Source organism: Coregonus clupeaformis, chromosome 38 (genome assembly GCF_020615455.1).
Source record: "Coregonus clupeaformis isolate EN_2021a chromosome 38, ASM2061545v1, whole genome shotgun sequence".
Taxonomy (NCBI): domain Eukaryota; kingdom Metazoa; phylum Chordata; class Actinopteri; order Salmoniformes; family Salmonidae; genus Coregonus; species Coregonus clupeaformis.
Genome location: NC_059229.1, coordinates 6,408,722 through 6,469,669, shown reverse-complemented (window position 1 = coordinate 6,469,669; position 60,948 = coordinate 6,408,722). Strand labels below are relative to the sequence as shown.

Sequence of the window (60,948 nt, the reverse complement as noted above, 5' to 3'; positions counted from 1 at the left end):
TGAGATGGGGGAGAGTGGAGTTGCACAACACTAGTATATTTTCAATATTTGCATATCAACACATACAGTACATATCTATCTATCCTCTTCCATCTCCTTCTGCATCCTAGCATCTGTCCGCAGGGTGTCAAAGTGGGTGGAGGAACCCTGCCCTGTCCTACATGAGGTAATACCTCCCTGTATTCCTCCCTTCTCTATTCCTCCCTTCTGCCTCTCCCACCCATGTCCTCCTCCCACCCTCCCTCCCTCCTTCTGCCCTGTGCAGCATAAAAAGGGAACAGTGGCTGGGCCGTGCACAACATTCTCTCTCCTCATCCCAGGCAGGCAGACTCCCTCTCAGCAGCCATGTCCTTCTCCAGATCTAGCATGTCCTACAGCAGCAGTGGTGGTGGAGGCGGAGGTGGCACCATGTCCATGAGGTCTGGAGGTGGTGGTGGAATGGGTATGGGCATGGGCTCCTCCCGCTTCTCCTCGATGGGTGGTGGTGGCGGTGGAGGAGGCCGCGTCACTGCCATGAGGGCCGGCAGTGTGTATGGAGGTGCAGGAGGATCTGGGGTGCGCATCTCTAGCTCCTCGTTCGGCTCCGGTGGCGGCGGTGGTGGCGGCGGATATGGTTTCGGAATGGGAGGGGGTGGCGGAGGCGGTGGCAGTTATGGTTTCGGCATGGGAGGGGGTGGTGGTGGCGGTGGTGGAGCCGACTTTAATGTGTCGGCCAACGAGAAGGCCACAATGCAGAACCTGAACGACCGCCTGTCCACCTACTTGGAGAAGGTGCGCTCGCTGGAGGCGGCCAACAGCGAGCTGGAGCTGAAGATCCGTCAGTTCCTGGAGAGCAAGACCTCCCCCAGCGCTCGCGACTACTCTGGCTTCCACACTACTATCGCTGACCTGCAGGACAAGGTACGTGACATGTCTCCTCGATGGCAAGAGCACTCAATGATGACATCACAGCATGTCAAAACAATGGTAAAGTCTGCATTGTGACAATGTTATACTTTGTTAGAGAGTACAGGCACATGGTGTACACATCATCAGCTTGTTTTTCCAACAAGTTACTAAGAGTGATATGAATATGAATATTGGACAATGCAAAATTATATACATTTGTTATAATTGATTCAACCAAGATATTGCACCAAACATAGATGCAAAGACAGTATGCATATTTGCAGCTGAAGCATTGAAAATAAAGCAGATCATTGAAGCCAATCCTCCCTCTCTCTTAAGAGCCCCTAGGCGATTGCTAAAGGTGCAATTTGTTTCTTTGTGTCATGCTTTACAATGTTCACAAACACAACAGGTTCCCTGTAATACTTATATGAGCTATAATTTACAGTGCAGCTGAAACTCAGAACTCAATGATTACAGTGTGGTTTCACAGTTTGTGCGTACTGCATTTGTGTGAAATTCTATGCATGCCCCATCCTGAAATGTTTTGCCATCCTTTACCTCTCAGATCCAGGCTGCCACCTGCTTGAATGGAAGCATCTATCTCAGCATTGACAACTCAAAGCTCGCTGCAGATGACTTCAGAACCAAGTAAGTATATCCAACACCATCCACATATACAGTACACTGCTGGTGCATTCCATAAACCAAATGGAATATACGCCCAAATCTGTAAACACCCTCATACTGTTTTATTTTTGTTATTTTGTGTTGAATCTATAAAAAAGGAAATCAAATGACATTACCCTCCACCTCCACCATAACCACACCCTCCCAACAGACATATCAGAAGCCTGGTGCTACTTTCAGTTATTTTCCCAAAACTAAATGGAATAGTAGAATCTATAAACCCCCTGCTATTCTCACAGAGGAACACATTCAGGCAGTTCGTTGACCTAAGCTCTCTCCATCTCTCAGGTATGAGAATGAGCTGGCCATGCGTCAGTCGGTGGAGGCAGACATCGCCGGGCTGAAAAGGCTGATGGACGAGATGACCCTGGCCAGATCTGACCTGGAGATGCAGATCGAGGGGCTGAAGGAGGAGCTCATCTATCTCAAAAAGAACCATGAGGAGGTGTGTGTGGGCTGATGGAACATATCCATACAGTCCCTTAATGTATTACATCTATTGACCATGTCTACCTACTATGGGTCTTCGTTAGAAAAACATTGCTGGCTTTCAAGCACATCTGTATCAAGCAATGGTGTTCACATTTATAATGAAGCCAGAGGGCAGGTCAAGTTGTTACCATCAGGCAGAGGTTAGTCACTTCTTAATCATTTAAACTCAAAACTATGTGTTTCTCCACAGGAGCTGCTGGCCATGAGGACACAGATGACTGGACAGATCAACGTGGAGGTGGACGCAGCACCACAGGAGGACCTGAGCAGAGTCATGGCTGAGATCCGTGAGCAGTACGAGTCCGTTAGTGCCAAGAACCAGCGCGACCTGGAGTCCTGGTTCCAGACCAAGGTAGAACCTCTAGAACCTCTAAACTATGTTCATGGTGTAGATGTTCCTTAAATTCTAGTTGGTAACGTTGTCACATTCTATCATGAGTTGAAATGTTGTTTTGTTCCTGTGATGACTGACTACTTATTGTGTTTTACAGACAGAGACGTTGAACAAGGAGGTGGCGTCCAGCACAGAGGTTCTCCAGACCTCCAAGTCAGAGATCTCAGAGATTCGTCGCACACTGCAGGGCCTGGAGATCGAACTGCAGTCACAGCTCAGCATGGTGAGCCGTAATTACTAACATCTGACCAAAGACCACAGTTTAGGGGGCATTACTTACACAACTTTCTACATCTTTCTTCAATAATCAACATTTGACTCTTTCATCATTCTCTTTACGAAACCTCAAGTATCTCACTTTCACCTGGTCTCGTCAACTATCCCTCAAGTTGTTATAGCCAGGCACCACTACATTACTATAGCTAACCTCTACCTGCCTACACATTCAATTACTAGAGCTAACCTTTTCAGTATGACAGTAAACATTCCAAATTCCAAACCTACTCCCACTGTTTTTGACCCATCATCTCTATCTCTCTCGGCCAATAGAAAGGCTCCCTGGAGAACACGCTGGCGGAGACGGAGGGCCGTTACTCCATGCAGCTGGGACGCCTCCAGAGCCAAGTGACCAGTCTGGAGGAGCAGCTAATGTCTCTCCGCAGCGACATGGAACGCCAGGGCCAGGAGTACAAGATGCTGCTGGACATCAAGACACGCCTGGAGATGGAGATCGCTGAGTACAGGAGGCTGCTGGACGGAGAGGCTAGCGGGTAAGGCAGGATGTGATTGGACTGAGGGAGGCCAATAAGACAGACAGGGATGTGGGAGGAGAGTGTTACGTCTTTTTGGGTTGGGAAGAGGGGTGACATGGGACATTGAAACAAGTGAAAATGAATTTGAATTTGACCTTAGTATGAGCCATGGTTACTTTTGACATGAATCTACAGCTATGTGACCATTAATAGATACTTATTATGATCATAGATGATAGATGCTAACTATGCTAACCATGGGTTTCCCTTCCTCACAGCCTCGGCCTCAGCTCCTCGAAATCCGGCCACAGCTCCTCAAGCTCCCACATCAGTTCCTCTAGCTCCGGCCTCAGCTCCGGCCTCAGCTCCTCCAAATCCGGCCCCAGCTCCTCCACGTCCACCTCACACAAGGTGGTGATCGTCACAGAGGAAATGGTGGACGGCAAGGTTGTCTCCTCAAGTGAAACCAAACACACCTCTTAAGGTCCCACACACACAGCGAGCACTGCAGCAAGCAATGGGTTAACCATAGAAATATAATTACTAGAATGGGTATAGGAAATGAGAGGCCAGCACATGGAAAATTACTGCTCTCCAGTGCTTTATTCATGCAAGTCTTTGTCAGATGAAAAATCCCTATCTTCGTTATCTGTGTTATTTGTTTATCCCAGCTCTGGTTAACTCTAGAATGGCTAAAGCCCCTCAGACACCCATCATGGAACATTGACTTGAATGAGGATTTCTTTTCTGGTAATTCTATTTGTTTGGTTGACACCTCCAGAACAACATGTTCTACTACATCTGGATGGAACACCAACATCCGACCCCATTGTGAATGCAATAAAGATGCTCTGACTTGCCGACACCGTCATTCTGTCTTCTGTGTCTTTCAACTTGATTTATCTGATTTGGCGTGCTCCCATACATCTGACTATCATATAGTTTTTTATATTTTGCATATGAGGCCAATTCTATGGTCTTGAGAAAGTATATGTGTCAGTATGATCTTGAAAAGTGTAATTTATGACATTAACTTGTACAGAGTTTAATACTTGACAATATTTTTTAGAAATGCTGATAGTAGAAATCTGGTTGCAAGTTGTCAGCAAAATTACATAATTCTATCTCTATTAATCGAGCACTCAGTTTTTCAAACATTAGATTCAGAGTTATATACTGTATGGAGATTGTTTTTAGAGTCAAATGTAGAGCTGGTCACCATGTTTTGGTTGAAAGATGTAAAATTTAAAACAATTAATTTGAAAAGAGAACACAAAATGTATCTGCTATGAAATCCATACTCACATATTCATATAGTCAGTCTATGATAAAGCATGAATATCTCTGAAACAAGTGAAACCACACAGCCCATTCTCATTCAACCACATAATCTTTATTGATTGTTCTGTTAACAACTTATTTAACAGACTCAGTGGTTTCCATCACCTTTCCATCCACAATGGTCTGGGTCACGGTGATCGTCTTGGTAACCACTGGGGAGACAAAAATTGACATTAGTCCACTATTCTTCATTAGTCCACTTTTGATACAGTCCAGAATAATTGTCAACATTCAAGTTTTGAAGATACAGTATATTGCTTTCAGCTTAAAATCAAGCAAGACCAAGTCTCATGAGTCTCATGATCATGCATTTGGCATAAAGTCTACAAATGCCTACATTGCCAGCTGTATGCAATGGTTTACCTTGGGAGGAACTCTCTTCCTCTCCATCCAGCAGCCTCCTGTACTCAGCGATCTCCAGCTCCAGCCGGGTCTTGAGGTCCAGCAGCATGTCATACTCCTGCTTGTTGTGGGCGATGTTGGCGTGGAGCTGGGAGAGCTGGAGCTCCAGGCTAGTCACCATGCTCTGGAGCCCTGCCAGCTGAGCAGAGTAGCGCTTCTGGGTGTCTGCCAGGGTGCCCTCCAGGGAGGATTTCTATTGGGGAAGGAGGGGTGGAGGGGATTAGTGGGTGTAGGGTGAAGTTGCCCCTAGATGCTGATCTTGGGTCAGTTTTGCATTTCCCCCCCCCCACTAATGGTTAAGTTTAGTATTGGGGAGGGGAAGTTGATCTTAGATCTGTACCTAGGGAAACTTCACCCTGTGGGTATACTGGTACCTTGTCCAATGATATACTATCACAGTATGTGACACTGTTGCAGTTTTGCTTCTGTTGGAGGGGGATAGAGTGTGTGCCCTCTCCAATGCACTACACACATGGATAATATTCTATTATTGTATAACTCTGTTGTACAAAAGTGAGTGAGAGGTTGTGAATCTGGTGCTCCAATAGACTACACCCCCAGAAAAATGTTGGGTCAAGTCCAGACATGAGGTGGGCATGTTGCCAAGTTGAAAATGTCAGTAAGGTATTTATGGGTGTCAGAATAATTACAAGCAGAGACCTGGCCTACATCCATGCCTGGGTTTTCACTTCCAATTCCAATATGGCTTATGTTCAGTTTAGTGTGCATGTTTTTATTCCTGTAGTATTAGTGCTGTAACACCACATGCTGGTCACTTACATCTCTGAAAACTTCTAACAAAAAATAAGAATAAGAGTGTAAGAGTGTGTGTGTGTAAAGACCCGATTTGCGTATGGTGCGGATGCTTGGAGATCTTGTACCATGCTCAGATGGGACTGCAGTTCAATCTGAAGCCTCTGGAGGGTGCTCTTGGACTCCTTCAACTCTGTGAGGCAGCTCACCAGCTGCTCATTGTTTGTCACGACTTCAATCTCCACTGTGGCCAGCTGTACAAGTAGAAAAACAGCATTAGTCAACACAGTTTACCTCAGAGCCTACTTATTCAGTCTCTAAATTGATTTCCATGCTTCAATAGATCATTGACTTCCTCCTATACAGAGAATATACTTTCTTCATGCTTTAAACATGTTTTGTAATGAACACTTCAAATGTAACACTTTACATTTGAATGCATGTTTTTTTGGGGCAGCTGACATTGTCTAAAGCTGAATTAGAGAATAACACTTTGGGGTAAATGACTACATGTAGTATCTTGGTCACTCAGCTCACCTTGCCCTGGTACCAGGCTTCCAGTTCTTTGCAGTTCTTGGCAGCCACAGACTCGTAGTGCTTCCTGATCTCGGTCATGGCTGCGTTCAGGTCCTGGGATGGGGCAGCATCCACCGATACATTCACCTGGCTGCCCACCTGGGTCTTCACCAGGGCAATCTCCTATAGGTCAAAGGTCAGAGGACGTAACCGCAGTTAGTAACCGTAACAACCAACAGTAGCTTGACGGCGAGTAAACAGGTCTCAATGTTTTAGATAAGTCTGAGTATTTGCTATTACAGTGCAGCACCACACTTGTGATTACATGTGTTTCAACCAGAGGACTTCTAACCTGAGGGACTAAGTCTTGACCAGTCTCCTACTGGTCAAGATATTACCCATTATGCACCATACATGAACTGTCATTTGTGTGTTTGTGGATGTAAGAGTCCCACAAAGGGTAATAGTGAGTTAATGGAAGAAATTAAGAATACTAGGAAGTGTGAGGAGGGTAGAGGAACCGTGTTGTAAAAAAAAACACCCATCCATCTGTGTAAAGGAAATCCTGGTGTGATATCAGCAGAGGTAGATGTCATATTTGTGTGCAAAACATTAACTGCTTCAATAACACCCCATGCAAAACAGGGCTAAGTACTCCTCAGTGGCCAATGATATCCTTCCACCTAGCAACTGTCATGTGGATGCCTACTGAAGTGAGTTATTTGCTGCTGTAAGTGGAATGCAATACATGTAGGGCCTATTGTATGTCATCACTGAATACTAAGCAAATAATAAATCCATTTTTCTACTACTGTTTGCACTATTAGGTCAGTATTAACAAGTAAACATATGCATGCCATTCCTATTCAGATTCACTAGCACAAACATGCCATGGTACATATCTGTTTTAGGTGTGGATGCGAGGAGGGAGGTGACAACGTGTGGGCGTTGGTGGACATCGTAACTTGAGTGAAAGATATGACGGTATGGCATTTTGGTTTTGAATGGGTGTACTGTGGAAAAACAGCTCCCCTGTGCTATACAGTGTGGTTGTACTATGAATAACCGTTGCCCGGAACGATCCGTTACCTCCTGGTGGTTCCTCTTGAGCATGATGAGCTCGTCCTTCAGACCCTCGTAATGCATCTCCAGGTCAGAGCGACCCAGGCTCATGTCATCCAGGACCCTCCTCAGACCACTGATGTCTGCCTCCACTGCCATCCTCATGGCCTGCTCATTCTCATACCTGAGCAGGGCAAAGGTCAAAGGTCACACAGGCTACCAATTTGTTTTCAGAATTGTAATCTTTTGCTTTGTCTATCGAGTAGGGATGGCTAAACACTGGCCGTGTCCGAATACCCCTATTAGCGTACTAAATAGTGTGTTTTATAGTATGTGAAATTTGAAAATAGTACTACGAATGTGTCATCTAATGCGAGATTGCATTGACTCCCGCCATTCATTCATTTTGGTACAGTGTCTCGTTTAATCTGATTATCAGCTGTTGTCAAACATGTGAGTCGGAAAAGACAAGTGAATTCTACTAGATCAAACACCGAAATGAGTATGCAGTTTAATTATGTAGTACGCCAGTATGGGCATTTGGACACGGTCATTGATCTAAGGTCAGTTTTGCCTTTTCCTCACTAATAGTTATGGACAGGATTTAGCTTGGGTAGGCTGATTCTAGTTCTGTGTCTAAAAGGGTAACTTCTACTCAGAGTGTGTTGTATAGAGCCTTGAGTGAAAGACAAATGTTTTATACACTGCTCAAAAAAATTAAGGGAACACTTAAACAACACATCCTAGATCTGAATGAATGAAATAATCTTATTAAATACTTTTTTCTTTACATAGTTGAATGTGCTGACAACAAAATCACACAAAAATTATCAATGGAAATCAAATTTATCAACCCATGGAGGTCTGGATTTGGAGTCACCCTCAAAATTAAAGTGGAAAACCACACTACAGGCTGATCCAACTTTGATGTAATGTCCTTAAAACAAGTCAAAATGAGGCTCAGTAGTGTGTGTGGCCTCCACGTGCCTGTATGACCTCCCTACAACGCCTGGGCATGCTCCTGATGAGGTGGCGGATGGTCTCCTGAGGGATCTCCTCCCAGACCTGGACTAAAGCATCCGCCAACTCCTGGACAGTCTATGGTGCAACGTGGCGTTGGTGGATGGAGCGAGACATGATGTCCCAGATGTGCTCAATTGGATTCAGGTCTGGGAACGGGCGGGCCAGTCCATAGCATCAATGCCTTCCTCTTGCAGGAACTGCTGACACACTCCAGCCACATGAGGTCTAGCATTGTCTTGCATTAGGAGGAACCCAGGGCCAACCGCACCAGCATATGGTCTCACAAGGGGTCTGAGGATCTCATCTCGGTACCTAATGGCAGTCAGGCTACCTCTGGCGAGCACATGGAGGGCTGTGCGGCCCCCCAAAGAAATGCCACCCCACACCATGACTGACCCACCGCCAAACCGGTCATGCTGGAGGATGTTGCAGGCAGCAGAACATTCTCCACGGCGTCTCCAGACTCTGTCACGTCTGTCACATGTGCTCAGTGTGAACCTGCTTTCATCTGTGAAGAGCACAGGGCGCCAGTGGCGAATTTGCCAATCTTGGTGTTCTCTGGCAAATGCCAAACGTCCTGTATGGTGTTGGGCTGTAAGCACAACCCCCACCTGTGGACGTCGGGCCCTCATACCACCCTCATGGAGTCTGTTTCTGACCGTTTGAGCAGACACATGCACATTTGTGGCCTGCTGGAGGTCATTTTGCAGGGCTCTGGCAGTGCTCCTCCTGCTCTGGCGGAGGTAGCGGTCCTGCTGCTGGGTTGTTGCCCTCCTACGGCCTCCTCCACGTCTCCTGATGTACTGGCCTGTCTCCTGGTAGCGCCTCCATGCTCTGGACACTACGCTGACAGACACAGCAAACCTTCTTGCCACAGCTCGCATTCATGTGCCATCCTGGATGAGCTGCACTACCTGAGCCACATGTGTGGGTTGTAGACTCCGTCTCATGCTACCACTAGAGTGAAAGCACCGCCAGCATTCAAAAGTGACCAAAACATCAGCCAGGAAGCATAGGAACTGAGAAGTGGTCTGTGGTCACCACCTGCAGAACCACTTCTTTATTGGGGGTGTCTTGCTAATTGCCTATAATTTCCACCTGTTGTCTATTCCATTTGCACAACAGCATGTGACATTTTTTGTCAATCAGTGTTGCTTCCTAAGTGGACAGTTTGATTTCACAGAAGTGTGATTGACTTGGAGTTACATTGTGTTGTTTAAGTGTTCCCTTAATTTTTTTTTGAGCAGTGTATAAATAGTGTGTCATGATTCATAGTAGTTAGTATCCCCTTACTTCATCTTGAAGTCCTCAACAGCAAGCTTGGCATTGTCGATGTCCAGCACAGTCTTGGCATTGGACCTGGATGCCAAACTGATCTGTGGAACAGAAATCATGATGGCACTGTGTTAATTTTCACCCACATCATTATACGCACATTCTCAAGTGACTGTGACCTGCAGCAGGACTGCCAAAAATGAGACTTGGGTTGTTTCCCAAATAGCACCCTATTCCCTATAAAGTGCACTACTTTTGACCAGGACCCATAGGGCTCTGGTCAAAAATAGTGCACTGTTTAGGTAATAGCGTGCCATTTGGGACGCAACTTTGGTTGCAAATCTGGTTTGTAGCTATAGACAGATAAGATGACATAAGAATATGGATGTGTGAAGTTGTAGTTAATGACATTATTTTAGTACGTAACCTGCATTGGCCTTCAAGGAACAGAACAAAAACGTTCTCTGACAGAATTCCTTTTAGTTGAAACACCCCCATCCCACACACATTTCCCTCCTCACCCCCATAGAGAGGAACAGATGCAACAACTAACTGCCTATACACAGAGGAGCCAGCAAATAAATCAACAGTGATGATGAAGTGCTTTTGGGAATAAATTAAACATTTTCAGGTGTCACACACCCTTAATTCTAACACACACACACACCCTTCCCCCTCTCCCTCTCCCTCTCCCTCTCCCTCTCCCTCTCCCTCTCCCTCCCCTCTCCCTTCCCCTCTCCCTCTCCCCTCTCCCTCTCCCTCTCCCTCTCCCTCTCCCTCTCCCTCTCCCTCTCCCTCTCCCTCTCCCTCCCCTCTCCCCCTCCCTCTCCCTCTCCGTCTTACCTTGTCTTTCAGGCCAGCAATGGTGGCGAAGTAGGCGCTGTGGTCGTGGCAGATAACCGGGCGTGATGCATACCAGTCCTTGATTTTCTTCTCCAGCTCGGCGTTCTCCTTCTCCAGAAGCCTCACCTTCTCCAGGTAGGAGGCCAAGCGGTCGTTCAGGTTCTGCATGGTGGCCTTCTCGTTGGCTGACACGTGGAGGTCCAGGCCGTCAGCCAGGTCTAAGCCACCCCTGGAGGAAGCGGTGTCGTAGAGTCCCCCAGCCTGGGAGGTGGAGATGCGGGAACCGCGGGAACCGCGGCCACCGGCACCCCCATACATGCTGAGGGCCCTGGCAGAGGTGTAGGATCTGGAGGTGAATGACATGGTGGTGGATAGTGGATGGAGGATGGAGGATGGAGGATGCTGGCTAGCACAGGTATGTTAGCAGGTGCTGGCTGGATCAGACTTGGACAAAGGATCTGCAGTGACAAGCATCACTCTGGTGTCATGGTTATATACCTGAGGAGGAAGAAAGTGGGCTTGGCCAGGAATTTGTTGATGACAGTGGAAATCCCAAGAATGTGAACAACCTGCTCACTCTCTCCCAACTCCTTCCGTTACACCTCCTTCAGGGTGGTGTGGGTCAGCCCCATTTTCTGGTGGAACTCGCACTTCAACATTTTCTCGTTCCTTAACAAGCATTCCTGGAATAGCTCGTTATGCTTATTTACCTGGAGTCCCTCTGTGTCTCACAATGGAGTTAAGAGAGGAGGCGGGGGGTAAGCACTGAGTGCAGTCTAACATGTGACACTTTTACTCATGCCCATTAACCCACTTATCAGTAAGTGAAGTTGGCCAGTAAAATTACTTAGGCTAATTGTAAAAGCTAAAGCTTGAGGGTTTTAGGTGCCAAGCCAAATTTCTTCAGCCTCCTGAGGTTGAAGAGGCTCTATTGCACCTTCTTCACCACACTGTCTGTGTGGGTGGACCATTTCAGTTTGTCAGTGATGTGTACGCCGAGGAACTTGAAGCTTTTCACCTTCTCCACTGTGGTCCCGTCGATGTGGATAGGGGGGTGCACCCTCTGCTGTTTCCTGAAGTCCACGATCATCTACTTTGTTTTGTTGACATTGAGTGAGAGGTTATTTTCCTGGCACCACACTCCCAGAGCCCTCACCTCCTCCATGTAGGCTGTCTCGTCATTGTTGGTAATCAAGCCTACTACTGCTGTGTCGTCTGCAAACTTGATCACTCTAGATGCATGTCATGGAGGGTTAGCAGATAAGTAAGCAAAATGCATTAAAACATTTCTATAAAATCGGGGGAGAACCCCCAGACCCCCCACCAGATTTAATACTCCCCAATATCTAACACAGAGTTACTCCGCTGAGTGAATCACAAAAGACTGTGATTATGAAGTTGATAAATGTTACCGAATGTGATGTGAAAGTTAAAGCTATCCCTTCAAAGTGATTCCAAAGCCGTTTAGTGCATTGACCTGCCAAAGAAAGGCAGCTTGCAGACAAAAAGTTGATATGATTTTATTAATGTGTTCTACATCAAAGCATCATTGTGTAACAAGTCATTTTGATCTATCTCCAGCAGCTCTGATCTGTTCAATCTGTCACACAGGAAAGCTATGTGCGCCTGTTTCCAGCTTGACAAGATAAGGGAATGCAGTTTGGGCTGAGACATTAATAAGGGCTGTAGATTTGAAACTTAGAAACATTTTTTATGTAAGTTAAATCACATTTTGCTTTGTGCTAGGGTACAAACCCAAATTCATACATGTATACAGTATATTCTGTGACATGTTTTTTTGTTTCTGTTCCTATATTTCTAGGCAAGAGTGGGAGTTCAGGGGGTGAAAGTTGTTCAGTCTGTTGGGAAGTACTGATGTAGGATCTGATTTTGAGACAGTGTGCTACAGCAGGAAAATAATCCTGCAGCAACAGGAAATGTGAATTATTATGTGGATTATAATTAATGGGACTTTTTGGAGGGGATTGATCCATTTTTCATTAGGGCAAATCAAGTCATTTTAAAGTGGAAATTACAAACTTTAGAAGCATATTTAAACCTAAAAAACTCTACAAGTTTGCATTTCCTGCTGGAAATCTTTTATCATCAATTAGACATTATTTTAAAAATATTTGTTTGTGATTATAATTATGAGCAAGCATACACATGGAGATAAGGAGCAAGGAAAGGAAGAAAGGAAGCTAGGAAAGGAGGGAAATTATATAGGAAAGGAGGAGAGGAAAATAAGCTAAGGAAGGAAAGGGAGCAAAGAAAGGAAAGGGACCTAGGACAGGAGGAAAGGAAAGAGAGGTAGGAAAGCAAAAGAGGGGAGGAAAGGATTAAGGAAAGGAGGACACTAAGATAGGAAAGAAAGGAAGCTAGGATACCAAACAGATGCATTTCTAAAAGTAATTGTGATATATTCATTTTTATCTCATTTTTATGCATCTGAATGCCATATCTTAAATCTGCACAAACTGATCCATAAAACACAACTGACAAATATGTGGAGCAACTCACAAATGTAATGCAAGTCACAAATATGTAAAATGCTGGTCACAAATCTAATCCATGGAGTCACAGATGTTGTCACGTTCACAAAAACATATTTGACCACTGTTGTGTTTGTAATATGTTTGTAATATGTTCTGTGTTAACCAGAAAAAACCTGCCTTGCAGGTGGTGCTTTTTTAAATGAATCACAAAACAACCAAATAGTTATTGCTGTTTGTAATGATGTAATGTAATTATGTAATGATGTAATTATATAATGATGTAATTATGTAATTATGTCATGTAATTATCAGGAAGCCTAATTAGCCTTTTATTCAACCACCACTTCAATCTAGATGTAATCATTATTTTTGTAGCCTAATTACTATTCAGGTTGAACTATACTTAAGCAATAAAGCCCGAGGGGTTGTTGTGTATGGCCAATATACCAGGGCTAAGGGCTGTTCTTATGCACGTCGCAAACTTGAGTGCCTGGATACAGCCCTTAGCCGTGGAACAGTACGATGGTCATATACCACCAGTGGCGATTTTAGCATGTAAATCTTGGTGGGCCAAACAAAAAATATATATTTTAGATGCATGCCAGCAAAGCCACTACACAACACAACACAACACTAAACAATACAGTGGGGAAATTTTTTATTTAGTCAGCCACCAATTGTGCAAGTTCTCCCACTTAAAAAGATGAGAGAGGCCTGTAATTTTCAAAAAATCCAGAAAACCACATTGTAGGAGTTTTTATTAATTTATTTGCAAATTATGGTGGAAAATAAGTATTTGGTCACCTACAAACAAGCAAGATTTCTGGCTCTCACAGACCTGTAACTTCTTCTTTAAGAGGCTCCTCTGTCCTCCACTCGTTACCTGTATTAATGGCACCTGTTTGAACTTGTTATCAGTATAAAAGACACCTGTCCACAACCTCAAACAGTCACACTCCAAACTCCACTATGGCCAAGACCAAAGAGCTGTCAAAGGACACCAGAAACAAAATTGTAGACCTGCACCAGGCTGGGAAGACTGAATCTGCAATAGGTAAGCAGCTTGGTTTGAAGAAATCAACTGTGGGAGCAATTATTAGGAAATGGAAGACATACAAGACCACTGATAATCTCCCTCGATCTGGGGCTCCACGCAAGATCTCACCCCGTGGGGTCAAAATGATCACAAGAACGGTGAGCAAAAATCCCAGAACCACACGGGGGGACCTAGTGAATGACCTGCAGAGAGCTGGGACCAAAGTAACAAAGCCTACCATCAGTAACCATCAGTGTCTTGAATTCCCTGAAGTCTGAGATTTCCCAGTTCCGAGTTTCCAGTTGTTTTAAACGTGGCAGAAGCCATGCTGGATTGACAGCATGGCCAATGTATTCAAACCTTTCTGGCCAATGGCATGTGAATGTTTATCCTTTTAAGCTTGGAAAAGAGACCCTTAAACCCAGACTTGGACCACACACCCACTCCACTGAATAGCAGTCTAGTGGTTGTTTTGCAATGCTTGCAGTTAGCCACTGATTCTTTCCAAACCACTCATTGTTGAATTTGCAATTTCCAACTTGTTGTGTAATGTCTATGTCCAATGGCCGATGAGCACCGATACGTTTTATCTATAACTTCTCTTCATATGACAAGGATTGAAAATGAAAGGATTTGCCAGTAGATTGTCGACGTGATTCATGATGATGACTACTTGTCTAGCTTGCTAGCTGAGATTTTCAAGTATGATGTTGACATGACCAGTCCAATCAAAGCTACGGTAGATATAACGTGATTTGACATCATTTTATCTGTGGCCAATGACCTTGAGCCTTCTTGGATGGGCACTTCTAATGTAACTCTATGGCAGCACCCAAGGGGCTTGAATTTTCGAGCTATCCACGTAGATTTTGCGGTGACATACTGTCCCCATGAGTGACAGAACACTGAGCCAATCACGGCGCAACTAGAGAACATTACCAACCCCTACGCTCCGTATTTTCCGCTGGCTGCCCCACCACCACAGAAAGCACTGAGCTAGGCTGAAACACCTGCATTTTGGAGCTGTTTTACTCAAGAAAGCAAAAAAGACCATGTGTGTATGCGGCTTTATTAAATCAATTATATATTTTTTTACATTGTTTGCAAACTGATATGTCACACGTATTAACGCAAAACAGGCTAAATAAATTATATATATATATATTTTTTTTATAAACAGGTGGCGCTCAAAACAGGTGGGGCTCTGAATGACGGGTCGCCACTGTATACCACAAACCCCCAAGGTGCCTTATTGCTATTATAAACAGGTTACCAACGTAATTAGACCAGTAAACAAGTAGTTTTGCCTCATACCCATGGTATATTGTCTCATATACCTCAGCTTTCAGCCAATCAGCATCCAGGAGCCAAACTTATACCCTGTTGGTATTGTATTGTTGATCCAGGTAACAAAACAATCATGATCAAGGATCATGTCCCACTTGGCAAAATAAAAAAAGGATGTGCTTTGGATTATAGACTTTACTTCCGTCAATGATTACGCAACAGTTGTGATATGATCTGGAAGGTTCAGTGGTTTTGATGTCCCTCTCTGCTACCACTAGAGTGTGCACTATCTCCACAGGTATTATGTTATATCAGGTTGACTTGCAGTAGGGTGTGGCCATAGAGATTTATCTGTATGGATGTAGATAGGTGACGAAGGATGGAGGGCCAGACAACACTGGCACTCTGTCTCTGTTGATACAGTGCAATGAAAAGAACAGATCCAAATTAAATCTCTCTATGCTTTGTGCCAATGTACTGTCTGTAGCCCTGGGATAACATTTTAGGCATAAAAAAATGTGATATGTGTACCCACATAATCATATTATTCTACCATTATCACAGAGTAGCATACAGTGCCTTGAGAAAGTATTCAGACCCCTTGACTTCAAACCACATTTTGTTACGTTACAGACTTATTCTAAAATTGATTTAAAAAATTCAAATCCTCATCAATCTACACACAATACCCCATAATGACAAAGTGAAAACAGTTTGCAAATGTATAAAAAAAATGAAAATACCTTATTTACATAAGTATTCAGACCCTTTGCTATGAGACTCGAAATTGAGCTCAGGTGCCTCCTGTTTCCATTGATCATCCTTTAGATGTTTCTACAACTTGACTGGAGTCCACCTGTGGTAAATTGATTGGACATGATTTGGAAAGGCACACACCTGTCTATATAATATCCCACAGTTGACAGTGCATGTCAGAGCAAAAACCAAGCCATGAGGTTGAAGGAATTGTCCGTAGAGATCAAAGACAGGATTGTGTCGTGGCAAAAATCTGGGGAAGGGTACCAAAAGATTTCTGCAGCATTGAAGGGCCTTGGTCAGGGAGGTGACCAAGAACACCGATGGTCACTCTGACAGAGCTCTAGAGTTCCTCTGTAGAGATGGAAGAACCTTCCAGAAGGACAACCATCTTTGCAGCACTCCACCAATCAGGCCTTTATGGTAGAGTGTGGCCAGACGGAAGCCACTCCTCAGTAAAAGGCACATGACAGCCCCTTGGAGTTTGCCAAAATGCACCTAAAAACCCTCAGACCACAAGAAACAAGATTGAATGCTTCAGCCTGAATGCCAAGCGTCACGTCTGGAGGAAACCTGGCACCATCCCTACGGTGAATCATGGTGGGGGGAGCACTCCTGTTTGGTGGAGTGCTGCAGAGATGGTTGTCCATCTGGAAGGTTCTCCCATCTCCACAGAGGAACTCTGGATCTGTCAGTGACCATCGGGTTCTTGGTCACATCCCTGACCAAGGCCCTTCTCCCCCGATTTCTCAGTTTGGCCGGGCAGCCAGCTCTAGGAAGAGTCTTGGTGGGTCCAAACTTCTTTCATTTAAGAATGATGGAGGCCACTGTGTCCTTGGGGACCTTCAATGCTACAGAAATGTTTTGGTACCCTTCCCCAGATCTGTGCCTCGACACAATCTTCTACGGACAATTCCTTCGACATCATGGCTTGGTTTTTGCTCTGACATGCGCTGTCAACTGTGGGACCTTATATAGACAGGTGTGTGCCTTTCCAAATCATGTCCAATCAATTGAATTTACCACAGGTGGACTCCAATTAAGTTGTAGAAACATCTCAAGGAAGATCAATGGAAACAGGATGCACATGAGCTCAATTTCGAGTCTCACAGCAAAGGTTCTGAATACTTATGTAAATAATGGATTTCTGTATTTAATTTTGTATACATTTGCAAGAATTTCTAAAAGCTTGTTTTCACTTTGTCATTATGGGGTATTGTGTGTAGATTGCTGAGGATTTTTTTTTTTTTAATCCATTTTAGAATAGGGCTGTAACGTAACAAAATGTGGAAAAAGTCAAGGTGTCTGTAAAAAAGTCAAGGATTTCAATGCTGCAGCCCAAACATATTTAACAACTTCACCTGTCACTCAGAGATTAAGGAACAGGCAATTGCAGGCGTGTGACAGGCATGGGAACGGTGTACCGGCCATCAGCTCTCACTGTGTCATTTGTTGTTGTGGTTGATGACAACAACACTGTGAGACTGTATCCGTTTGTACTCACGATAGGAATCCAGCCGATCCAGACTTCAACAATAGACAAGGAGACGTTCAAGCATGAGTAAGGAAAACACTCACACCCTATGATGAGATATTCACCTTCTGGTACTATGTGATCAGGTGCAATCACCATGGCAGCCAAGTTGTAAATAAATAGTAACCAGGGCCCATATTCACAAAGCATCTCATATAATCATATAATCCTATCCATTGTGATCTAAAGGGAAAAACTGGTCCTAGATCAGCGTTCCTAATTCTACTACTCCTACTCCTAATCTACGTTTTTTGAATACTGGCCCCTGGTTCGGGCCATGCCATAGAGAGATACAGTACATACTAGAGATAGATGGGTAGAAGTGATATACAGAACAGTAAACTGTTTTATTTGAGGAAAACGGTGTGTGTCCTTACAAAAAATAATTTGTTGTGGCAAACTTCCTGCAAATTTGTGGTAAATTTGCTGCAAACTAAAGTGTGCCACAAAATGTTGCCAGAACGTTTTCAAATATTTGCCACTACTGGCAAATCTGTGGCAAACCTTTGGCAACAATCATATTTATTGTCACTAGTGGCAAACAGATCGGCAGAGGATTTCTTCCACTATACAGCTACAAGTAGTGAGTGGAGTTACAAACAAACTATACTAAACAAGTTAAATGTCTTACCTGTGATTCAATGTTTAACCACACACATGGCTATGTGTAGCCTACTTGGACACCGGGTCCCCACATTTCCCACTCTCCCACGCCAAATAGCCTGAAGCCAGAGGGCTCTTCTTGCAGGCTCTATTTCCTATGTGGGAGCATTGCGAACCTTAGGTCATGATTTTTGACCTGGTTACATGTACAGTGAGGGAAAAAAGTATTTTTGCCCACTGACAAAGAAATGATCAGTCTATAATTTTAATGGTAGGTTTATTTGAACAGTGAGAGACAGAATAACAACAACAAAATCCAGAAAAACGCATGTTAAAAATGTTATACAGTGGGGGAAAAAAAGTATTTAGTCAGTCACCAATTGTGCAAGTTCTCTCACTTAAAAAGATGAGAGGCCTGTAATTTTCATCATAGGTACACGTCAACTATGACAGACAAAATTAGGGAAAAAATCCAGAAAATCACATTGTAGGATTTTTTATGAATTTATTTGCAAATTATGGTGGAAAATAAGTATTTGGTCACCTACAAACAAGCAAGATTTCTGGCTCTCACAGACCTGTAACTTCTTCTTTAAGAGGCTCCTCTGTCCTCCACTCGTTACCTGTATTAATGGCACCTGTTTGAACTTGTTATCAGTATAAAAGACACCTGTCCACAACCTCAAACAGTCACACTCCAAACTCCACTATGGCCAAGACCAAAGAGCTGTCAAAGGACACCAGAAACAAAATTGTAGACCTGCACCAGGCTGGGAAGACTGAATCTGCAATAGGTAAGCAGCTTGGTTTGAAGAAATCAACTGTGGGAGCAATTATTAGGAAATGGAAGACATACAAGACCACTGATAATCTCCCTCGATCTGGGGCTCCACGCAAGATCTCACCCCGTGGGGTCAAAATGATCACAAGAACGGTGAGCAAAAATCCCAGAACCACACAGGGGGACCTAGTGAATGACCTGCAGAGAGCTGGGACCAAAGTAACAAAGCCTACCATCAGTAACACACTACGCCGCCAGGGACTCAAATCCTGCAGTGCCAGACGTGTCCCCCTGCTTAAGCCAGTACATGTCCAGGCCCGTCTGAAGTTTGCTAGAGTGCATTTGGATGATCCAGAAGAGGATTGGGAGAATGTCATATGGTCAGATGAAACCAAAACATAACTTTTTGGTAAAAACTCAACTCTTCGTGTTTGGAGGACAAAGAATGCTGAGTTGCATCCAAAGAACACCATACCTACTGTGAAACATGGGGGTGGAAACATCATGCTTTGGGGCTGTTTTTCCGCAAAGGGACCAGGACGACTGATCCGTGTAAAGGAAAGAATGAATGGGGCCATGTATCGTGAGATTTTGAATGAAAACCTCCTTCCATTAGCAAGGGCATTGAAGATGAAACGTGGCTGGGTCTTTCAGCATGACAATGATCCCAAACACACCGCCCGGGCAACGAAGGAGTGGCTTCGTAAGAAGCATTTCAAGGTCCTGGAGTGGCCTAGCCAGTCTCCAGATCTCAACCCCATAGAAAATCTTTGGAGGGAGTTGAAAGTCCGTGTTGCCCAGCGACAGCCCCAAAACATCACTGCTCTAGAGGAGATCTGCATGGAGGAATGGGCCAAAATACCAGCAACAGTGTGTGAAAACCTTGTGAAGACTTACAGAAAACATTTGACCTGTGTCATTGCCAACAAAGGGTATATAACAAAGTATTGAGAAACTTTAGTTATTGACCAAATACTTATTTTCCACCATAATTTGCAAATAAATTCATAAAAAATCCTACAATGTGATTTTCTGGATTTTTTCCCCTCATTTTGTCTGTCATAGTTGACGTGTACCTATGATGAAAATTACAGGCCTCTCTCATCTTTTTAAGTGGGAGAACTTTCACAATTGGTGGCTGACTAAATACTTTTTTCCCCCACTGTAAATTGATTTGCATTTTAATGAGGGGAATAAGTTATTGACCCCCTCTCAATCAGAAAGATTTCTGGCTCCCAGGTGTCTTTTATACAGGTAACGAGCTGAGATTAGGAGCACACACTTAAAGGGAGTGCTCCTAATCTCAGTTTGTTACCTGTTTAAAAGACACCTGTCCACAGAAGCAATCAATCAATCAGATTCCAAACTCTCCACCATGGCCAAGACCAAAGAGCTCTCCAAGGATGTCAGGGACAAGATTGTAGACCTACACAAGGCTGGAATGGGCTACAAGACCATCGCCAAGCAGCTTGGTGAGAAGGTGACAACAGTTGGTGCGATAATTCGCAAAAGGAAGAAACACAAAAGACCTGTCAATCTCCCTCGGCCTGGGGCTTCATGCAAGATCTCACCTCGTGGAGTTGCAATGATCATGAGAACGGTGAGGAATCAGCCCAGAACTACACGGAAGGATCTTGTCAATGATCTCAAGGCAGCTGGGACCATAGTCACCAAGAAAACAATTGGTAACACACTACGCCGTGAAGGACTGAAATCCTGCAGTGCCCGCAAGGTCCCCCTACTCAAGAAAGCACATATACATGCCCGTCTGAAGTTTGCCAATGAACATCTGAATGATTCAGAGGATAACTGGGTGAAAGTGTTGTGGGCAGATGAGACCAAAATGGAGCTCTTTGGCATCAACTCAACTCGCCGTGTTTGGAGGAGGACCCCAAGAACACCATCCCCACCATCAAACATGGAGGTGGAAACATTATGCTTTGTTGGTGTTTCTGCCAAGGGGACAGGACAACTTCACCGCATGAAAGGGACGATGGACAGGGCCATGTACCGTCAAATCTTGGGTGAGAACCTGCTTCCCTCAGCCAGGGCATTGAAAATGGGTCGTGGATGGATATTCCAGCATGACAATGACCGAAAACACAAGGCCAAGGCAACAAAGGAGTGGCTCAAGAAGAAGCACATTAAGGTCCTGGAGTGGCCTAGCCAGTCTCCAGACCTTAATCCCATAGAAATTCTGTGGAGGGAGCTGAAGGTTCAAGTTGCCAAACGTCAGCCTCGAAACCATAATGACTTGGAGAAGATCTGCAAAGAGGAGTGGGACAAAATCCCTCCTGAGATGTGTGCAAACCTGGTGGCCAACTACAAGAAACGTCTAACCTCTGTGATTGCCAACAAGAGTTTTGTCACCAAGTACTAAGTCATATTTTGCAGAGGGGTCAAATACTTATTTCCCTCATTAAAATGCAAATCAATTTATAACATTTTTGACATGCGTTTTTCTGGATTTTTTTGTTGTTATTCTGTCTCTCACTGTTCAAATAAACCTACCATTAAAATTATAGACTGATAATTTCTTTGTCAGTGGGCAAACGTACAAAATCAGCAGGGGATCAAATACTTTTTTCCCTCACTTGAACGACACCGCAACTTTTCGGCATGTTTTGTTATTTCTGTATAACAAAAAATCTACGACGAAGTTGGCTCTTTTACACTGGGGGTCATTGGGAAAGAATGTTTGTTTTCCCCAATTTGTGGGCGTTGTCGAGGGGTATTCCTTATTGTTACGTGAATATCGACCCGGACTATCTAGCTGCCTACCAAAGTTGTCCGATTAGTGCCTAACTTATTAATTAAACTTCCTACTAAACTTATGTTAGCTAATTGATGCCTGGTTAGCAATGTCATGTTTTATGGGATAGAGTGAAACACATTTTGTTGCTATATCAGTTTCAATCTGTCAGCACCACTGACTTGCTAGCTAGCTAACGTTAGCAGTGGCTAGCCTTAGCTAGCTGGTTAGTGCTTAGCTAGCTAGCTAACATTAGCTATCATATTTTGCACAATTGATGTGATAGCTATCAAATCAAATATTATTTGTCACATGCGCCGAATACAACTAGTGTAGACTTTACCGTGAAATGCTTGCTTACGAGCCCTTCCCAACAATGCAGAGTTTAAAAATTTAATAGTAACACGAGGAATAATATAAAATGCACAGGGAGTACCAGTACCAGATCAATGTGCAGAGGTACGAGGTATTTGAGGTAGATATGTATATAAAGGCAGGGTAAAGTGACTACACATCAGGATAGATAATAATACGAGTAAAATAAAGAACAGAGTAGCAGCAGCAAATTATGAGTGTAAAAGTGTGAGTGTGCGTGTGTGTGTAATGTGTGTGTGGGCGTACGTAGTGTATGTGAATGTGTGTGGGTTTTGTGTGGGAGTGTCAATGTAGTATGTGTGAGTGTGTATATGGTTTGCATATATAGTCTAGTGAGTGTGTGTTGGGTCAATGCAAGATAGTTCGGGTACCATTAATTGACTATTTAGCAGTAGGGCTTTTTTGCAGTCTTATGGCTTGGTGGTAGAAGCTGTCTCGGAGCCTGTTGGTCAGAGGGCCGATGCTCCGGTAACATTTACTGGACGGTAGCAGAGTGAACAGTCTATGGTTTGAGGTATAGAGGTCCTGGATGGCAGGGAGCTCGGCCCTGATGTACTGGGCTGTTCGCAGCACCCTCTGTAGTGCTTTGTGGTCAAGGGCGGTGCATTTGCCATACCAAGAGGTGATGCAGCCAATGAAGATGCTCTCGATGGTGCCGCTTTATAACTTTTTGAGGATCCGAGGGCCCATGCCAAATCTTTTCAGCCAACTGAGGGGGAAGAGGCGCTGCTGTGCCCTCTTCACGACTGTGCAGGTGTGTGTGGACCATGTTCAGTCCTTAGTGATGTGGATGCCAAGGAACTTGAAGCTCTCGACCCGCTTCACTACAGCCCCGTTGATGTGGATGGGGGCGTGCTCTCCCCTCTTTCTCCTATACTTCACAATCAGCTCCTTGGTCTTACTGACGTTGAGGGAGAGTTTGTTGTCCTGGCACAACACTGCTAAGCACACTGACCTCCTCCCTGTAGGCTGACTCATTGCCGTCGGTGATCAGGCCTACCAACGTAGTGTCATTTGCAAACTTGATGATGGTGTTGGAGTCGTGTGTGGCCATGCAGTCGTGGGTGAACAGGGAGTACAGGAGGGGACTAAGTACAGTTTTAGTTTTCTCTGTGAGAAGCAAGTTCATTTAAAGTATTGTGATTTGGTTTATGTAGATACGACATTTCAATGTTGTTATGAATCCTTGCATATTCATAATGAGTTTGCAGCAAACAGTAGAATTTCCCAGAATTGTTTGCCAGAAGTTCTCAAGTCACCACAAATTTGCTGCATCAGTTTGCCACAAAACTAATTGGCATGTGAAATTATGACAGATGACAAGATATGACAGATTACAAAATATGGCAGATTGGTGACAAATTGGCCAAATATTTGCCACAACTGTTTGCCAGAAGCCAGTTTCTTTCGGTAAGGGTAATTATGGGCTGTCATGCCCTGGCTCTGGGGACTCTTATATGTTGAGCCAGGGTGTGGATTTTCTATGTTTTGTTTTCTATGTTTTTGTTTCTAGATCGTGTTGATCTATGTTGGCCAGGGTGGTTCCCAATCAGAGACAGCTGTAGCTCGTTGTCTCTGATTGGGGACCATACTTAGGCAGCCTGTTTTGCACTAGTTAATTTGTGGGATCTTGTTCCGTAAGGTTTGTTTTGGTGTTAACCTAGGACTTCACGTATCGTTTGGTTTGTTGTTTTGTTCGTGAGTTAAGTACGTTAAATAAATAAAAATGTACGCTTACCACGCTGCGCCTTGGTCCGTGTCTTCTTCAGTAAACGATCGTGACATGGGCAGTTCCGGAGTGGAACTAACTTCCACCACCTTTTTCTGTTCAATCTAGCGAAGGCAAAATTTCACATCACAGTAATCACATCCCTACTTACAAAAAAGGGATGAGAGCAGTTTCTGTATAGACCAACACCCATTCCCCTTCCATCTCTCCATCAATTTCAACCATTGCCTGTTCTATAATCTGATTTAGGATATTTATAAAACAGTGAGGTATCATTGATAATGGCTATTGAATTACAAAGGAAAGTGTCTCATACCAACATTTACATTTTCATTCACTATAAATGCACGACTCAGATTCCATGGACCCACTAAATGGAGGTCATTTGAATCAGGTGTTATATGGTATTTTACCAAGTAGGAAAACCTATTGATCTTTAGACCGTAACACTACTAACAGGTGTAAACCGTGAAAAAAGCACAAGACAATATGCCTTGTATTTGTTGTTATGCCAAAAGTACGTTTCCTGCCCCATAATTCCCTCGGTTCATAGTTCATAACATTGACAGTCAGTAAGGCTCATACACTGTCCTAAAGCACTCCCTCAGTCCCAGGCGAAAACACCCATTCCAAAGGTAGTCTATTTCTCAAGGGTTCTTATCTTCCCTTTGTATCCCCCTGTGTTTAACTAAGCTGTATGGCTGGGGAGAGAGAGGGGGATGGGGAAAGAAAGAGTGCATGGGTGGAGTAGTGTTTCTACAATGACTCATTCTTAGCTGCGACTTAACTCATTTGATTTAAACCCCTTTCAGACAAAGCCAGACTTGAGTGCACCTTAGACAAACGTCAAGCGCTTAGTTCTAGCCTAGGCAAGTGGAGTCAATTCAGTCTAAATTGAGGGCTCTATTCAATCTGCATCGGGGAAGTTCAGCTTTACAGCGTGATTAAAATTGAAAGGAAATGTTCCTGCTTTTTATTGGAGACTGCATTCACAGTAAACGCTGCATATGTCAGCTCAATCGGAAATTACCTTTAAATTTCTATTGCGGAATCTCTAACGCTTCAGCTTTACAGATTGAATAGAGCCCTGAGTCTTTTGCATTGAGACTTTTGCATAAAGCATCATAAACATATACTCTTAGAAAAAAGGTTTCCAAAAGGGTTCTTCGGCTTTCCCCATAGTAGAACCCTTTTTAGTTCCAGTTAGAACATTTTTGTTTCCAGGTAGAACTATTTATGAGAGTTAGATTGGGGTCATTCTTTGAACACTACAGTGAAATTATTGCTCACCCTACAGCTTGTTATCAATACGTAAGGATAGGATATCTCCAGTTTTTAGCTGCACTGAAACACACAGAAACGACACATGGTTTCAATGCATTGTGAAATAAATGGACCCTCATTCAGTTTTATGCCCGACACCTAAGGACATCTTTTGGGTTATTATTCCATGCGTAGTAGCACCATAACTACAGTAGCTGCCATACTCTTCAAACAGAGAGTTGTATTGTAGAGTTCAGCTAGGTCAGCCACACCTTTTACAGAATGCTATATCACATGCTTTTCATCAGCAAATATCACCTTATTGTCTTATCAATTTACGATTGAGACTCAATATATATTCATAAGAATCGCTACAGTATCTTTATGGCAGGAAATCAGACACTCTACACAGTAGGGAAAGTTTTCCGGTCACCTCTATAAACGTGAAAGATTAATTCAGTGCAAATGAAAACAGGCACACTGTTGATTTTTACAGGTTGCAAGCTCCGACGTGACACGGTACAATGGGTTGGTTGTTTAAGTGTCTGTGTGAGTCAGTGACTGCATCATTTTGCTGCTCCAGACGATTCACCTGCCCGGTATCTGCCCGGTATGCCCACTTCTCACCACCTGTGCCAAGGCCAGGTTCTGGCACCGGCCGGGTTGGGCAAGAGTAGAAAACTTCCATGAACCAGAGAAACTTCTAGAACCAGGGTTGATTCTATATTCTGTATTTGTTTTTAATCCAGTGAATACAGAAGATTTACTGCAATTCAATTAATGAATGAATAAAAATTACATTGGAGATGTTTCAATTTCTACTATAGAGTAAAACTAATCTTACACTTCACAGCTTGCACAGTCTGCACAATGTCTAAAGTCTGCCACTCTGTAATGGGTATACTGCTGTATGGTTTGTTGGATTATTCTGCAGCAAAGTTTTGCATGCAATTCTTCTTCGTTTGCATTCAGGGAGTGGTTTTCCCTCGAATTTACTAAAATCTCTCACATGTATGAAGAAAAAGTGAATGCATCCCCCTCCAACTCAGGCACAACCCTATTAGAGATTGTATGAGGTATGAGGACCCATTCCCTTCCTTGCTCTCCCTGTTTCTCTGACGCTGATACCAGATGTGGGGTGGGAGCTGGCCAGTGTCCAAGACTGATCTCACACACAGTCACAACCCCCCCGAGGCTCTCTCTCCCTCATCGTCCTTCATCATACACTCTACCTCCCCCTGGCCAAAAACAACATACTTCATCCGTACTGGGAGTCTCAGTTCACTAACACAGAAGACACACACACACACTAGCACACTACACACTAACACACAGAGACACAGGACACGGCCCATGGGGCTGAAGGGGATGTTTGAAGTAGATGGAGAACAATGGGCCGCGTACATGGGCCCCTAAAAGGACCAGGCTGAGAGTATGTAAAACAATAGAGGTCTGGGGGTCTTCATACAGTCATGTTTTCTACCATATAGATGATGTTTCAATCAATAAAGTGCTCAATAGTAATTGACTGCATGCCAACACTTTCTGGGTAGATGAATTGCTTTGAATTTTTGATATACAGTATGTTCACGTGTTTGAGATGCATTTCATCACTCACTGACGAATAAGCAAAATGGTCATTGATTTGCTGTCTTCAGCTCAATATGCTGAAGTATCTTAGCAGTCTGTGTACCAATGTAGGTAACTTGGAATAACCATTTAATGGTTTCAATACATTTCATTTCTTTAATGAAAGACACCCACAGTTTTAATGATAGATACAGTGTGCTTAGCACTTATCCTGTAATAAGATGTTTACTTTAGGTGTGGCAGGTAACACTTTACTTTAGCTTGGAAAAAAGGGATACTTCAATGTTTCAACAATGTATACCTAACGACTGGCAAATAACAGAGAGTGATATAGTTTGATAGACTGGCATAAAGTCCTAGTAATTAAGGCACACAGGCACACACATACACACACACACTCACCCCCCACACACACACACACACACACACACACACACACACTCACCCCCCCCACACACACACACACACCACACACACACACACAGGCATTCCATTACAGTTTCCTCACAGGGTGGAAACTGAACACTGGTCCTTAAAGGCAAACAGACTGTGGCGGTGCCAAGGCTATTGGAGAGTGTTGTAAAGTCACCCTCTCCTCCCCCTGTCCGTTCCCTGTTCTCTCCTCCTCTCCTCTCCCACCTCCACAAGGCCCGCCCCAGGGCTAAGACTATATCAGGAGCCAGCCTCCCTCTGTCCAACTCCACACTCCTGGAGGCTCCAGCTCTACAACGGTCCTCTCTCCTCTCTCCTCCACTCCACTGACCTACAGCAGCCAGTAAGTCAGCATGTCTTACTACTCGTACAAGAGCTCCAGCGGTGGCGGCCCCATGAACTTCTCCGGGGGCTCCAACATCCTCTCAAGCCGGGTCGGCTACGTGTCCAGTGCCCCCAAGGCCTTCAGCGTGTACGGAGGTGGTTCCGGCGGTGGCACCCGCATCTCCTCTTCCTCCGTACGCTCAGTCTCCTCTGGGTACGGCGGTGGGGCCGGCTTCGGTGGCGGCTATGGATCCGGCGGTGGTGGCGGCTTCAACCTGTCCAGCGCCCTGGATGGCGGCGCCATCCACCTGAACGAGAAGGCCACCATGCAGAACCTGAACGACCGCCTGTCCACTTACCTGGATAAGGTGCGCTCGCTGGAGGAGGCCAACTCCAAGTTGGAGATTCAGATCAGGGAGTATTATGAGAAGAAGGGGCCTGCCGCCGAGAGGGACTACAGCAAATACTGGGCCATCATCAACGACCTGAAGGACAAGGTAGTGTGCTGACCTCGTCTGCTATTGGCTGATCAAATCCATCATTTCGTATCTTGCAGTGTTAAGTAGGCAGTGCTGACAGGCTACTAGGGAAAGGAAAATCAGCTTACTGTATGTAGGAATGAGTAACACAACATTCATAAAGTATACTTCAGGATTGACTTATAGTTTTTAATCAGAGTACAGAGGGTTAGAAAAACAATGAGCTGTCACTGACATTTATAGATTATTAGATTTTTAAAAAAAGATGGCTATTTAAGACCTATGAAGCAAAGGAGTTCAATCTGAAGGAGGAAGGTGACAAGGTCATTCCAGGAGCTGCTACAAATGGCTGATTTCTTTTTCTGGTAGATTCATATTTAGGTTTTTAGGAAGTGTTAACTCCTTGTGTATTCAACAAGCTTTGCGACAGATGCAATAGCGTATCAAAATACTATCAGCTTCCAAATTGACTAACTGTGATTCTACCATGGTGAACAATGAAAGTCTTTCATGTTTTCTTTTAGATCAACGGTGCCACATGCAACAACGCCAACATCCTGCTGCAGATTGACAACTCTAAACTGGCTGCTGATGACTTCCAGACCAAGTAAGGGCACTTCCTCAATCAGCTCCATAGTATCAGCTATTACAAAACTAGGTTATAAGAGGCAAACAAGCAAATAATCACTCAAAAGGTACATGTCTTATTTACAAGTTTGGATTCAAATGTCTCATGATAACTTCCTCCCTTTCTCCCAACCAATCAGGTTCGAGCATGAGCTGATGATGCGCCAGTCGGTGGAGGCTGACATCGCGAACCTGCGTCGCCTGCTGGACCAGACCACTCTGACCAAGGCCGACCTGGAGATGCAGATCGAGGGTCTGCAGGATGAGCTGGCCTACCTCAAGAAGAACCACGTAGAGGTGCGGGGGCAATTCCCTTTTTTCCCTTTTTTCCATTGCAGTGATGAGATGTTATTCAATATAAACACACCCCAGTGACAATAGAGAGGAGAAAGTTAGTGGCAGGGGATTGTTTTGAAACATTGGATAGAAAGTAAGAGGGATGAGAGTGACTCCATTTCCCATGATTCCACAGGAGCTGGCAGCCATGCGTGCTCAACTCACCGGCACAGTGAACGTGGAGGTGGACGCGGCGCCCCAGCAGGACATGTCCAGGATGATGGAGGAGATCCGCACCCAGTACGAGGGCATCATCGACAAACACCGCCGCGACCAGGAGGCATGGTTCAACGACAAGGTAACCGTCGCCATGGCACACCTCACCAAAATTCCCCATCTGTCTCCCACGCTAATTTTTTGTAATTACATCTTCAAAACCAAAATATGTAATTAACTGTAATTAACAATATGTAATTAACTGTAATGTATTTGAAGATGGTGGTGTAAGTTCATCAGGAATGTTAGCTACAGTGGGATTAAAATGGCGGCCCTGGTTTGTTTGTATTTCAGTCAGCCAACCTGTCCAAGGAGGTGGCCACCAGCACAGAGATCATCCAGACGACCAAGACAGAGATCAACGACCTGAGACGCACCATGCAGGGCCTGGAGATCGAGCTGCAGTCACAGCTCAGCATGGTGAGCCAGCATCACTAACATCTGACAACGGACCACAGTTTAGGGGCCATAATTTACACAACTTTATGCCACTTTTGGCAACAATCAACATTTGACTCTCTTTCACCATTCTCATTATCAATCCTCTGGAGTCTAGTTTCTCTCTTTCAACAGAGGGAAAGAGCGAGATAGGAGGGCATGGTTGAAAGGGCTTGACGAGATAGGAGGGAGGGAAGAAGGGGGAGGACTTGGAGAGAGATTGAGTAGGAGAGGGAAAATGGGAAAGCAATGGAAAAAGGCTAAAAGTGGGGGATTAGTAGACACGGGGGAGGTTAGGGTTATGCAGAGGTTTTCTGCTTTTTAAAGGCATCTGCACCCTCTCTGGAAGACAGCAAGAGTATGAGTGTTTCCAAAGGAATGCAGTGAAAGAGCTAGAGCCTAACTCCCATGGGAACTTAGCTGGGGCTTATCAAACTCAGAAAATATATCTAAATCCATCCCGCTGCAGTAACAAGGCTACATTCCATCTTGGTCTAAAGCACAGGAGGTTGGTGGCACCTTAATTGGGGAGGATGGGCTCGTGGTAATGGCTGGAGAATCAGTGGACTGGTATCAAACACATGGTTTCTATGTGTTTGAAGCCATTCCATTAGCTCCGTTCCAGCCATTATTTTGAGCCGTCCTCCCCAAAGCAGCCTCCACTAAAGGCCATTTAAAGAAAAGAAACATCTGCTGCAATTCCTTTTTTGGGAATACATAGAACTCAGTATCTCATTTCAAATAAGCACCCCAAGAAGTGACCTTGCTGTGCTTAGTGGCGCTGGCATATTTGTGTTAACTCTCAACATAGTCTTGGTATAGTGTATTAGCAGAAGTTTGTTGACATTTGCTTATCAAAGTTGATTAAGTGCAATAACTATGTCTGGTTTGAGGTTTATTTTCATTATTTCTATAATTGCATTTCCTGTTACTGACCCTGTATCACCTCTATCGCCACACAGAAAGGAGCTCTGGAGAACACACTGAGAGAGACAGAGGGCCGCTACAGCGCCATGCTCTCGGGCTACCAGAACCAGATCAACATGCTGGAACAGGAGCTAAACAGGGTGCGCCAGAGCATCGAGACGCAGGGCCACGATTACAAGATGCTGCTGGACATCAAGTCCCGTCTGGAGCAGGAGATCGCCACCTACAGGGGCCTCCTGGAAGGGGAGGAGTCCAGGTAAACACTGCAAATCTATGGGAAATGGCCATAAACGTCCATACATTTAACATGGCCCAAATAATCATAGTAGTCATAGTTATTATTGTTAGTCATTCAGACAGATACAAAATGGCTACCACTCCAACTAATTTTTTCCATTTATTTTCACCATCCGCCTTTTCAGACCTGTTGGCTCAGGTAAATATCATCTATTTTATATAATGACTTTATAATGAAAATATATGATGGTTGTAATAGTAGGTAATCAGCATGTTGTAACGTTCTCATTTTCTTTCTGCAGGGGGATCGAAAACCACATTCACAACCACCACAGTGCGCTCTTCCAGCTAGATGTCCATCTCTGCTGGCAGTGCATAATATTATCAGAAACACACCCACACCACACAAACACCACACACTGTTACAACTAAAGAGGAGAGCTGTCAAATAAAATACCTGAGGAGTACCATTAACACTGCAATGCCTCTCATCCTGATAGGTCAATAATATACCTGTTTTTAAGATATCTGCCAATCATAGGAAGCCTTACTAGAGTTCCAGGAAGTGGAATTAGGATGAGAAAGTAGGAATAATGAACAAGATTTGCTATCAGAGTGTGTTTGACCATCCTGTTTCTGAAAATAAATGTTCTGGTGAATATGAATCGCTATTGTGTGGCTGAAATTATTTCAATAAGGTAGACAGCTTTTGGAAAAGTTGACTATCATACTATTATAAGCCTGTATTGTTTTTCCCCCATCTGTTGCCTGTATTTATTAAAAAGCATGACAACCACATAATACTCTCGGGGCTCTGTGTTAGATATAACAGCGGGGTTGTCAGGAGGTTGTCAGGATGTTGTGGACAATGGCTGAAAACTCAGCTGTGGAAAACATAACATGTGAGAGACATTGAAGGTTACTGAAAGTCTTGTGTGCCTTGCAGCTTGTGCACTCAAACACCACTGAATGGAGAAAAGATCAGGGAGCAGGATCCGTGACCACAGAACGGAGTATATGACCCTGGGTGTGGTAAAATTACTCCTCAAGAGGGAGTCGGGACACACCCAACTGGACGACTAATCTATGCCCTCAGACATTCTTTAGCATTTCGACACAGTGCCACAACATGCAGAGTTTCCTACTCACCAAGTGGCAGTGTTGCCTAGAGACAAGTGGAAAAACATTGACTGAGGAGGTAAATACTGACCGGCTGAACAAAGAAAGTCTTTGTTGACAGGGTTGGTATCTGTGTTGTACTTTGCTCTCTGTGGAGCGATGATTGAGTACAGTGGAACTAGTCAGAAGTGTCGGGCACGGGGGGGGGCAACAAGGGGTGTGTTCTTGTCTGTGTCTGTTTCTGTGTGAACACACTATTCTATGTTTATGTTTGACAGGTAGGTAGGTGTTTCTGTCTATGCTATGCCTAAATGAGAATAGTGGACGTACTCTAGTGGAATACTGAGATGACTAATGTTGATATTGGAGCAGAATCAATAGGACATTTAGAAACTGCAGTTCCTGCAAATGAAACAAGGGGACCATGTTTGCAAATACGCAATCACTCACTTTCTCACAGACACACAAATACACACATCCTTGCACACAAACACACCACATATGTGCACACACACACACAATACATGAATAAAAAATGCATAGTCAGGCCGGTTTCTAAATAACATCCTTTTAAATGGCTGTTCTTATTATTGCTATTGTTGTTATATTGGTGAATCTGCTGTCGTCGTCGTCCCCGACACACACACACACACACACATACACACACACACACACACACACACACACACACACACACACTGTTCTTGCTTGTAGAATAGGGGTGAGTTCATAGAAGGGATGGATAACCACCTAACTTACATTGTGGTCAAAATAAATGTTGAATTGCTCTCATCATATGTCATATTTTCCTGTTGTATACAGATTGTTAAAACACTATAATTGCTGCCTTGTTTACAAAGCCCAAGGCTTGGGTTTGTGGGGAATTTACATTAGCTTTAGGTGTTATTGTTTATAGCTGTAAAACTGCAACCACAATTTGTTTGTTTTGATCACCTGGCAGATCGCCTGGAACTGATGTGGTTGGTCTTTTCTATTGACATTTCAAATGTTAATCAGATCCGGACCATTTCCTTGTCAATCAACACAATACAATACATTTTATTGGCTTGGACTGTAATAACATCTAATTTAATTTAATTCGACTGAATAATTACCAGCTTGTCTTATATCACATCCCACTGGACACAGACGTCAGTTCAACGTATAGTTTTGATTTACATTTGGTTGAGTTGTCAACTAACGTGAATTAAACTTGAAATCAACCAAAAATGTCACAGTGTGATTGGATTTAGGTTTAGAAAATACTAACTTCCCTTAAGTTGATGACCTTTTGCAAATCCAATCAGTTTTCCATATTGATTCAACATCATCACATTTAGTTTGCTGTTTGAAATGACGTGGAAACAACGTTGTTTCAACCAGTTTTTGCCCAGTGGAATCTCTGTTCATGATACTTTGATCATACATATTAGAGTAATCATGAAACACACTTGTTTGAAATATCCCTAGAATAAATTGTGCTTTCTTGTTACAGTACTGAGACAAAGTTCAGCTTAGTATCTAAAGTAAGTTGAACACATTCTCCTCTTTGTCCAAAAAAGTCTGTAGAAAAGTATATAGCTTGGGACTTTGGAGGAACTGTGTGGGGTGAGAGAAGGAACATCCCTCATAGGTGACGAGTTCTACTGATAGCCTCCATGTTAGCGCATTCTAAGTTTGACTGAATACACAAGGAGAGGAGAAAACCCTTGACCTCTGCCCAGAGTCTCAGACAGAGCATGGCATGATTGGTATCAATAACTATCTGTGAAAGTTAAAACAACGACTGAACTGCAGGTCTCAGTGGGAACGGGGAACCTCCAAGGGCAATGCGAGACAGTCATAGCCAAGCACTAGCTGGATGTGAATTTTCAACGCAGCTTTGACTTGGGTCTGCACACAGTGCCATGGGATCAAACACTATCATAAATCTGTCAGTGCTAGCATTCCTGTTGTGTCGTTAAGATAGACAGCCACTGACATCACACCAAGTCTCTCTCTTCGCTTATCATAGCGTGATTCATCATACGACCATAAAAAATGTGCCGCAATAACTGTCATGAAGAGGGAGCAGTTTGTTTCACAATTATTATGAAGGGATGTTGTTGCAATGGAGAGGGTGGACAACACATCAGGATTGGTGGCTGGTAATGGGCCAGTCAGTTGATCTAGGCAACAGGCAGGTCAGACTGGTTCTTAGTGTCAACCACACCCTGTTCTTATCAGCTATGGGCTACAGACAGTAGCTACTATACTTTACATTTTAGTCATTTAGCAGACACTCTTATCCATAGCGACTTACAGTTAGTGAGTGCATACATTTCATACTTTTTCATACTTTTTTCATACTACACTGCTGTGAGAGATATGTGGGGTCAAGAAAGACATAACAATCACATCTTACCGTCATTTTGCTAGCCGGCGTGATTATACACAGCTGCTGTACGAGATAGTGGAAGGAAGACACATTATGACATCCTTAATAAAATAAGATAATGTATCTCTTTTGGTGGCGAGATAATCAGAAAGCAAAGCTATCCAGGATATTTATTCATCATTCTGTTTTTGCATTAACATGTAATGTTCCCCTAAGCAAGGAACTTCACCCCCTAAACTGCTCATTGGGCGCTGCAATGCAGATGCCCTCTGCTCCAGGCTCTCCTGTTTGTGTGTGTGTGTGTGTGTGTGTGTGTGTGTGTGTGTGTGTGTGTGTGTGTGTGTGTGTGTGTGTGTGTGTGTGTGTGTGTGTGTGTGTGTGTGTGTGTGTGTGTGTGTGTGTGTGTGAGATAAGTATACTGTAGTCTTGATTTGTTCTTCATTAATATGTCTGTTATAGTTAGTGGAATGTCATTTGACTTCATATGCACTTAAACAGGCATTCCCCACAGGGAATAGCACTGTGTACACAATGCAACATACTTGTAACAAAAATAAACATTGTTATTTGGTTGGATCAACCAAATGTGGTACAAATAAACATAGGCCTATATAGCTAGTTACCTAACAGTGATGTAGCGACAGTATTGAATAACACTGCTAACTGGCAGAAAGGAGTGTGAGCTGTGAGGCACATTTTCCCACCAAGTTGGCACTGCAAGTGAAAGTATGACTCAATTTTTCCAAACTTTGAATGCTTTTGTAAAAGTCCAGTGCACTTACCGACCGGTGAGACTTTGACAAACGAGCTACTTTTCTATAGTTTGCTTTCATTCTGGCATGTTTACAATATCATAAATCACTGGTGTTGGTCTTACTGACTAACAGCTTCACTGACTCAGATAATGATTTTAGTGTACCATGGTGGTACCATACTGACATCCAGTGTTTGATTCTCTCCATTACTATGGGTGTGAGGCATTGAGAGCGAAAGAGACCACACACACTATATTTGTGGCAAGTGCACCCTCTATCCATCTCTATGCCTCTAACACGACGTGTATTGAGTTCAAGGTGGTTTACCAAAGTCGATGGTGCCCTCTAGTGGAAGAATGCTGTCATTGTGCTTGTATAGGCTGCATTATGATTCTATGATTCTATGATCCTATCCTATGATCCTAGGTCTAGCCAAAACATTTAGACTAGAAGAAATGCTCTCCTAGTTGAAACGACCATATGCCAATATATTTGCACCTCTGTGAACTTTGTACTTCAATCCAGGGATGGAAGGTATCGCTGTACTTCTATCCAACAAAATTTATGGCAAATCCAGAGGATAGAAATACTACTACTTTTTTTAATTAAAACTGTCTATTTCGTTCTCATGCTTGGTAGCTAAAGGGTCATTCTTGAATTGTGGTGGCATTTGGGCATGGCATTTTAAATAAAGTTCCCATTCCACCATGCTGAATTCTCTGAATCTGCAGAGAAAAAAACATACTGTATCTCACTATTTCTCCCTCACTGTCTTTTACAAACATCTAAACACAACTTAGCTCAAATATTAATGAATACAATTGTAGACTGAACGAATTACTGAATTCTGTAGATTGTTGTGGAAAGGCTGCTGTCTAACTTTACGCCATACTTATTACTAAGGGAGGTCCATAGCAAAAGCATTGATGGGAGTCTGATCACTACCAGCAAATAGGGATTCAAAATGGTGGCAGCTTTCCTTACCTCACCAGCCTATCAAACATATAGAAGAATAGCAAGAACAACTTATAACCAATACTGACCGTCAGGTGGGACTTCCATTGGTGCCATCAGAGCATACACGTCTGTCACGAACAGCTGTGTTCCGGGTTTGCGACTCTGGCTGGGGGCCTCGGTTATGTTCCCATCCGGGTTAATCTGGGGGTTAGGGTCAACCCACAGACCTGCTGTAAGTAGGGGGAAAAGTTAGAAGGAGAACAGCAGACAGAGCAATGATTGGCTGAAGCAGTATGAGAAGTTAAGTCTCATGTAGCCACCCTTGGGAAGACTGCCAGAGTCCCCCAGATAGCCTGTGTTCCACATTGTTGGAGGGGGGTACATCCCCATTGGTGAGGGAGGTGGTTGAGGCTTGCTCTGTATCTATCAATACAATTTGAAAACAATTAGTAAAAGCAATTTAATAACACACTCACAGTTCATACAATTGCTTTGCTCTGATTTAAAATGTCAAGATATGAAGAGCAGGTTTCTTAAAGATTTTGGGGAATCCTCCGGCAGGTGTGTCTCCTTCTTACAGCCAAAGCCAAGCAAGCCAAGCCAGCCAGCCCTCTCCGCTGGTCTTGGGCCTCACAATGAGAGGCTCTGCAGCAGGTCCGCTCTGGACCACGGGTCGTTGAGCAGGGCAGTTGGGGACAGCAGAACATTCAGTCACAGGACTGTTCTTCCATTCCTGGCCCAGGACATCCACGTATCTGCTCCGTGGCTCTGTGACAAGTAGGACATATGGACACAACTTCAATACTCTGTAGGCAGTACAGGGCACCAGTATGAATAAAGGCAGGTTGGCATTTATTGGGATGACTCATGTACTGAAGGCAGCTCTTCAGGTTGGTCACTAGCTGGCACAGCCACAAAGTCATAAAATCACATTAAACCTACACCTAACTTTACCCCCATTCGTTAACCACACTGCTAACCTTATGCCTAACTCTAACCTTAAATCAAGACCAAAATGCACATTTTTGTTTCCATTAATTTTTTACGATACAACTAATTTTAACATTGCGGCTGGCCCATCTAGCTGAAACCATTCAGCGCTGCCTCCAAGACAAGATTCATCCCAATAAACGGCAACCTGACAATTAAAGCCTCAGTCTCCATAAATGACACTATTCCTGTTAGTTACTCGCATGCTTACTCAAAGTCATACATGCCTGGCCTCTAGGTTCACTGCTGTTAAAAAAATACTCTTTACTCACCTCTTCCATGTGCGCAGGTTGTTGGAACAGGTTGAGGACCACAGGGATCCCCTGTCCATCCTGGCCTCATGAAGGGTGGTGGTGGAGGAGGGTAGGTCTGTAATAAACATCAACCAAACAACCAAAATATGACACTGCTAATCAATAACATGACACAGCATATCAATGATATGACACCTCACTGTTTCAATAAGAGTGAGGTGAGTGACTTGAAGAATATACATCTTGAAGTATAAGCTACATATTGCCTGCTTCATGGGAAATAAATATGTTGTATTGTACACCGATGGATAGAGCACTGGGTGAGATCTGTCATTTTGTGTGCATTTACCTTTGGGCGCCTCCTTACTGAGTACATTGGCACTGATGGTGCCACTACTGGAGCCTCCGTAGAGAGCTTGGTTTCTGCCTGGGCCCTCGCTGCTGGGAGGCACACCAAGCCACCGATCTCCTGATGACTCAGCTGCTCCCTCTCTTTCAGGGAGACCTCTACCCTGGTTGGCTCCAGGCCCAACTCCAGGTCCACTATCACCTCATTGCATTGAGGGATCTCAGCCACAACTGGGTGGACCGCCTGATGTTGATTTTCCCTCAGTAAAGCTTCTTGGCGCAGATGTGTTGGAGGACCACACTATAATAAACATTAAAAAAGCATCCAAAATATGACTCTGAGTATCAATAATATGAAACTGATATTGGGCCTTGGTCATTTTCTGGATACAATCATCCATTGTCCTTTATGAAACAATTCAGTCAAACTGTTTGTTAGAGGTTCAGAAAATTATACATTTTCTGAAAGCCTAGTATACAGTATCTATGCACACCAAAGAAACCAATATAAACCATTAAACCTCTACATGAGGTAATGTTTTCAGGTTTTATAATTCAACTCATGTTCAGGGGGTTAGACAGTAGATAGCTAGGTATTTGAGTGCTCACAGGAGGGGCATCCATGATGGGCAGTGTCTTTTGTAAGGCCTTATTGCCTTAGCATACAATATATTGGTCCACAATAGACATTCATCTGTCTTTGGTCGTAGGGCTGGATAATGAGACAGTACTGGTTGCTATAGTTCATAAAGGCCATGTCATAGTTAATGTCATAGTTCATGTCATAATGATGTATCATCAGGGCTGCCGGAAAACGTGTGTCGAGGCAGCATTTGCCACAGCACTTTTCAATCAGGTGTGGCGCCACACCACTTTTCATTTACTTTAATAAAAATATATTGGCGCAAAGCGTTAAAAAGAGGGGAAAGGTGCTTTTGTTTTATACCGATTTGCCTCATGATTTGTCAACTCGTGTACAATTTCTCTGTCCTTCACGCTGGAGTGCTGCTGCAGGCTCTTTGGGGTGTCGTGCGGGATGGGCACATCGCACAAAGCTCAACGCGTGCTCTCTACTTACCTCTGCTCTTTTTTTTAACAAGCTGATAGCACATCACTCACGACAGACACAAGCAAAAACTCTTACGTAAATGTAGCAGCCTATACACCTTAACATTAGCGATCTGACATGTTGTAGTGTATGGAAACGAGACTATGTTTCAGTCTGATCCACTGTAGGCTACTAACAACTGCATCTTAGTCTAGCCTACTAAGCGCCCTGTCCCTCTGGCCAGGGTAACTTTTTGTATTTAGCCTATAGTCAGAAATGTGAATGGGATCAAATTTGGTTTATATTCAAACTTGGGCTGACTAGGTTACCTATACTTTTTCAATCCAGAATGATTAGCTGGAATTAATAAATAAACACAATAGCACATATAGACTGTGAGTTAATTTTTAATTAGGCCTACAGTTGCATAGGGCAGGACTACAGGATGCAAACCTGCATAAAGAAAGCTCTGCCCTGTGAGTTTTTTTGTCCAATTCTGTTGCTTTCTCTGTGTACACGAAACCTCCCTTCTTTAAAACATAATTCATATGAACAAGTACAAGGTTGCTGCAGTTTTACAGGGTTTTCCTCCTCCTCAAGGCCAGGAGTTTTTTTTGTTAACCATGTGACCTGATTAGAAAAACTCTGGTCCCATGGTAGCCCATATTAAATATGTTTACAACAGATTAATCACGTTATACCGTATAAGGTCTGGAGTTTTACCTGGTTAGGTTACCATATCAGGAAAAACTACAGGCCCCAGAATATTTCAATTTTTTAAATACATTTGCTAAAATTTCTAAAAACCTGTTTTTGCTTTGTCATTATGGGGTATTGTGTGTAGATTGCTGTGGGGGGAACAATTTTAGAATAAGGCTGTAAGGTAACAAAATGTGGAAAAAGTGAAGGGTCTGAATACTTTCCTAATGCACTGCATAGCCTATTAGCTATACAATTATAATGTTATACCCCTGAAAGGGGGGAAATATGAGAAATGATTCACACTGACACTTAGCATCAGCAACAGTTCAGTCAGTTGTAATGATGAATTGCATAAAATCAGCAACTCTTTATATAGATATCTCTTTTTTCAAATTACATAGCGTTCACATTTGTATTCCTAGGCATTACTAATCAAGCTCCGCACAAACAGACATCAATGGAGCACACAGATGACCGTATTATCACATTCACATGAATTATTAAAATATTACTTACGATTTCTGTATTAATATAATAAAACTATAAAGTCCGGTGGGCGATCGAGATATGATGAACAGCCACCGATATAAACAAAAACATATTACTTTTTAGAACTGTATTGTTTACATTCTGATTGCAATTTAATGGAGGCCGAAAGGAAAGATACGCCATGTGGAGATGTTCATATTGAAACATATTTTATTTTTTAAAGTTCCTAACTTGTTTGATAGGATTAGTACAGATGTTCTCAGGGGACCCCACATGGGGACCCGACCACAAGTTTGGGAACCACTGTACTAACCTCTCTCTGCTTGCTTCCTCTCTCTCTCTGTGTCCTCTGCTTCTTCCTGCATGCATTGCAGCCTGCCTCAGCCTCACCACTGAGCGCCAAATCACTGTCTGTCTCAGTAGCCTATTCTCTGTAAAGCAAAGCTATTATGAGAACTTAGCAGCCTATGTTTTGCTCCTGCTAAGGTAGGCTCCGTTTAAAGTTAGCTTATTACTTCATCCTTCTAACTGGCTAAGTAATAAGAGCCCTTCAACATTACTGCAATAGATGTAAAAAAATAAAAAATAAAAAATAAATTTAAAAAAGGCCATGTCTGTGCACGTGACTTTCCCCATAGTCCCGTTAGGATGATTTCTCCTCTTCTCAGCTGGCACAGCCTCCTGGTTTCCACCAATCAGAGTGCCCGAATGCACAATTGGACTCAGACCCCTCCCACTCCAGATCAGATGTTTCATGAGCTGAAATAAAAGGTCCCAGAAATGTTCCATATGCACAAAAAGCTTATTTCTCTCAAATGTTGTGCACAAATGTGTTTACATCCCTGTTAGTGAGCATATCTCCTTTGCCAAGATAATTAATCCACCTGACAGGTGTGGCATATCAAGAAGCTGATTAAACAGCATGATCATTACACAGGTGCACATTGTGCTGGGGACAATAAAAGGCCACTCTAAAATGTGCAGTTTTGTCACACAACACAATGCCACAGATGTCTCAAGTTTTGCAGGAATGTCCACCAGAGCTGTTGCCAGTGAATTGAATGTTAATTTATCTACCATAAGCCGAAGAATTTTGCAGTATGTCCAACCAGCCTCACAACCGCAGACCACATGTAACCACACCAGCCCAGGACCTCCCCATCCGGCTTCTTCACCTGCAGGATTGTCTGAGGGGTGGTGCTGAGGAGTATTTCTGTCTGTAATAAAGCCCTTTTGTGTGGAAAAACTCATTCTGATTGGCTGTGCCTGGCTCCCCAGTGCCTTCCCTATGTCCTCCCAGGCCCGCCCATCACTGTGCCCCTGCCCAGTCATGTCACATCCATAAATTAGGGCCCAATTAATTTATTTCAATTGACTGTTTTCCTTCTATGAACTGTAACTCTGTAAAATCTTTTAAATTGGTTGCATCACCGCCTGGTATGGCAACTGCTTGGCCTCCGACCGCAAGGCACTACAGATGGTAGTGTGTACGGCCCAGTACATCACTGGGGCCAAGCTTCCTGCCATCCAGGACCTCTATACCAGGCGGTGTCAGAGGAAGGCCCTCAAAATTGTCAAAGACTCCAGCCACCCTAGTCATAGACTGTTCTCTCTGCTACCGCACGGCAAGCGGTACCGGAGTGCCAAGTCTAGGTCCAAAAGACTTCTCAACAGCTTCTACCCCCAAGCCATAATACTCCTGAACAGCTAATCATGGCTACCCGGACTATTTGCATAAATCTCGCCTGTCTAAGTAATTAGTTCTCTCTCCCGCCAGCGAGATGTTTATACATAAACTGCTGTAAATGTGCATGCTGTTATGTGAATATCCCTGTATAGATGCTATGCCATTCTTTCCTGTGTAGATATTCCTATTGCATAGCTTACAACATTGTATATTTGCCACAAGTCCATCCTATGTAAACTGATGAAGATAATAGAAGTTCTGGACTAAGAAGCACCCATACTGTTTTTGCCAGACAGTCTGTTGTGCAGGACTGCCCAACCCTGTTCCTGGAGTGCTACCGTCCTGTAGATTTTTGCTCCAACCCTAATCTAGCACACCTGATTCTAATAATTAGCAGGTTGATAAGATGAATCAGGTTAGTAACACCTGGGGTTGGAGCGAAAACCTACAGGAGGGTAGCTCTCCAGGAACAGGGTTGGGCAACCCTGCTGTAGAGTGTCGGAACCAATTATATCAGCATTAAGTACTAGCAGGTGAGGGCATTCACAACCGACCGCTCAGACGAGCTCCAGCTAGCCGTTTTTACAATAGCAGTCTCTGCTGGCAGCTAACCACCTGACTGACCTACACTACATGTGGATACCTGCTTGTCGAACATCTCATTCCAAAATCATGGGCATTAATATGGAGTTGGTCCCCCCTTTGCTGCTATAACAGCCTCCACTCTTCTGGGAAGGCTTTCCACTAGATATTGGAACATTGCTGCAGGGACTTGCTTCCATTCAGCCATAAGAGTATTAGTGAGGTCGGTCACCGATGTTGGGCGATTAGGTCTGGCTCGCAGTCAGCGTTCCAATTCATCCCAAAGGTGTTCGATGGGGTTGAAGTCATGGCTCTGTGCAGGCCAGTCAAGTTCTTCCACACCGATCTAGCCTGAACCATGAAAAACAGCCCCAGACCATTATTCATCCTCCACCAAACTATGGTTGGCACTATGCATTCTCCTGGCATCCCACAAACCCAGATTTGTCCGTCAGACTGCCAGATGGTGAAGCGTGATTCATCACTCCAGAGAATGCCATTCCACTGCTCCAGAGTCCAATGGCGGCTAGATTTTCAAATCAAAACAAATAAATTGTATTTGTCCTCCGAAGCTGCCTCCACTCCTTGTTCGGGCAGGCTTCGGTGTTCGTCATCACCGGACTTCTAGCCACTGCCGCTCCTCATCTCATCATTCCATTTGTTTTGTCTTGTTTATTACACACACCTGGTTCATATCCCCTCATCAGTACCTGTATAAGTGTTCCCTCTGCCCCCTTGTCTTTGTGTGTGATTGTTTATTGTGGAGGAGAGAGAAGCTCGGTGGAGCTCTGTGTATGTTGTATCGCCGGGAATATTCCCTGTGTGCCTTGTATTTTCCAGTGTGCCTGTTTTGCGCACTGGAGTGTTTTTACGCATTACTGCGTAACTCTGTAGTTCAGAATATATCCTGTTATTCTGTGATTTACCCTACTGCGCCTGACTCCTTCAAAATCACGGCATCACAGAATCCTCTTACAAATTGATTTATACTTCTCAACCATCAGTCTGGCTCCATCGGAGTGGGAGAAGGTGTCCTCCCTCGTCTCCTGGTGGCTGGTCCATCTGAGGCAGGGGACGAGGACCGCGCAGGACTTCGCCCTAGAGTTTCGTTCTCTAGCGGCTGGGTCCTGGTGGAACGAGCGGGCCCTTATCGACCACTTCCGGTGCCATCTACGAGAGGACATCCGAAGGGAGCCAACCTGCCGGGACACCACGTTGTCGTTCGATCAACTGGTGGACATGGCCATCCGGTTGGACAACTTGCTGGCTTCTAGAGGATGTCCTGGAAGGGGCCTGCCCGTTCACGAAATGATGGAGCTGCGTGGAGCGGTGATTCAGGAGAGCGGAGGACGACAGCACCAGTGTCACTCTTGTGGCACGGGAGGACATGTTGCTGCACGTTGTCGTCTGCGTTCTTTTGGGCCTGAAGGCAGCAGACAGTGCTGAAGTTGCTTCAAGAGGCAGTTTAGAACTCGGTAGTGAGTGTTGCAACCAAGGACAGACGTTTTTTACGCATTATGTGCTTCAGCACTCAGCAGTCCCGTTCTGTGAGCTTGTGTGGCCTACCACTTCGCGGCTGAGCCGTTGTTGCTCCTAGACGTTTCCACTTCACAATAACAACACTTGTCCGGGGCAGCTCTAGCAGGGCAGAAATTTGACAAACTTGACTTGATGGAAAGGTGGCATCATGATGGTTGTCTAAGGTTGTGGTTTTGTTAACCTCTATGTGGATAAAAATAGTCCTGCATATGAAAAACAAGGACAACCACATTTTGTTAAAAGGAAAAAACACTCATTTTAGTGCAGGTCCCACAAATGTTTGTTGTGATGATGACGGAGTTGTCTAAAGCCTTCTCAGATTGCCACCATTTGATATTGTACTTGGCACCATTGAAAATCAAAACCAAAACCAAGTTTAATTATAAAACAGTAGGAAGTGCTTGCTGCCATCTGGTGGAACACAGCTGAATGAGAGGATAAATTATTTGAGAGATCATGTTCAAAACAAATACACAATGAACAAATACGGTAGATACTAAAACTGATATTTTATTATGTATTTTGGGACATTTCAACCAAACATCATACATGATCATTTCTTTTGTCAACTTAAATATGGCCAATTTATCAATCACATCTCTAACTCACACTGTTTTCTCATCCAATATATATTTTTGTAGACGCTCTTATCCAGAGCAACTAGGGATCAGTGCCTTGCTCAAGGGCACATTAACATATTTTAACCTAGTTGTCTCAGAGATTCAAACCTGCAACCTTTCAGTTACTGGCCCAATGCACTTAACCACTAGACTACCTGCCACCCCATTCTTTGCTGTCTCCAATCTCACCCCTAAGTCAATAACAGGCCAGCTCAAGCGTGAAACTTTACATAGAGTACTGTATATAGCTCTGAGTTTGTCTTACTCAACTATCCTCACTCACACTGTTTATATTGGCCTTGTCCCACCCTGACCCAATAAGACATCACCATTACAATGCTTTTATTACGTCAGTTCCTTTCCACCCTTGGGAACAACTTGAAGCCTTTCAATTGAGTTATTCATCTCCCTGTTTCTTGACTCCAGTATCCTTGTTATCATCTGTAATTAAAGTGATTTGTTTGGGGAATTCAGACTGTGACCTCAAATCATATATTTTATTGGAGATGTCTGACTGCTTCAGTGTTGTCAGCTGAGATCAAACTTTATAGATTATCTCAACTTTATAGATGCCAAAGGTGCTACATGTACAGGGTAGTGATCCACACCCATTAGACTAACCCTCTCTTGACAATGTCCCAGGATTATGCTTCTTTAAAGGAATCACATTAAGAGTTTGCCACATATTTATTTGTCCGTGTTGATTTGTTAATGACATCATACTGAATAATACTATCATCCAATGTGTATTAGTGAAAGAGCATGTTAAATTGTTGGATGAAATTGTATGATATCAAATATATACTAAATGTTATGATGAAGATAACATTATAACATTACAGCACGTCTCAAACTCATTCCATGGAGGGCCGAGTATCTGCGGGTTTTCGCTCCTCCCTTGTACTTGATTGATGAATTAAGGTCACTAATTAGTAGGTCTTAATTGAAAGGAAAAAACATAAACCAGCAGACACTAGGCCCTCAATGGAATGAGTTTGATACCCTTGACCTACAGTCGTGGTCAAAAGTTTTGAGAATGATACAAATACAAATTTTCACAAAGTCTGCTGCCTCAGTTTTGATGATGGCAATTTGCATATACTCCAGAATGTCATGAAGAGTGATCAGATGTCCCTCTTTGCCATGAAAATGAACTTAATCCCAAAAAAACATTTCCACTGCATTTCAGCCCTGCCACAAAAGGACCAGCTGCCATCATGTCAGTGATTCTCTCGTTAACACAGGTGAGAGTGTTGACGAGGACAAGGCTGGAGATCACTCTGTCATGCTGATTGAGTTAGAATAACAGACTGGAAGCTTTAAAAGGAGGGTGGTGCTTGAAATCATTGTTCTTCCTCTGTTAACCATGGTTACCTGCAAGGAAACACGTGCCGTCATCATTGCTTTGCACAAAAAGGGCTTCACAGGCAAGGATATTGCTGCTAGTAAGATTGCACCTAAATCAACCATTTATCGGATCATCAAGAACTTCAAGGAGAGAGGTTCAATTGTTTTGAAGAAGGTGTCAGGGCGCCCAAGAAAGTCCAGCAAGCGCCAGGACCGTCTCCTAAAGTTGATTCAGCTGCGGGATCGGGGCACCACCAATGCAGAGCTTGCTCAGGAATGGCAGCAGGCAGGTGTGAGTGCATCTGCACGCACAGTGAGGTGAATAATTTTTGGAGGATGGCCTGGTGTCAAGAAGGGCAACAAAGAAGCCACTTCTCTCCAGGAAAAACATCAGGGATAGACTGATATTCTGCAAAAGGTACAGGGATTGGACTGCTGAGGACTGTGGTAAAGTCATTTTCTCTGATGAATCCCCTTTCCAATTGTTTGGGGCATCTGGAAAACACCTTGCCCGGAGAAGACAAGGTGAGCGCTACCATCAGTCCTGTGTCATGCCAACGGTAAAGCATCCTGAGACCATTCATGTGTGGGGTTGCTTCTCAGCCAAGGGAGTGGGCTCACTCACATTTTTGCCTAAGAACACAGCCATGAATAAAGAATGGTACCAACACATCCTCCAAGAGCAACTTCTCTCAACCATCCAAGATCAGTTTGGTGACGACCAATGCCTTTTCCAGCATGATGGAGCAGCTTGCCATAAGGCAAAAGTGATAACTAAGTGGCTCGGGGAACAAAACATCGACATTTTGGGTCCATGGCCAGGAAACTCCCCAGACCTTAATCCCATTGAGAACCTGTGGTCGATCCTCAAGAGGCAGGTGGACAAACAAAAACCCACAAATTCTAACAAACTCCAAGCATTGATTATGCAAGAATGGGCTGCCATCAGTCAGGATGTGGCCCAGAAGTTAATTGACAGAATGCCAGGGCGGATTGCAGAGGTCTTGAAAAAGAAGGATCAACACTGCAAATATTGACTCTTTGCATAAACTTAATGTAATTGTCAATAAAAGCCTTTGACACTTATGGAATGTTTGTAATTATACTTCAGTATACCATAGTAACATCTGACAAAAATATCTCATAACACTGAAGCAGCGAACTTTGTGAAGACCAATATTTGTGTCATTCTCAAAACTTTTGACCATGACTGTACAGTATAAAATAGACTGATATAAGATAATCTCTTTAAATGTTCCTTGATATTTGTTTATCATCCCCTTTTGAACAATGTTGTTTTCCAATGATAAGACAATGGACTGAGAGGAGAAATGATTTGTGAGATCATGCTCAAAACAAATACACAATGATCAAATACGGTAGATACTGAAACATATTTTATTATGTATTTTGGGACAATTCAACCAAACATCCTACATGATCATTTGATCAACAATGATATTCAAAAGCATGTTTGTTTTGTCAACTTAAAAATCAAATATGGTAAATGTATCAAAGATTGCACAGTGTTGTACATTCACCGAGCATACAGGCAACACCAAAGCGATGCTATCCAGAGGAGATTATAACATTTTAACATTTCTGGTATTCCTTTTTGCTGTAGGCGGAACCAGGCTTTTTTGGGTGGGTTGAGTGCAAGGGATCTATTTTTGCGGGACCTCCATGTCCACATCCTCTGTACGGGAGACCACCTTTCCATCGACCATCTCCTCGATCACCGTCCGCACTCTCTTTGTCACCACTGGCACTGCTTCAAAGAAGGCACAAATAACCATTAGTACACTTAGTGTTGGGCTTAGCTAAAGAGGAAAGGAAAGAACAAACTTAAAATTCTAATCAACCAAATCCTTTTTGTTCTAGAGTGTTTCACAATTACTACTGCTGGGTTCAATCAATATGGAATTGATATGATAGAAAATGGTCTCGCTCTACTTACGTTTTTGGACCTGAACAGTCTCAACCTTCTTGGTGATGACAGTTCTCCTGGTGGACAGAAGATAGTTTGAGTGTTAAGTCTCTTCCTATTTAACAACTCTACATTGATCTCTCTACTCTGTAACACAGTCTCTATTGCCCAGTTCCAAATCGACCCCTGGCCCCTTCCCTAGTGCACTTCTTGTAGATCTGCAACGATTAAATAGGCTACTGTAGGTCATTAGCATAATGATGATTGCTACATCTTGCCCTCTAGTAATATTCACACCATAGTTCTTGCATGTATCCAATCATTTTAAATCAAAAGTGCCTACAGCAAGTGTTTATGTGCCAAAGGGGTAGGGGCTACTGAAGGGGCAACGGGCTAGGGGTTGACTTGTCATTGGGTATGTAAATGCACATTTAGCATTTACATTGGGTATGTGAAGCCCATGTAAATCCCACTGGGTATGTAAATTAGGGATCTACACTCTTCTCTCCTCTCCTTACCCGATATCCTCTCCATCCAGCAGCCTCCTGTACTCAGCGATCTCCATCTCCAGCCGGGTCTTGATGTCCAGGAGCATGCGGTACTCGCCGGCCTGCCTCTCGATGTCCGTCTTCATGCGACCCAGCTCCTCCTCCAGGCTGTTGACCATGCCCTGGAGCTGGTTCAGCTGCATGCTGTAACGGGACTCTGTCTCATTCAGCTGGCCCTCCATGGCTGCTTTCTATTGGGAGAGCGGGAGGAAGAGGAATGGTTAAAGACTTCAGGTGATTCAACAAGTGGTGTTGATATAGGCCAAATGACATCAGTGCATGATTGAGGTGAAGTTCCTGGTGAGCACATGTTTTTAGAATTCAGTTTTGAGGAGAACAGCTGTAGTATAACAAACTGTTCTCCTCAACTTCACTTCATCTATCCATCAATCGAAGAGCTTGTCAAAAATGAAATGTATTATTATTATGGCTTGTGATAATTACAGAGCTCTGAGTTGACTGATTTCTTCTCTCTCTGTAACTAATCCATCATCTTCGGTTGCTAAAAGGTCAACTTGAGGACTCATATGTAACCCGTAGGGTAGGAATGTATTTATGAGGTCTAAATGATCATGGTTTTACAGTGATGTGTCAGTTGTACTGTACTGTTTAACTGAAGGTGTAATCTTGTAAATGTCATGTATTTCCGAATTCCGAGTGATCTACAGTAATTACACCCTAGTCTAGCTCTAACTCAAACTCATACGTCTAGCAACAACTAGGAGGCAGAGAGGGGTGTGACATTAATGGGGTTGAGGGGGCATTGGTTTCCTCACCAGGCTGAGCTGGGACTGCAGCTCGATCTGCAGTGCCTGCATGGTCCTCTTGAGCTCGTTTATCTCATTGCGGGACGTCTGGAGGGTCTCTGTGCTGCTGGCCACCACCTTGTTCAGCTCATCAAACTGGGACGGACAGACGGAACAAGGTAAGAGTTGTGTAACTCCACTAGTACTGGTAATAAGCACAAAAGTCATTCTCTATGGTCTGATATCTCTATATTGGCATGATCGAACAAGGATAAGATAGCTTCAAGTATGTGATCACAGTAATTGGTTGTTTATAAGCACTTTAAATACTGTTCTCATAGGACATAGGTTTTCCCTGTAAGATATACTAAACTATTTCCATATGATCTAAAACAGAACAGATGGATCAAGAGGTTCTCCATAGACAAGGTTGGGCTCTTGTTCTCCTCACCTTGTCCTTGTACCAGGACTCCATGTCGCGGCGGTTCTTCTCGGCGATGCCCTCGTACTGAGTGCGGATCTCCTCCATCATCCTGGCCATGTCCTGCTGGGGCGCTGCGTCCACCTCCACGTTCACTGAGCTGGCGCTCAAGTGGGCCCGCAAGGCAGCGATCTCCTATAAGGGGCACAGAGTGATGACAGACGTCAACTAGGGTCAACACCAGGTGAGAGGCCAATGGAGGTTGTCACCGGGTAGGCTGTCACCGGGTAAGATAAGATAGAACTTTACTGTCCCAGACAGGGAAATAGTCTAGCACGATTACACAGGGGTTGAGGGGACAAATTGGGCCACAGCCAGGTGAGGTGCACGGGTGTCTCAGGTTCAACCACATGAGAAATCAATGAGGTACTTGGGTGTCACAAACTGTCACCATCTTTCATAACCTAGTTACATTGTTCATGGTGTATTGCCGTCAGCTTCTCTGACATCCTGTACAACCATCCTAAAGTAAGTAGATGATTACTGCGAAAATACTCAAGGTAATCCAACAGGAAATAGGACTTGCCACCATGTGATCTCAAGTGTGGTTTTAACGGTTCTGTCATACTGTCGTTGGGCTTGTGACACATTTGCTGACAGCTTTAAAGCTACACAAACAGAGACAGCACAGAGACTCCAAACAAGGTCTGTTTGATCTGTTGTTTGCATTATCATTGATACAGCCAAAGACAATACTGCTTGGCATGCGATGAGAATGAATTATGTCTCTGACAACTCCATTCGACTCTCACAACCACATTGTTTTCATCTAGGTAAAATATATAAGAATTTGGAACTGTGGGGAGGTCTTGCTATTGACAGGGCTATGCCATGACTCTTGGGGATCTGGTATGATAAAAGAGGGCTTCCAAGGCCCTTGGGGGCCATTTTGTGAATTTGGGCAGGTCCCACTAGAGTGCCCTGAGGAACACCCACCTCTGCATGGTTCTTCTTGAGGTAGACCAGCTCCTCCTTCAGCCCCTCAATCTGCATTTCCAGGTCTGCCCGGGACATGGTCATCTCGTCCAGAACCTTCCTCAGTCCAGCGATGTCTGCCTCCACCGACTGACGCATAACCAGTTCATTCTCAAACCTTTCCAGAGGGAAAAGGACAAACAGGGCATGTGAGTTTCCCAGCATCATTGACAGTTACCACCAACAGTAAACATACCAAATGGCACAAAACCAGTCAGACCAGTTTAATGTACAGTTGACCGCTGATGATGTTTCTAAGGTATACAGTATTGTGACATTTAACATCACGTCATGGGCTCGTTGACCTTCAGTACGGTTATACTAGGTGTGGCTTCATACTCTAATAATGGTTTAAAAGTTGCATGACTAAAGTTGACATACGATGTGTAGTTCCAATTCCATTCCTGACTGAAAGTATTATTCTAAGGTGAATTCAACAGTTGTTTGCTGCTTCCATCTTACAGACCCTTTGTACTCACTTGACTTTGAAGTCTTCTGCTGCCAGTTTGGCATTGTCTATCTGCAGGATGATACTGGCGTTGCTCAGAGTGGCAGCACTGATCTGAGAACAGGACAAAAAACAGGTTGGTATATGGTACATAAAAGGGGAAGAAAATTACACACTGTCAGGCTTATCACAATTATTACATCATTTGCTTTTCATTATCATAAACAATGAAGGTGCATTCTCCCAAGCCATAACCATGAATAGCTGTAATGAGAGACTATTAAAGTGTGATAAGGTGAAGCCTACCAGAGCTATAGTAGTCTGTTAGTAAGTAATTGATTAGCCTCCTACCAATGCAGATATACTGTAGCCAATCTATGGCAAAGACCACACAGTTATGTATGGGAAATGACAATAATAAGCATGACTTGGATCCCATCAGATGCAATAATACATAATGCTATTGAACAGAAGGTATGATTCATTTTAGCGTCATAATCATGGCTCTCCCCTTTCCCTTTGAAATAAGTAATGTAGGCGGCATGAGTGTGAATGTAAATGTTGACAGGGAGTTAAGTTGAATGGAAGTGACAGTTTCACTTGCCAAGCCCTTTTTTTTTGGTAATTTCTTTCTTTCAATAGAGACTAAGAAACTAAACTACCCATGTAAGCAACACTCATGCCATTTAAGTCCTATAATCCATTACTACTGTAAACTTGGTATGATTCCTCTATTAAAGTCAAGGGTTTACAAATGCACATCCCGAGGGCACACTTGTATTGTAACCTGACAGCTTCATAGATGCAGCCAGTCAATGAACTTCGGGGTATGACTTGTGTCTTGTATACCATCATTGGATTTTATGAGAATAAGATGTTGTTTCCTGCCAGAGTAGACATTTTTAGACATTTTCCTTTTGTAAATGATATAGCCTATTTTTTTTATTTTTGTCATTCAATAAAACTTGATCTAAACTCAATAGTCAACAGGAGTGAGGTTGATGAACGAAAATGTCATCATATCAATCTCGCTCAATATAGCAATTTACTGTATTTACGATGCCCCAAAAATGCTCACCTTTCTGCGCAGGTCGGCAAGAGTAGCATCGTATTTGCTGTAATCACTGATGACCGGTTTCTTCTTCTCGTACCACTCGCGGATTTGTCGCTCGAGCTGGGCATTCGCCGTCTCCAAGGAGCGCACCTTCTCCAGGTAGGTGGCCAAACGGTCGTTGAGGTTCTGCATGGTAGCCTTCTCGCTGACCGACACTGCATTACAACCATAGCTGCCATTGTCACCTCCAAACGCACTGGACAGGTCAAAACCGCTCCTGGTGCCCGAAGCATAAGATACGCGGACACACTGTCCCCCTGCCCCTCCATAGACGCTTGGTGCCCGTGATGCGATGCGACTCTGGTACCCTCCTCCGAGAGACATGGAGGATGAGCCTCGGCTGCCTCCATAACTGCGAAGTGATAAAGCACTCATGGCGACGTTGTGATGATTGGTATGTAGAGCTGACAAAACCCGGAGTGGTACTTCGAAGAGTTGGTGAACCAGTCCAAGCCTGGTAGCGGAATATATACCCCCTTGGAGGTGGGAGCTGCTGGAGGGCGTATTGAGATAATTATTTATGTGAATAGATATTCATCAGGCATCCAACAGGTGTGTCCTTAGTCAGCTCATTAAATACGGGCACTAAGGTGTGTTGCGCGTGAGAGTTAGCTGGCATTCTGCCTCCATAATTTGTACCACTTTCATTTACAGTATGACAACTGTCATGTCATGTTAAACCACAGGTAAGCAAGTTATGAATATGATAAAATAGTAGCTTACGTTTTAAGAGATGAGGAACAACTGAATCCCGCAACAAAAAGTATACTTTCCGTCTAGTCACCGAAAAATGTAGGATACAGTAAAATAGGCTACACTATCTCTCCTAAACTTAGAACAGTAGGCTAGCTCACATGACATGCTCATGTTGGTAGGCTGTTTTGGAGAGACCATAAATACAAAATATACATTTCACCAATATTCTGTTTAATTTTTAAATGTTATTTGGCAAATAAATTAGGTTCAAGGGTAATAGTAACAGGTATTTAAGTCTCCCAAATATGGAGGCTAATCCAAATCAGAAGTCATTAGGTCTAATACAGATAGGTTCCATTATTTCCTCATAGTTAGTGAAACTACAAAATTAAAAAATTAAAAAACTTTTTCCATTTAGAAAATGTTGTAAATGCATGAAGGCTCTCTACAGTATTGATCATCATACCATAAAAGTAGTCAGTGACGTGATAAAGAGGAATTTATGACATGGTTACCCTGATATTTACTTGATGGTTTACTATGTTAAAGAATCAACAATGAAGTTACAAATTGTTATAGAGGTGTCACTTGAATCAAGAGGGTATTCAGGGAGAGAGAGAGAGAGAGAGATGCTCTAAACAGGTAATCTAAACTTCACATCAAAGCTACAGTTGGTTGCCCATTATTGCACAAAACACACACGCACACACACAGTACAGGTATGTGTGGAATGGCCCAAACAATACACAGAAACACATTAATATACACTGAGTATACTAAACACTAGGAACACATTCCTAATATTGAGTTCATTTAGCACAGATATCATGCAGAAAGATTGATAGGCCATTTATTAAAAATATTGATATGCCATTGATATTAACTGATTGCACAGAAAATTGGTTTCATGTTTGGCTTCTGCCGTAGGCCAGTGTTGGTGTATGGACCACTAGACGTCTTCTCCTGTCAAACTCAAGTCTCCATTTTTTTGTCATCAGGTGCAAAGTGTGAATCACAATGTAGGTGTTTCCCAGATGTTGAGTGTGAACACAACCTTTCCAGCACAGGTTGTGTCTTTGCCATCCCTCTCTGGAGTTGTTTTCACAGACATGTTCTCGAGTATAAGACATTTGCAATGATATGATTATGTCACGAGTTACAAAGCCAGAACCCAGAAGCAGACCAGGACAAGGTAAGTTGAACGAAGGTGAGTGTTTATTTACAAAGTCAAAAGTGATGCTGAATAATCCAGGGAACAGAGCGGGCGGCGTTGATTAGTTGTTGGGGGTGCAGTGGTTGATCCAATCATGGCTCGGCAGCCGCCGACCACCAGGCAGAGGTTGGATGAAGGTTCCGGACGAGTGACTGCAGATGGAACAAAACGGAGGTAAGTAAACAACAAACCAACAAGGTGCAAAACAACAAAACTAACGCTAGAAGCTCTAAGACTGATACTCTGGTAAACCTACTGTTCATGGCTAACGATCCGGCAGGGAATGGATGTTAGGCCAGAGCCTAAGAAGGGTGATGATCAGGACCAGGTGTGCAGATTGCTGATGGGATGCAGGTGCGGAACTCAAGAGAGCTCCCCGGAGCGTTCCAGAACCCTCGGGAAACTGGAGATCACGAGCAGAAAAACTAGTCCACAGACAGGACCCGACTCAGACTGCCGGGATCGTTACAGTACCCCCCCTCCGACGCAAACGCCACCGGGCGGACTCCCCGGAGCGCCAGGATGGAGGCGGTAGAAGTCACGAATGAGGTCAGCATCTAGGATCTGTCGCCGCGGAATCCAACTCCTCTCTTCAGGACCATACCCCTCCCAGTCCACGAGATACTGGAAACCCCGGCCCCGCCGTCTGGAATCCATGATGCGTCGCACCGTGTAGGCAGGACCACCTCCGATCATCCGAGGAGGAGGAGGAGGAGGCGGAGGAGGCAACAGAGGACTGAGGAAAACAGGCTTGAGGCAGGAGACATGAAAGGTGGGATGGACTCTGAGCGTCCTCGGTAGTTTGAGTCGAACTGCCACTGGATTGATCACCTTCTCCACCACAAACGGACCAATGAACTTCGGTAACAACTTCCTAGACTCAGTCCGTAAAGGAAGATCCCGTGTGGCCAACCAGACCCTATCTCCGATGGTATAGGTGGGAGCGGGGATCCGGCGACGATTCGCCTGGAGCTGATACCGGTCCGAAACTCTAAGGAGTGCCTTTCTGGCCCGATGCCAGGTCCGGTGGCAACGACGAATATGGGCCTGAACAGAAGGCACTGAGAGCTCCTTCTCCTGAGAAGGGAACAAGGGAGGTTGGTAGCCATACAGGCACTGGAAGGGAGACATCCCAGTGGCAGATGTAGGGGAGAGTATTGTGGGCATACTCAACCCAAGGCAACTGAGGGACCCAGGAGGTGGGGTTGGAAGAGGCCAGGCAGCGTAGCGTGGATTCCATCTTCTGGTTGGCTCTCTCCGCCTGACCATTAGATTGGGGGTGAAAACCAGATGTGAGACTGACTGTAGCTCCAATGGCCAAACAGAAGGACTTCCAGACAGCAGAGGTAAACTGAGGGCCACGGTCGGAAACGATATCACTGGGCAAACCGTGGACCCTGAAAACCTCCCTAACCAGGATCTCGGACGTCTCCGAGGCAGAGGGAAGCTTGGCAATAGGCACAAAGTGGGCGAACTTGCTGAATCTGTCCACGATAGTCAGAACGACCGTGTTTCCCTCAGAAACGGGCAACCCAGTGACAAAGTCCAGGGCCAGATGCGACCATGGTCGCCGGGGAATAGGAAGGGGGTGAAGTAGTCCAGGGCTGGGCCGATTGGTACTCTTATTCTGCGCACACACTGGACAGGCAGCAACATAACCCCGAGTATCCTCGGCCATGGCAGGCCACCAAAAACGTCTGCGAAGAAACGCCATCGTCCGAGCCACGCCAGGGTGACAAGCCATCTTGCTGGCGTGGGACCATTTGAGGACCGCAGGACGAACCGACTCAGGCACAAACAACCGACCGGGTGGACCGTTACCGGGACCGGGCTGCGTCCGAAGGGCCGCCATCACCTCCTCCTCAATCTTCCACCTAACAGCTCCCACGACGCAGTTCCGGGGGAGAATTGTCTCGGTCTTGGACCCACTCTCCTCCGTCTTGGAGAACATCCGAGACAAGGCGTCCGCCTTGCCGTTCTTAGATCCAGGTCGGAACGTCAGGGAAAAATTGAATCGTCCGAAAAACAACGACCACCTGGCCTGACGGGAGTTGAGACGTCTAGCCGATTGCACGTAAGCAAGATTCTTGTGGTCAGTCCAGACAATAAACGGTTGCTCCGCCCCCTCCAACCAGTGGCGCCACTCCTCCAAGGCAAGTTTCACCGCGAGAAGCTCCCGGTTACCCACATCGTAATTCCTCTCCGCAGGCGAAAGGCGACGAGAGTAGTAGGCGCAGGGATGGAGTTTACTGTCCGTGGAGCATCGCTGCGACAGGATGGCGCCAACTCCCACATCAGACGCGTCCACTTCAACGACGAACTGACGGGCCGTGTCCGGTTGAGAGAGAATCGGTGCGTTGGTGGATCGCCTCTTCAAATCCAGAAACGCTCGATCCGCCTCCGGATTCCACTTGAAGCTCCTGATACTGGAAGTCAAGGCAGTTAACGGAGCGGCCACACGGCTGTAATCCCGGATGAATCTGCGGTAGAAATTCGCAAACCCCAAAAATCTCTGGAGCTGCAATCTCGTACCGGGCTGGGCCCATTCCAGAACCGCTCTAACCTTCTCCTGGTCCATCCTAATCTCCCCCCTGGAGATGATGTACCCGAGAAAGGATGTCGTGTGGGCGTGAAACTCGCACTTCTCGGCCTTCACGAACAGGCGATTCTCCAACAATCGCTGCAGAACCTGCCGGACATGCTGGACGTGGTCGGAAGGTTCCTTCGAGAAGATCAGAATGTCATCCAGGTAAACAAACACAAAGAGACCGATCATATCTCTCAGGACGTCGTTCACCATACTCTGGAATACCGCTGGAGCATTGGTCAGTCCAAACGGCATCACCTGATACTCGAAGTGACCCATCGGTGTATTGAAACCCGTCAACCACTCGTCTCCCTCTCTGATCCGGACCATGTGATACGCATTGCGTAGGTCTAGCTTGGTGAACACCGTAGCACCCTGTAAGGAGTCGAAGGCAGAACTCATCAAGGGCAGGGGATACTTGTTCTTGACCGTGATGTCATTCAACCCCCCGATAATCAATACACGGTCGAAGAGAGCCATCCTTCTTACCCACAAAGAAGAATCCTGCCCCCCAGGGGTGATGACGAGGGACGAACGAGACCAGCAGCTAGGGACTCCTTGATGTAGGTCTCCAAAGCCTCACGTTCAGGGCGGGAGATACTGTATAACCTTCCCTTGGGGTAGACAGCTCCAGGGAACAGGTTGATGGCACAATCATATGGTCGGTGGGGAGGGAGTGACAGAGCCTTCTGCTTACTGAACACTTCCCCCAAATCGTGATATGTCTCGGGAACCAGGGACAAATCTGGGGGTTTAGCCTCAATCACCTGACTGGGAACCGAATGGGGACAGGCAGTCTTGAGACAGTTAGCATGACAATCAAGGCTCCAACTCGTTACCTTGCCCGTCACCCAATCGAACGTGGGATTGTGTTCCTTCAGCCAGGGGTATCCAAGGACCAGAGGAACATGGGAAGACGGCAGAATGAAGAATGAAATCATCTCCGAATGATTCCCCGACAACAGCATCTTAACCGGTTCAGTCCTCATCGTGATACGTGCCAGACTACTGCCGTTCAGAGTGGTCGCTTCAATGGCTTCCGGCAATTGCTCCTTGGAAAGCCCCAGCTGTTCCACCAACTCGGCATCAAGAAAGCTTCCATCGGCACCTGAATCGATAAAAGCGTTAATCGCTAAGCTCTGATTCCTGTTCACAAGGGTAGCCGGGAAACGGGGTCTGACAGAGGTATTGAGAGGTCGAAACTGGCTCGCTAAAAGTCCTCCCAACTTTAGCGAGCCGCGCAGTTTGACGACCGCCGGGAACAGGTGGCGAGGTAATGTCCCGAACCACCACAGTAGAGGCAACAGTTAGTCCTACGTCTGAGTTGGCGTTCCTCCTTGGTTAACCCGTGCCGCCCTACTTGCATGGGTTCAGAATCGGGAGACAGGACCTCTCCACTAATCCTGTGTGGTGGACGATGATCGACGTATTCTGGTCCAATCCCGACCCGACTGGAACCTGAGAAGCTGATCGATTGGACGGACCCCATTGCTTCTCCCTCCTTCGCTCACGGACTCGATTATCCACCCGAATAGACAAGGCTACCAAGCTGTCCAGGTCACTAGGCTCCGGATAGGAGATCAACTCATCCTTGAGCTGCTCCGACAGACCCTGGTAAAAGGCCGCTTGCAGAGACTCCTCATTCCACCCACTCTCCACAGCCAACGTCTTGAACTCGATCACGAAGTCGGCCACGCTGCGAGTTCCTTGGTGAAGCGAAAACAGGCGCCTAGCTGCGTCCCTCCCTCGGACGGAATGGTCGAAGAGCTTCCTCATCTCGGCCGTGAACCCCTGGTATGAAGCCATGCAGGGGTCTTGTCGTTCCCAAACGGCTGAAGCCCACTCCAGCGCTCGACCACGCAGCAACTCAATCACAAAGGCTATCCTAGCCTTGTCTGTGGCATAAGAGTAGGGCTGTAGATCGAACACTAACCCACACTGCATAAGGAAAGAACGGCATCTTCCCAGCTCCCCCTCATATTTATCCGGCGTCGGAACCTTGGGCTCACGGAAGGACACAGCTCCAGACGCGGCAGGCGAGATGGGTGAAACCGGTAGTGGATCCTCCACCGGAAACTTGCGCTGGTTCTGGACCTCCGTCAGACCGGTAGAAAGGTTCCGAACTGCCAACGCGATCTCCTGTAGCTCCGTGCTATGATGGCCCAACATCTTCTCCTGATGGGTAATGGCATGGCGAACAGAGTCCAGGTCCGCTGGGTTCATTACTGGCCGGATCGTTCTGTCACGAGTTACAAAGCCAGAACCCAGAAGCAGACCAGGACAAGGTAAGTTGAACGAAGGTGAGTGTTTATTTACAAAGTCAAAAGTGATGCTGAATAATCCAGGGAACAGAGCGGGCGGCGTTGATTAGTTGTTGGGGGTGCAGTGGTTGATCCAATCATGGCTCGGCAGCCGCCGACCACCAGGCAGAGGTTGGATGAAGGTTCCGGACGAGTGACTGCAGATGGAACAAAACGGAGGTAAGTAAACAACAAACCAACAAGGTGCAAAACAACAAAACTAACGCTAGAAGCTCTAAGACTGATACTCTGGTAAACCTACTGTTCATGGCTAACGATCCGGCAGGGAATGGATGTTAGGCCAGAGCCTAAGAAGGGTGATGATCAGGACCAGGTGTGCAGATTGCTGATGGGATGCAGGTGCGGAACTCAAGAGAGCTCCCCGGAGCGTTCCAGAACCCTCGGGAAACTGGAGATCACGAGCAGAAAAACTAGTCCACAGACAGGACCCGACTCAGACTGCCGGGATCGTTACAGATTAGCTTGCAAAATAGAAAGCAACCACAAACTGGCATGGTTCTCATTACTTGCCCTTAACGGTTACTGTTGCTTATGTACTTTTCACCTCTGAATTGAATCTATCAGTCTTTTGGGAAATCAAACTCTATTATATGTTCAATAGCATGTTGTATGATTGTATCTGACGGAATGCTGCAAGTCATGCTTAGTTATAATTTCCATTATCCATTACTATATAGCCTTTGCCATACTGTGGTTATGGTTAATCTGTGTGGGTAGGCTAATGAATCACTTACTAACACACCTTCAAAGTTCTATGTACACATTATTATGCCTTCATAGCTGTTTTAGGAAAATGAAAGATTCAAACGCAATACACTCCATCCCTTATCTTTCAATCCCTGTTCTGATATCTATTATATCGTCATAACCTCAGAATAACACAATTGTTTACACTTTGAGAAAGTGTTCTTGTGTTTGTGACTATTCTTGACTCATAACAGCTTTCTCTGTAGTAGTTCACTGTTGGCAATCCTCAATGCAGAAATCTTCTACTTAGGAGAATCAAATCGATAATAGCCTCAAATTAGTACTCATGGGCTTCAATGAGAGATCACAAAAAACATAATGAAAGAACATGAGCTTTTCCGAAGGAGCCACCTGGTCCTTTCAGAACAATATGTACTTTCTAATGAAAACCGCTGTATAATGTTCCATTCAAAAAACATGAATAGCTTTTCAGATGAACAAGACTGGAGAGGAGCACGCTTCCCATCCCCACCCTCATAATCACAGCTTTGCCACATTAAAAAAAACTTCTCTATTTTAGACCTGTAATTCCCCCTTTGGTTTTGATGCTTACAGGATATGCCGCATTGCTGAAAGTTACCCATGCATAGCTTAGAGCAGGGGTGTTCAACTCTTACCCTAGAAGGGCCAAAGCCTAATGGTTTTCTGTTCTACCTGATAATGAATTGCACACACCTAGTGTCCCAGGTCTAAATCAGTCCTTGATTAGAGGGGAACGATGAAAAAATGCAGTGGAACTGGCTTTGAAAGAGAGTTGAGTTTGAAGGGCTTAGAGTTTCTTTACTGTAATTGCTCTCCCTCCCTGTCTCTCTCTCTCTCTCTCATGTGATCATTTTTAAGGTCAGAGTGGGTTGATGTTAGCTGGTTTGTCAACATGCTTTAATTTAATTTCGATGGCCTTCACACAGGTGTGATGGAGGTCCATGTCACGTCCCTACACTTTCTGCCTGTTCATGAGTGACTGTAACGAACCCCGTGGCTTTACGCGTCTAGGATGGATGGACAAGAGACCCGTAACATAATTCATGCAAATTAGAATCGTGACATGGAAACAGTGAGAACAAAAACTACACGACAACCATAAACTACCGTCAAACATAAAATGTTTATTTTGAACACACGGAAAAAGGTTTGGGAAAAAGGGCTGCGCAGGACCCAAGAAAGGAAACAATAGTGTAAAAAAAACCTAAACTGATCTTGCCTGCCTCAAGAACCGCTAAGCTACTGCTAATCATACATAAATTACAGTGGGTGGTCCGCTCAGGTCTAACTAGTGTTTTTAGACAGTTTTCTTCCTACGGGTAATGTATGCCCAAGGGCAACTTGCTTAAATCCCCCTTTTCCCAGAAACACACAACAAAGTTACCAAACAGAGTAACCAGCAAATGAGTGAGTACACAAAACATAAGACACCACATTTACATTTACGTCATTTAGCAGACGCTCTTATCCAGAGCGACTTACAAATAAGTGCATTCACCTTATAGCCAGTGGGATCACCACTTTACATTTTTTTTTTTTTTTTTTGGGGTTGGGGTTGGGGTTTGGGTTGAGGTAAGGGGGGGGGTAGAAGGATTACTTTATCCTATCCCAGGTATTCCTTAAAGAGGTGGGGTTTCAAATGTCTCCGGAAGGTGGTGAGTGACTCCGCTGTCCTGGCGTCGTGAGGGAGCTTGTTCCACC

At 44.5% G+C, this 60,948-nt stretch overlaps 4 protein-coding genes across 5 annotated transcripts; 2 read left to right on the top strand and 2 right to left on the bottom strand.

The window, feature by feature from the left end:
• The first annotated feature begins 278 nt into the window (after positions 1–278).
• On the top strand, positions 279–4,087 carry LOC121534047 (keratin, type I cytoskeletal 13-like). Its single transcript, XM_041840477.2, has 7 exons — positions 279–900; positions 1,457–1,539; positions 1,867–2,023; positions 2,261–2,422; positions 2,562–2,687; positions 3,014–3,234; positions 3,495–4,087. The coding sequence occupies exons 1-7, from the start codon at positions 346–348 to the stop codon at positions 3,697–3,699; spliced, it is 1,509 nt and encodes a 502-aa protein (XP_041696411.1). The 5' UTR covers positions 279–345; the 3' UTR covers positions 3,700–4,087.
• Positions 4,088–4,587: 500 nt separating this feature from the next.
• Positions 4,588–10,910, bottom strand: LOC121534048 (keratin, type I cytoskeletal 13-like). The gene is made up of 7 exons (XM_041840478.2): positions 10,432–10,910; positions 9,607–9,689; positions 7,318–7,474; positions 6,250–6,411; positions 5,841–5,966; positions 4,921–5,152; positions 4,588–4,709 (listed from the first exon to the last, which is right to left on the bottom strand). The coding sequence occupies exons 1-7, from the start codon at positions 10,792–10,794 to the stop codon at positions 4,633–4,635; spliced, it is 1,200 nt and encodes a 399-aa protein (XP_041696412.2). The 5' UTR covers positions 10,795–10,910; the 3' UTR covers positions 4,588–4,632.
• Positions 10,911–27,324: 16,414 nt separating this feature from the next.
• On the top strand, positions 27,325–31,313 carry LOC121534049 (keratin, type I cytoskeletal 13). The gene is made up of 8 exons (XM_041840479.1): positions 27,325–27,885; positions 28,392–28,474; positions 28,635–28,791; positions 28,967–29,128; positions 29,341–29,466; positions 30,447–30,667; positions 30,834–30,847; positions 30,951–31,313. Exons 1-8 carry the CDS (start codon positions 27,418–27,420, stop codon positions 30,998–31,000), a joined length of 1,281 nt encoding a protein of 426 aa, XP_041696413.1. The 5' UTR covers positions 27,325–27,417; the 3' UTR covers positions 31,001–31,313.
• Positions 31,314–46,844: 15,531 nt separating this feature from the next.
• On the bottom strand, positions 46,845–52,161 carry LOC121534050 (keratin, type I cytoskeletal 13-like). Of its 2 annotated transcripts, none has more exons than XM_041840481.2 (8): positions 51,666–52,161; positions 50,619–50,701; positions 50,101–50,257; positions 49,135–49,299; positions 48,714–48,839; positions 47,908–48,128; positions 47,420–47,466; positions 46,845–47,233 (listed from the first exon to the last, which is right to left on the bottom strand). In XM_041840481.2, the coding sequence occupies exons 1-8, from the start codon at positions 52,074–52,076 to the stop codon at positions 47,127–47,129; spliced, it is 1,317 nt and encodes a 438-aa protein (XP_041696415.1). In that variant the 5' UTR covers positions 52,077–52,161; the 3' UTR covers positions 46,845–47,126. The 2 variants fall into 2 exon arrangements, with proteins under 2 accessions (XP_041696415.1, XP_041696416.1); XM_041840482.2 differs by having other exon boundaries at positions 46,845–47,230; positions 51,666–52,159.
• Between the last annotated feature and the right edge of the window lie 8,787 nt (positions 52,162–60,948).

Bases quoted from the DNA above. Each gene is read 5' to 3' on its own strand.
- LOC121534048 (XM_041840478.2), bottom strand. From the start codon at position 10,794: ATGTCATTCACCTCCAGATCCTACACCTCTGCCAGGGCCCTCAGCATG. The intron at 6,412-7,317 runs GTAACGGATCGT...TTTGACCTATAG, and splicing joins TCAAGAGGAACCACCAGGAG to GAGATTGCCCTGGTGAAGAC. The intron at 4,710-4,920 runs GTAAACCATTGC...TTGTCTCCCCAG, and splicing joins GGAAGAGAGTTCCTCCCAAG to TGGTTACCAAGACGATCACC.
- LOC121534047 (XM_041840477.2), top strand. From the start codon at position 346: ATGTCCTTCTCCAGATCTAGCATGTCCTACAGCAGCAGTGGTGGTGGA. The intron at 901-1,456 runs GTACGTGACATG...TTTACCTCTCAG, and splicing joins TCGCTGACCTGCAGGACAAG to ATCCAGGCTGCCACCTGCTT. The intron at 1,540-1,866 runs GTAAGTATATCC...TCCATCTCTCAG, and splicing joins GCAGATGACTTCAGAACCAA to GTATGAGAATGAGCTGGCCA.
- LOC121534049 (XM_041840479.1), top strand. From the start codon at position 27,418: ATGTCTTACTACTCGTACAAGAGCTCCAGCGGTGGCGGCCCCATGAAC. The intron at 28,792-28,966 runs GTGCGGGGGCAA...ATGATTCCACAG, and splicing joins TCAAGAAGAACCACGTAGAG to GAGCTGGCAGCCATGCGTGC. The intron at 29,467-30,446 runs GTGAGCCAGCAT...ATCGCCACACAG, and splicing joins TGCAGTCACAGCTCAGCATG to AAAGGAGCTCTGGAGAACAC.
- LOC121534050 (XM_041840481.2), bottom strand. From the start codon at position 52,076: ATGAGTGCTTTATCACTTCGCAGTTATGGAGGCAGCCGAGGCTCATCC. The intron at 50,258-50,618 runs GTGAGTACAAAG...CCCTCTGGAAAG, and splicing joins GCAGAAGACTTCAAAGTCAA to GTTTGAGAATGAACTGGTTA. The intron at 49,300-50,100 runs GTGGGTGTTCCT...TGCCCCTTATAG, and splicing joins TCAAGAAGAACCATGCAGAG to GAGATCGCTGCCTTGCGGGC.